Below are 72,089 nucleotides of genomic sequence, written 5' to 3'. Positions count from 1 at the left end.
TTTTGACAACGGTGAATCGAGCATTTTCATGCTAAAAGAGGTGTTAGCAATGTAATTCTAGAAAATTGCCCGATTCTCTGATGATAAGGCTACCCGATTCTAGACGAAGAATAGCCTAGTTCTGAATAGTGAATTGGTAAATTCTAGAGAACTCGGTCCTATTTTTTATTCCCTCATTCCGGGTAGTCTGAATAGTCGAACCAGACGATATTAGTATGATCCAATGACTTTTAAATCCCATTTTATGGGGTCTGACTCAATCAAGAATAGGACCGAGTTCTCTAGAATTTACCAAAACCAAAAAAATTATGGTAACTGTTACACGTGGACGACCAACTATTTCACATATTTTTCATGTTGATTTTTTTTTAATCATGAATAAAATATCATTAATTTTTTTTTCTCTGGAAAAATGAAAATTCATTTACTTTTAGAAGGTGCACAACCAGACGTAGACGTACAAGAAAAACATCCAATGCCCCGGTAATTGGAGTGTGTAAAAATATCTTATCATTAGTTTGAGGTAATCAGGCCTCTCCTTTTGCAGTTGTCCTACCAATAAGGTGTGGTCCCTAATTGCTGACCAGGTAACATCTTTACTGGTTAAGGCACCTTGAACAGCTACACTTTATTGGCAGCGGCAAATGGCACAAAATATATCGTAGACTTCACTGAATAACATCCATCCTTCTATAAGTCCCTCATCATACGGTCCTTTCTTGGCCAACAGAAAACCTCCTCAAGAAGCATTGACAATTGGGTATTTTATTTAGGTTCTAGTGTTTTTTTATTTTTTTAACCACTATTCACAAGTATTATTCATGATACGATCACACATTACTGTTTTGTACCGTTCACATGGTACTGTTCATAGGGGTATTTTTGAAATTTTGATATTATTTTAGGGGTATTTTAGAGTCTTAAATATTTACTTGGATCTAAGTTAATTTAGGTTTTTATAGGCTTATAAAAGATTCGGTGTCATATTTTGGTGATATATGTTATATGGGAATAAATTTTATTTTATGAAAGAAATGAGTTATTATTCTACTGACTTGATTTACAACCATGTTCTTTCTCCATTATTATTAATTTTACTCGTTTAAGGTTAAGGAAAAATTTGGATTCAATGTCTCACATTTCTTTCCTGCATTATGTGTTATCAGAGTGTGATTTGAGAATAGCTGGAGATTGTGATGGCTTATTGCAGAGGTCTTAGCCATAAGGAAGTCAATCTGATCCAACCGCGTAAAGAAATCAACAACTTGACGGAGAGGTTTATAGAGCTATTGCTGCGCAAGTAGCGTCAACAACATCGTGCCCTAAACAAAGAGGAATCTATGGGGTTATATCTAAATCATAAAGGTTTTTATGGAGAATGATGCAAATCAGAGTCCGACTCAAAGTTGGAGCGGAATGAAGTTTCCTTTGACCACCTGTTCTATGCACACGCTCTACGTTGGGAGCCTCATGTTTGAGAGAATGAATCTTGGGATTTAGATGATCTACATAATTTGAAGGCGAACAAGGTTAATTTTAGCTTAGGTCATGTCGAAAATAAGCAAGTTGTAGATTGGGATCTATACCGATTTTAGATACATACTTAGATGATGAATAAGATCTTATAAGAGATCCAATATATGATGATGATTACGTGGGTGAACTGATATTTGATGAAGAAAAAGATGAAGATCTTAAGGAAATCTAAGAGGTGGAGCATTCAAGAGATTTAGGGCATTGGAATCAGAGTAATGCAGTGGAAGCACGGTCGAATCAAAATCTACAAATTGTGGCCCTGATTTCACAGAGTAATGAGATAGATGTCGAGAAAGCCTTTGAAGTGAAGAAATTTGGGTTTGAAGTTTTCCACACAATTTTCAAAGGGAGCTCAAGAACAGCTTAATTTGATAAATTTGCATCGATTCCTATATATATATATATATATATATATCAGGATCTGTTTCTTGATAAATTATTTTTACCACAAATAGGCAAAGGCAAACGACCTCTTGAACACTCCCCTTAAGTCTTATTTTTCAAATTATTCTCCAATGTTTCATGAAAATATGATCATGTTTCAACAAATTGAATATCTCTGGAAATATGCATTTTTTTTTTGTGGGATCATAATATTTGTATTCCTTTTGAGTAGAGGAGTATCCAAGAAGAATACATCTATTGGAATGTTTATCAAGTTTATCCATGTTGTGTCCAGCTACATGAACATACAACATGCATCTAAACATATGCAAATGAGACAAATCAATTTTTCTATTTTTCAAAACTTCAAAGAGTGATTTATCCTTAAGAATTTTACTCGAAAGTCTGTTAATCAAATAACAAGCAGTTAAAACAGCTTCAGTCCAATAAATTTTTGGAACATGCATCTGAAACATCAAAGACCTTGTAGTATTCAAAAGGTGTATGTTTTTCCTTTCAACAACTCTATTCTGCTGAGGTGTTCCAATACACAAACTAAGATTATATAAATGCTCAGAAAAAACTTTGTTCACATACTTTGTGCCATTATCAATTCGCATAATTCTAATCTTGCTATTATATTGAGTGAAAATCAGTTTGAAAAATTCTTTGAACACAGGAAAAACTTCTGTTTTTATTTCAACAAATATTATACCCAAGTGGCACCAGACCAATCATCAATAAAAGAAACATAATATGTAAAGCCAACATAAGAATATACTGGGGCTGGTCCCAATACTTCATAACATATCAAATAAAATGGTTCATTTGAAACATGCATAGAAGAATGAAAAAGAAGTCTTGTCTGTTTTGAGAATTTACTATATTTTAAGTTTAACCTTATTTATTATTTTCTTAGAATTTTTCTTATTATTTTTATATTTTTCCAAGTTTTGATCATTTATATTACAACGACAAGCTTTATAACATGATCATTTCCCGTTTATAGCATTTATCCTCCTCACTCCACCAATATTTTTTGTCGAAATATTTGTTCCCCTCTAGTTTCTCTTAAACCTTCTTTTACCACTTTCTTAATACAATCGGCCATTTAATTCCACATAACATTAACTCCATTGACCTCTCTGAAAAATATGTCATGTTAATTTAAAATGTTTAAAGAAACATTAAAACTCCAAATGAACAACCATATGGCAAACACATTGTCCAAATTCGCTCATGTATTCCATATTGTGCAAACACAGGTTTTGACATATAATATTGGGTATTGAAGAATTCTAGAGGCCTAAACCTTTGTTACAATTTACATCGACCTGGAGATCAGGCCGAATACCCTTGATTCCAGCCTTGAAGCCTATACATACGATTTTAAGAAAGGAAGTACACAAATGCATGGAAAATAAATCAATACCATATGTAATATGGGCCCCTATAGCTGACTATTTGCAGGGGTACTGTTCGTGGCTTGCTCCTTCGTTGAAATCAGGCTACAAGTAAGTCTAAATTCAATAGCTCATCTCTCTCGATCAAATTCTAGCTCTGTAGTTTAGAAAACAACAATATCAGTGCACTGCTTGTCAACTAACAGTGGAGAAAGGCACTTTCTCTTGTTCTTGTCTCTCTTGCACGCACAAAGACACTATCCTTAAATGGTGGGTTTCTCTCTGGCATGTCCCAGTGTCAATCCCCCTTCCCTCATTGAAAAGTGAGGTATATATAGACATCACAAGTTAATAATTATAAAATCTTATGATGTATAATCATTCATTGACCATTCATCTTAATCTTGCACGATCTAATTCAATATGGTAACCATATACTTTCGTTTAAATTCAATTGCACCCTTATGTGGCTTTGCTGATAATCATATACTTGATCAATGCCTATCTCATATGATGTTCAAATTTGAACTCGCAGCTTCCAAGATTTAGCAAGATATCGCGTAAGACAAATAAGGAATTCTGTTTCTTATCCGTCGTCAGTCAAAATGCTCCAACATAAGTATGCCACAGGTTCATATTTATTCTACTGCTTCCTGCTGACAAATCAATTTGCCATGAAATTTGGAGAGATGATAAGGGACTTAGAGCTGAACGTAATGGTCCAAGTCTCGCTTTAAATGGATCCCAAGCAAGAGAGATATGACCCATTGAACTTGACCATTCTATGTTGGAAATTACAACAGCAAAAATCAGAGGGTTGTAGGTGCAACTGCTTTCACTAGATATCATCATCATCATCATCATTTTAACGTTTTACCAATTAATTGGGGTCGGCTACATGAATCCTGGTCCTCCATTATGCTCTATTAAAAGTCATATCCTCTGTGAGGCAATAAGTCCCCATATCTTTTCAGACTACTTTAAACTACGTCTTTTTGGGCATACCCCTTGCCCTTTTGCAGTCCTTCCACTTGAACTAATTCGCACCTCCTAATAGGTGTTGTACTTGGTTAGCGCCACACATGGCCAACTCACCTAAGTTTACTCTCTCTCATTTTATCGTCTATTGGTGCCATGCCTAAATTCTATCAAATAGATTCATGGTGAATTCTATCTGTTCTTATCTTGCCACTCATCCATCTCAACATCCTCATCTTCGCTACTTTCATTCTATAAGTATATTCTTTTTTGTCCGCCCAACATTTTGCTCCTTAGAGCAAAGCTGATTTCACCGTTGTCCTATAGAACTTACCCTTCATCCTCATTGGTATACGGCGATCACATAAAATTCCAGTAGCACATCTCCCCTTCGCCCACCCAGTTTTAATTCTGAGTACGACATCTTCCTCGATCTCTCCATTTTCCTGGATTATCGACCTAAGATATCAAAAGTGCAGTTTTTTTTGTACTTCATGGCCATCAATCTTAACTACTTTCTCGTCTCTACTCCTATTATTACTAAATTTATACTTCATATACTCTGTTTTAGTTAGACTATTTTTAAAACTTTTGGATTCTAGAGCATCCCTCCAAAGTTTTAACTTTGTGTTGACGACGTTTGACGTCTCATCAATCAAAACTATGTCATTTATGAACAACATGCACCATGGTACCTCTTTTTGTAGGTGCCTAGTTAATTCCTCCATAATTAAGACAAAGAGGTATGAGCTCAATGCTGACTAATGATGTAGACCTATTATCATTGAAAACTCACTCGTCTCTCCACTAGTTGTTAGTACACTAGTAATCACTCCATCGTACCTATCTCTCACCAAGTTGATGTAGTGTCTAGAGATACCTTTCTTTTCCAACACCCATCGAATCAAATCTTGAGGTACTATATCATAAGCTTTCTCTTGATCAATGAAGATCAAGTGGAAGTCTTTCCCCTTCGTCTTAAACTTCTCAATCAATTGCCTAAGTAGAAAAATAGCCTCAGTTGTTGACCTTCGTGGCATAAAACCAAATTGGTTTTCAGATACACTCGTTTCATGCCTTAGTTGTTGCTCAATGACTCTTTCTCAGAGCTTCATAGTATGGCTCATAAGCTTGATCCCTCGATAGTTTGCACAATTCTGTATGTCTCATTTGTTCTTGTAAACAGATAATACAATCTTTTTTTCCATTCATCTGGTATTTTCATCGTTCTCAACACCTTGTTGAACTAAAAAATATACCCAACATTCGTACTCATGATTCTATATTCCTTTTTTTACCAATTTATTAAAAAATCAGTCTTCACCACCTAATTCTTGGACACCTATTAGTTTTACACTTTATGTTCCATCTCTTTAGGTAGACATTCACAACTACAAGCCTATCTTGCAGGGTGTAGACACCCCATTCTTAGGATTGACATCTTCCTTGAAATTTTAAATCTCAAGGCATAGGAAATGACCCCTTAAATTCATAGTAGGAGTCTTAGATTAGCCATTTAAGCCCTAGGGACCACATATGTGTGATACACCATAGGACACCTTAAACGATAATTATAACAAGACCATAGTCCACCCAAAAATCCAGAAAATTCCTTAAAAGCCCATGAAAAACCCATTTTAGGAGACAAGATAAAAAATTATAGGTTTATAAGTGAAAAAGAATGATAATATGTTGATACTGCCAAATCACACAAATTGTGACTTGGTATAGCAATTATCAATCGTTAAAATCACAATCCTAGGGAAATCTATGCCAACTTGAGTCAGTTACCTATCGCTTCGGGACCTGTAGTGTGTCGTACATTGGATCTATAGAGTGCGTCGTGAACTGTGTCAGACTTTGATTGGTGCAGATAACCATCTCATGCATTTTTAGATCACGTTTATCTATAAAACCCCTCATTTTCGACTTCCATATAAGAGGGAGAAAAGCCGCACACTCTCAATAAACCTTAATTCCCTTCTCTAGCCTAACCATAACCCTTAATAAACCCTAACTGAGAGCATTACAAAACATTAGTTTCAAGTAGCCATGGCTACCCATTTCAAATAAGAAAAGCCTCATTTTTTTATTACTTAAAGCATTAAACCTTCAGGATCCTACATCCTTTTTAAAGCTATTTGATTCAAAGATCAAAGTTAATCGTTTATTTCATTAAAAGGAGTTCATACAATCTATCCGAGTTCCAATCAAGGCCTCTACTTTGGGTATTTGGCCGCGAGGCACCAGCCGTCTCATAAGTTCTATTATTCTACTTTATTTTTTATCTTTTACTTTTGTTTTATTATTTTATTAGATTTTATTTCATTTCCTGGAGTTTTATCATTCATCTTTTGACTTTGATGCGATTTACAAGCCTTATCTGCTAACGATCCGAAGATGATTGGATCTGATGTGAGATCAAATCACGTTTGCATTGGAATTCGACCGAACCCATCTGCAATAATCTTAAATAACTCACAAAGAGCATATTTTGTCCTAATCTCGTGCAAGGCCGATATTGAATCCAGTTGTACACATGTGGTTAAACTCTCTCCGGGGATAACCTTGTAGTCATTCATGATAGTCGATCTAGAGTTTTTACTAGAAAGAAGTCTATCTGGCTTTTATATGGACCAGTTTATAAATTACAAAAGACCCCAATTTATAAGGGAAAAAATTCGCAAGCAAAATATCATGTAGAAAATGGTTGATTTCTACCAGATCTTGGCTAGAATTTGAAAGTAGGACTATGTAACCTATGCAAGTGTATCCCGATTAAAAATTTTCTTTCTTTTCTTTATTTTCACCACCTGGATTACTTATAAGAGCCTAAATGCATTATGAGAAAGAATAAAAACACAAAGAATCTCAATGACTCTCATTTGCTATCACTTTAACCATCCTTTATTATACAACAAAATTGCATAAACTTGATATTGGGATCATGAAACATATAACTGCATAAATAGAAAATAAATTGTCAGAAGCTTACCTCAACTGAACTTTGCACACCCTACTCCGGGTCTCCACCTCGGATAGTACATGTGATCAAAGTCTTTCTCAAATCTATAAAGTATGGGAAATCTCATGCTATCACCTTTAATCAAATCAAAGAACAATGGTGGAACTAGAAGCAAGACTAAGCCTTAATGCCTAAGCTTGGGCCATGCCACTTTCCTAAACTCCTAGGGTTTAGGGTGCAGCTCTCTCTTCTCTTCGTAAAATATTTTCTAAGAGACATGGGAGACTTAGAGAGATGAGAGATCAGAAAGAGACAGAGAAAGGGTGACATGTCAACTTGTGTGTATGTGGGGGAGAGAGAGAGAGAGAGAGAGAGAGAGAGAGAGAAATGTGTAGAGACTAGGGTTCCCATATAAGACATATAATTTTTCTTAGGTTAGGGTTTTTAGGGTTAGCTATCATTATGAAAAATCGATCCATACTATTAATTATATGACAGTTGTGTGTAAGAGATATTAGGATTAGTCATCATGATTAAAATGAATGTGCTAGATCCCTATCTTTCAATTTCCTTAATATAATCTCATCAAATAAAAATAAAATGAAAATATATTAGGGTTAGTTTGGATGTCAAATAAAAAGAAATTGTTATCTAATAAAAATACAGTTTTTCAAATACCAATTACAAAAAATACCAAGTCTTTTTTCTTTTCTTATAAAGTTGTTTTGGTGAATTTTTCTCTTTGTGATTCTCTCCCTCAACAAGAAGGGGATAACTACGCAATTAATGCTCTCTCTCACCTTGCTACGTGTTTCTCCCTCTAACTTTGATGCAACTATAAATCTACAAGTAGAAGAATGGAGCAAACCGTAATGGTGAATTAAAGATATCTTTGCTTCTCTCTTCTCTTCTCCCTTTAAACAAGAGACCTAAGCTAGCAAACTCTAATGGTGAATTAAAGATCTCCTTGCTTTCCTCTTCTCATCTCCCCTTTAACAAGAGACCCAAGCTCCTGTTATTGTTGTTCTTATTCTCTTATCTTCTCTGTCTTATTTCACCTCTGTTTTGGAGGTATGACGAGAGTCTGCCCTGGTTTTAAAAAAGAGAGAGAGAGAGGGGAGGAGCTTGGTCATTCTCGAGAGAGACAAATAGGCTTTAGTTCATCCTGCTGTGGAACTTCTGTAAGCAAACAGAAACTCAGGTGGCTGTTTCTTTCAGAATTTCTTTGTGACAATTTATTTCCCTTTGAAGATTTTGGGTTGAAGTAGTTTAGAGCGAGAGCGAGAGAGAGAGAGAGAGAGAGAGAGAGAGAGAGAGAGAGAGAGATATAATAGATTTTGGGTTTATGAGATGAAGATAGAGATAACAGATTTGGGGTTTTTCAGGTTTCATGGTATAGGTTGTTGGGTCACAAGGTGGGGTTTACACGGGTGAGAGAGCCGCACTTTCATAAAAAAAAATTCAAGTCTGATTTGAATTTGTTTTTTACGATAAATTTTGCCTTGATACTGTAGAATTTTTTATTTCAATCTAAAAATCTAGTAAAATATTGTGGTTGTCCAAATGGTTCAAATTTATTTCACAAGATTTTTTGCATTGCAATCCAAAAATATTGCAATTTTGGTTACATCCAAATTAGTACTTACTCTTTCGTATCTCTTCCATAAGTTTCTTACATATATTTTAATTTGAAAATCAAATATCTTTAAATTTCAAAACCTTTCTAATTACTTCAATTGATTAAGTGCCTTGACGGTCTCATCATGAATTAAGGAAAGTAAGCACAAATAGGAGTGTGCCTCTTATGAGGACCTTATGTGGGCCCCACGCACTTCCCACACCCCATATATTTTATGATTTATAAAATTTATAAAATAAATTTTAGAAAAAAGTAATTGTTTTATTTCTTTATGTGAATAAAAAAATTACTAAAAGTTTATTTTCTCTATATTTATAAATCCATTTTGATAAAATAAAATACCTATAGTCTTCTAAAAATTCATTCTATTAATTTAAAAATTATTCAAGGTCAAATTAATTAATTTTAAATTAATTTGATAGGATTTGGATCCAACTATGTTAGGAAAATCTTAGTTTTATTGAAGCACCACATCTTCTACAATAGATTATAATCCACACCCATTTTATTAAGCTGACCCAACAGTTCTTATGATCCACAGATCATCGTAGGGTTTAGGATTGGGCCAATAAGTGAGGAGACACAATCATAGTCTATGAATTATAGGTTCTCCCCTAGGGACAATTCTATAGTCACACACTCCTGGTACACACACAACTCTATGGTACATATGTGGGTTATCTCTCGCACATGTACACGGATCACCCTCAATAATGATTTTCTTGCTTGACACAGCTTTGGCCCTCGTCCTTATAGGCTTACCATCACACACAAGGGTTACACGATCAATTGGCTCACTACCCTACGCAACTCCAACCTCATCAAGGGATAATCCCAATGACCCTCATCAGTTATGCTCTATGCTTAAGTATTGAGGGTTTTGTAAGTCGGTTGGCCCAGCCCGTTAGGCCTAGTCTTAGTCTCGACAAACATCATTTGTCAATCTCAACCCATCTGGACCATACTCCTACTGGAGTTCTATGTTCCACTATATCAAAATATTGATTATATGCTCTCGTAAGGTCTTTAATAGCCACAAATACCCAACAGAATTACCTCTACAATTTTACCTTCAATTAAAGTGTATATTATAATATATTAACTCCAACAAAAAGGATAAAAATCAAAGCAAATCAGAAACATCAAAAGGTACAAATTACACCCTTTAAACATGAGAGAGAGATTTTTCAAAGTATGATGGTACATAATTTCCAAAGACCTTTAGAAACCTTGTTTCACTTATATTAAGTCTGTTATATAGATTGAAATACCTTTTGATTTGGGATATAAAACTCATGCAACTTCAAAGAAGAAAATTACAAACTCTATGATGTAGGAAGACATATCATCTGCCCTTTACCTTGCTTAAGTTCATAAGTACATGCTCTGATATTTTTCTCTCAAGTCTCATTAAGTTAACACAAGTTCAACCTCAATTTGCTATATCTTTAGAAGGTTTTTTGTAGATCTTTCATGCTTTGAGTCACTAACTTCAACTGGGCAGTGTTTGCCTCCATCATTAAGTCCCTCCTCCAAAAACCAAGAATTTTTATCTTATTCATAGAATGTAGAGTACTCATTAAGAGAAAAAATGATTTGGCCAGTTAGATTCAAAGCTAAGACTATGGAGGATAGAGTTAATATTATTTTAGATGTATCCCACCTCAAAAGACTAGAGTTTTTTATCAGGTCCTAAAAGAAAATGTTGTTATAGTTCAGTATGGTTTTGGTATCTAAAAGTCATATATAAACCATGGTTTGGGGCAGTTGAAACAACCTTCAAAAGATGCCATTTTCATATATATAGGATCTTCAACATAATTTGACCATCTAGAGAGCTTGGTGCCCAAATATGAGCTTGAAAAGTCTCAAAGAAAATTTGATCTCAATCACGGGTTAAATGATAGGCCCTGGACCAAAGTCCTATATTGTTCGAGGCCCTAATGAACTAAAAACCCAACGACCTTTGCATATAGGTCCCTCAAACCCTTTAAGTCAAAATCAGGGTTTTGGGTCCTTAGGGTTTTCCCTAAAAGGCCACTATTTTGACCCTGGTCTTGGCATATAGAGCTAGATATCGACCTTAGTATACTTGCATTTTGAGACCCATTTAGATTTTAAGTACTCTAGAACACACCCAAACAAACTTTTTGAGTTACCACAAGAGCCTAAATTATTTCATTTTTCTCCATCGAGAATCAAAACCCAGTGGTCACCATAAACCAATTCCATTTTATAGTAGAAAAATGATTTGGAAGAGGGAGGAAGAAGATAGAGAGAATGAGAAAGAAGAGAAAAGATTGAGGGAAAATGAAAAAGGCACCAAAGGGCCAGAAAGCCCCAATTCCTTTTTTGATTTTTGTATTAGATCTACACTGACCAATGAATAGCACACAAACCTACGTCCTTACCTGAACATACAAGGCATTATGTTACCAAATTACAATAGTATAATAATACACAATGAGTTAAACAATGTTGGGTCAGCATGGAATCATTCGGTCCGATCCAAGAATCGGTCACCCTGTGTCGATTCTATCAATATATTGGCAATCGTCTAGGGTCTAGAAGAGAACCAGCGATTTCCTATAGTAAAACGGTATTTTTCCATAGTAAAAATGCCTTTTTACTACAGTAAAACATCGATTCATTGATCTAGACCGGTTTTTTGCTGTTAACTGTTTTTGCACTCTTTTTTTGCCGGTTCCCTATTATATCCACACAATAAAACATCAATCTGGACCACTAATTCACCGATCCAAACTAATTTTTCCGATGCCCGATCCGAGCTACTGATCTGTTTTTTAAATCACTTATAACACTATAAGGCATTGATTTCATGCAACAATTGTATCATAATATGATGCACCAACCTTCAAAAACCATGTTACGACTATTTGTTTGAACCAAAATTTGAAATCTACACTCTTTTCATTCTAATGAACAATCACAATAAAGAAAAATTTGAAAACAGAACCTAGAAATTATTTTTTTAGCCCAATTAATAGAGGCCATCCATTTTAATAAGATGGCCTTAGAAGGATTTTTTATTTTTCAATTTTTTTAGATGACTTTATTATCATTAGATGAACAATGTTAAAAACATAAAAATGATTTTGAGTTTGTAATGGCTAAGATATTGAAATTCACCAAATGAATGGTCTAGATTCGTTGTTGGAGGGGACTCATTTGACCCTATCTAAGTTTCAAATTGAATTTATTTATTTTTCTGAGAATGATTATTGAGATGAAGAGGCAAAATTTAAAGTCATACAAATACCACAAACATGATTTTCTAGAAATATGGTTGCATCATACTATGATACAACCGTTACATAAAAGCACGGCCCTACACTATACTTTATATATATTTAATAATATTAAACAAGTCCAAACTAAGCTCAAGCTGAGCTTGAGGAATAATAAACTGGCTGTCCAGTCCGAGCTAAGCCAACTCAGGTACACCTGGTGTCACGTGATCATCGGACCTTCAATTACAGGCCCATTAACAAAAAACAAAAAAGGTTTAAAGATTCTTGGTGGTGTGTCAAGTGGAAGCTCTTTCTAAGTGGATACTGTATACCATGCAAGAGAGGCTCACTTTTTCTTTTTTCCTTTTGTCCAATGCTATTTACTTTGTGCTTTTATCAAACTATAGTGTCCTTGTAATTTCCATTTGGACTAAAATGCTTAAAGAAAAATGATTCACTATTAAAGAGGGACAAAAGAAAAGGCCTTTAGCTCGTTATGCCCTTCCAATAGGAGGGAACCAGTTAATTATATAAAAGGAACTCATCAAAAGGGTTAATCATAACCAAAGAAAAAAAGGAGGATAATCTCAACAAAAGTTTAGGAGAGGAGCCTCCTTGGATGCCATGAACTATTATTTTAATGTCTATGCAACTTACTCAACTTTACCAAAATGATTAAAGGGGCTTTCCTCAAACTTTAAAGGAAAAAAAGGTTATGTAAGGCATCAACCTTGTTTAAACCTTATATTGTAAATGGTTTTAATTAAGGAAAAAGTTTATATAAGGTTGCAACATTAAAATGTAGAACTACAGATACACCTAAAAATCTATTAAAAAATGTTGTTTTAATGTTGAAAAACACTCTAATTGATCATCTCGACATCGAGATATATGACTATGAAAAATAAAAGAATTTTGAGTCTTAAAAATAGTGCATCTTATAACTCTTTATCTAGACCATCCATTTTCAAGATTTCCATATGTTTATAGATCTACTTGATTTCAACCATTTTTGGAGTTTAAAATTTTACAATTAGATATAAAAATAGATTTTGAGATAATCCTAAGAATATTTTACATCAAAATTATATGTTATAATAAATTTTGGAGGTGCACCTTAATTGGATTGTTTAAGGTTGCAACCTTATATGGAAATTACACCCTTTAATTGATTTGAGAAGATTTCTTCCTCTCAAGAGAGGAAACCATACATTTCCTCCATGGGGCAATAAAACACTTGATATTGATACTTTTTGGATCTCAAAATTTGGGTATATAATATATACAATTCATAGAATAATCTCAGCAATAACATTTCTAAAATAAATTCTCTATGTACTAAAATCTTATGCCTCAAGATGGAATAGAGACCGTCCAATTTTTTAAGGGCTAGATTTAAGTGTAACATAACGTAAAATTGATTATGTTTTCTTCTTGAAATAATTATCTAGTAATTAGTATGTGTTTCTCATAATTTTAGGCTAAAAAACATCTTCCAAGTAGGTGTTTTGACCGACGGGAAGATGTCCAGTACCCTCTGAAAGGTACATGTACATCCTATGATGCAACTTCTCCCACTTATCTTTAATAACTTACTCACTACAGTAATCGGTAAAAAATGGGGTACGGCTTTTAAGTCATGCTCAAAAAAGAACAAAAAAAAAAAAAAGTCACTCGCTAAAGTAGGTAGTACAGAATTGGGGTACGACTATCACGTCAAGATCAATAATAGTTGTCCTTCAAAATATCATCTAAGTTATCCCAATACATATCTAAATTATCCCAATAAAGATAAATCATGGCTGTGGTATTACTGCATAGCTTGAGAAAAGGAAAATGGTTTGATGGGGCTAGAACTTTATTAAAATAACTAAAGCCTTACCTAATAATTCATCGAAAATTGTAATTCAAGTATTGAAAAACCTGTAAATTGATCTCGACATGAACATTATGGTTGTAAAACAAAATTAAGATTTCAAACTCTAAAAAATAGTATATATTTTAACAAATTATCTAGACTGTCTATTTCTCCTTAAAAATAAATGTTCAAATATCCGCATGATTTATAGATTTTTTGAGTTTCAAATTTTGTTGTCGGTGGTGTTCAAAATTGATTTTATAGCCATCCTGAAGATTTTTGTTGCCAAAATTGCTTTCCAAACGGGCCCTGGTGTTCATAAAGCCTAAGCCTTATAAAAACTTCATCCTTGAGAAAATGTTGTTTAAATGGTTAGACCATTTTGTAGAATGCCCCAATGCCTTGTCTAAGATTTTTCTAAATTATCTTTGTTTAGGATTGAGAACCTCGAAGTCACGTGGACATTTTAGTTGGCCCTATGCGCCATGTAAGTGGCTCAAGCTGCAGGCCTTGAAAGAGGCCTTGGCCTGCGAAAGCTAGCCACTCCACTTCACATAGTGCTAAATTTCAAATGGGTATATGGGTAAACAAATTTAAAATGTCAAGAAGGCCTTGTACAAACTTTATGTAAAGAAACTTAGCAAAAGAAGAGGCGAAAGAAACAAAAGAAAGTGGCCCACGTCAAATTGAGTACCCCAGCTTGTTCATGATTACAAATCTAAAACATGTTTTGTATACTACAATCTCTTGTTTAGCATTTCCAATACAGAACGACTAAGGGTACTTGTATCATTTGGTTCGCGCCAAGACAGTACAAGCAAAATGACCAATGCACCCTCGCTTGTTCAGGCCTAAGAATCTAGGACACATGTTTATCATTGCATATACTTGTTTGACATTGCTAACCTTGAACAAGAAGGGATTAAGGGATTATTTGTCATTATGCTCAAATTACATGGCTTAAAAGACTAATGGTTTGCCCCTAATTGTTCATGGTTCAAAATATGGAAATCACCTCTTTTTCCTTTTTTTGTTCTTTAAAATGCTTGTTCCATCTCTGTCAACATGAACTAGAACGATTATCATTTGAATTAAGCGACCCAAGCAAACATCGATTCTACCCCCTATTGTTTAGGTTTAAGAACTCGAAACATTACGTATTCCTCTAAAAATCCTTATTGGTCTTGCTAAGTCTGAACAAAAAAAGTAGCATCATCATGTTACCAGCCCATCTCACAGGTAGAAATGTACCATTTAGATTAGAGTTCAGGTATCATCAATCAGGCCCTCAATTCCAAAGAATTAGTAGAATTTCCGAGTCAAACCAAATTATCCTCAAATTCTAGTGTTTCTTGATCGCTGAGAAATTAGATGATAGAGTTTGCTGCACCTCCACTAGTTATACAAGGCCACAGACCAGCTCACTCCTTCCCAATAGGCCCAGTGATGGCAGCTTTCATTTCTCATTTCTCCTTTACGATTCACTACGACACCCGCAAATAGCTTCGAAGTACATAACATACATCGCCCTATGTCTCCATGGCTTTCACTGCCTTGCAATAACGACAGCAGGTATGACCTTTTTCCATTAGATCATGCTTCCCTTTCTTCACAGTGACATGCAAAACTTGTTTCCAGCTGAACTTCTACGACCTCGCTTCGACTTATGCTCAGGTGAACAACAGACAGGAAGACCTATTCAAGATCTCTCTTTCACTCTCAGTAATTACTTTCATCCACAATGCATAATTCCCATTGAAGATATAGGTTGATAGTATGAGGATACTGCCCTTTCTTTTCAGGCTCGGTTGCGAAAAGAATTTCCAAAGAAAAACATAATGTCCTAAGTTTCCAAGGTCCATTTTGTTCAAGCAAGATGATGATATTTCCCTTCCTCGGATTTACCGACATGGAACAAGCACTTGTCATAGAAAACAGTTACGCTCTGGTTTTATAATTTTGATAATGGATGAGGTTTATTTAAGGTTGCTTGTTCATGTTGTATAAGATAGGCACTGTTGTAGAAGTAAGGCGCGCCTCTAAACTTTGCTTAGAGATGTTCTTCCGGTGTCAAAAACCTTATGATGGCTTGATAATGTATTTTGATCCTTAGCTATAAATTTTAAAATTCCAAAAAAGGTACAGATCGAGTAAATCACAAAATACTTCTTGAAAATATATGATTCAGAAAACTTATAGCAACTACTTTTAGACTTAGAATTCTATTTTTTTCTTTATACCATACATTTCTAGGTCCATATGATCAAGTGGAAGGTTCCCTAATGTTGGAACACTTTGTTATGTAGAATTTTTGAAGTACACCTTACTTCAATTGTATAAAGATGTAACTTTATATACAACTTTTTTTCTCGAATAATAAGGGGTGTACTTTTTAATTTTCTCATGGTACTTAATTTGAATGAAACGACAAAGTTAACCCTAGTTGTTCCGGGTTAGCTACCCAAAACATAGGTATGCACTGAAAAAAGTGTGTGGGATTCCCAAGCCTAAACAATCGAGGGTACATTTGTCATTTGGCTTGTACCAACTCATGTAAATACCCCTTTTGTTATAAATTGCGTTCTAGGTTCATAACCTTGAAGTAGTAAGGTACTTACATCATTTGGCTTAGGCGACTTAGCTTGGGCCAAATAATGGAAATGCCCGTGCATTCAACATTCCACACCCTGAATATGGGCTTTGGTATTTTATTTTATTTCATTTATTTTGTTGACATGAGTGAAATGAATTCAAAATTGAACATTCCATCACCTTAATACTTTTTGCAAGTTCGTTTGACCATTTAAGTTATATATTCCATAAAATGAATTATGGAAACTTTTAATATAAATGAACATTTTTCTTTTTTTAAGAATAGAGAAAATTAAGCACACCCTCCATATAAGTTGAGAAAATATAGTATGCTCTCTTTATATGCATATATTACATCAAAGGTTGGTCACTGCGATTTTTTTTTAACGAAATTACCCCTTGATCCGAAGATGCCGTTGTCATACTGGATTTTATTTTATTTTATTTGTTTTTTTATCTAGCAGGGTCAGTCCGAAGTTAGAATTCTCAGACCGATCGTTCTCTTTTTTGTAAAAAAAATAGTGGTCCGAGATCCCCATCTTCAGATCACTTCTTATTTTCTGAAAAAATAGTGGTCCATGAATGAGAACATTGTACTGCTCGTTATCGTTTGTAAAAGCAGTACGAGAATGTTAACCTGATAACGCTCCTTCTCTCCCCCATTAACTTGTCAAATTGTGTATTCCATGTAAATTGTTTACAACATGTCAATCCTCTTTCATTTTTAAGGCAAAAATATTTCCTTTTGAAGTAGGGAAAGAGAGTGCCCCTTTCGTTTTAAGTGAAGAAAAATTGGTGAGAGGGACTACTATTTTTTTTTTAAAATGATAATGAACAATATAATGTTGGAGATCTTGGACTGATGTTTTTCCTAAAAAATAAAAACAAAGAAGTCATATGATTCTAACCTCGGACTGTTGAGTGGTCTGAGGATGGAGACCTCGGACTGTTGAGTGGTCTGAGGATGGAGACCTCGGACTGTTATTTTTCTTAAAAACAAAGAATGGTCGGTTTGAGGATTCTAACCTCAGACCGCTACATTTTCAAAAAATAAGGAGTGGTTCGAGGATGGGGAGCTTGGATAGCTGTTTTTTCTATATATATATATATATAAAACGATCAGTACGAGGATTCTAACCTTGGACCGCTATTTTTTTCAAAAATAATTAACGGTGTTTTTTTCTAAAAAAAGAAAATGATCTGTTCGAGGATTATAACCTCGGACCACCCCTACTAAATGAAAATAAATAAATAAAATGCAATCTCAGGATGGCATCCTTGGACCAAAAAGTAATTTTGTCAAAAAAAAACCTTAAACTCTAAAAATTGTTCAGATCAAGTAGATCCATAAATACATGAAAATCTTGAAAATAGACGGTCAAAATAATATGCTGCAAGCTACACTATTTTGCGGATTCAAAATTTTTTTTTCGTTTCATATTCACACATCTCAATGTCAAGATGACCAATTAGAGGGTTTTCCAACATCCAAACAACGTTTTATGATGGATTTAACGGTGCATATTTAATTCTACATCTTAAAGTTGCAACCTTATAAAAACTTCTTCCTTAAATAGTTAGCGTCTTTCAAATGTATTAGTGGAAATGAAAACCTAGACTAGTAGTCGAGGCTCAAGCAGTGCCCCATTCCCATTGACACTGAATTGGTCTTCTCACTGTTTTATCTAGAGAGAGATTGCCTCTAGCCTTCCTTGACATTGCCCGTTAAAGAGAGTAGGGGTAGCAATGGACCTGGACTCGACTAAGATCCCACTGGGTATACTCGACACGGGTCGGGTATGGGTCCAGCATTTGGAGCTGGCGTGTCGGGTCCCGGTCCAAAACTTTGAGTCGAGCACTATACGGGTCCAAGGTTCAGCTGGACCCAATTCGTACCCATAAAATATTAGAGATAAAATACTTTATTTTAAACCCTATTCTTGGGTGCATTAAGGATCGTATATAATTAGAACGAGTAGTCATCTTTAACTATTAAACGACAAATCACACGGCTTGAAATCTAATAGCGAGTGATTATGACCTTGTTGCCAATAATACAGGTATATGATGGTAAAAAAAAAAAAGCAAAAAAAAAGAAAAAAAAGAAGCTCATAGCGAGGGTGACAATGGACCCGAGACCCGACGGATATGAGTATGGGTCCAATTTTTAGACCCAACAGATCAAGTCCGGGTCCAAAACCTAGACCCGAATCTATTCGAGTCTGAGTTCAGGTTCGGACCCGACCCATTGCCACCCCTAATAGAGAGAAATTGAGCGAGAGATTGCCCTAAGCCTTCCTTTTCTCATCCATAAGGGCACGTGAAGATGTTTCTTTATTATTTATGAAGTTAAGTATTACAACGTTTTTTAATTTTCTTTGCTGATCCTAGGGCCAAGAATAATAATAATAATAAATAATAAATGTAAAAGAAGAAAAAAAGTAGGGCTCGTTGTTAGCGAATGTCTATCTGTTATCATCCCTTTTTATTTGTTTCTTAGTCCATAAGACCGCCGGAATGAATAAATGAATGTGAAGAGGACATTCAAAATAAATAGATAAGGGAAAATGGTTTGATAGGGCTGCAACCCTATCAAAATAAATAAATCCTCACTTTGTAAATCATAAAAAATTGTAGATCAAGCACTAGAAATCCTGACTTTATATTGATCATCTCGGTTTGAACATTATTGTTGTGAAGAAAAAATAAGATTTCAAGTTTTAAAAATAGTGTATATTGTAACAAATTATCCAAGTCATCCATTTCGCTTGAATAAAGGTTCATAGATCCCCAAAAACTATATATTTTTTTAGTTTCAAAACTTATCGTCAACGTTGAAAATTGATTTTAGAGCTATTATGCATGCTTTCGTTATTGAAAGTACTTTCCAAACGAAGATATGTTGTGAATCTTTACTTTGTTTCCATTGCGCCTATGCTTTATGGAAACTTCCTCTATAAGTAAATGAATCTAAAGGGGAAGTAGAAAACTAGTTTAAAAGTTAGGGAATATAAAATTATCAAACATGTATGAAATGTCACTTAGGAAAAAGTTTATATAGACTTGAGGTTCTAAACAATTAAATTAGAACGCACATAAAAAACTTTACTAGAAGAGGATCTTTTGATATCTAAATATTCTAAAATTGATCATCTCGACATTAAGATGTATGGACATTAAAAAAAAAATGAATTTCAAGTTTTGAAAACAGTGCATCTTGTAACACAGTTTTGGACTGTAAATTTTTAAAATTTTTAAATTTTTATAGATTTGCTCCATCTACAATATTTTTGGAACGTTAAATTTTATAATTAAATATAAAAATATATAAATTTGATAATTAAACATAAAAATATATTTTAAAACTATCACAAAGTATTTGAGTATTGAAACCACTCGAAGCTATTTGAATATGCGCTTTGTTTGGAGCCTAGGCACTATACAAACCGTACCTACCCAAGGAGGAAATAGAAAACTTTAATTTGAAAGTTAGGAAATAGAAAATTATCAAACATGTGAATGAAGTGTCAGTTTGGGTCCCACTGCTTGCACCGCATAACATGTGTACGAAGTGTCAGTTTGGGTCCCATAGCTTGCACCCTAGAAGGACCAGATTATTTACATGTGAAGGGGCATTTTTGTCATTTCAGCAAATCATGGGATTCGATACCGTATGCCCTCCTTCGGTGCCTTTTGTCCTTGGTGCCCCTCAACATCAAAGAAGCTAATATTGGTCCAAAAAAAAAAGAAAAAGAAAATTCAAACAAAGCGAATCCAGGTACCTCCTCCAAGTAAGGGAATTTCGGTTTTGCCGAAATGTTAAGTGAATTCCATTTCAAAATTTTTATTTTTCAGGTGATATCTCTTTTCATAACAATGTTTAAGTCAAAATATGGAAACTTTGTTTTCTTATTGTAATAACTTTGGACAAAGTTTATGTAAGGTTCTGACCTCGTACAATAGAGGTAAGGCGCTCCTAAAAAATCTTTAATAAAGAGTGTTTCGAAGTTGGAAATCTTCAAATTGATTTTTTGGATGTGTGTATGTATAAAAAGAGCTTCAAGTTCTATAAATAATACATCTTTTTCCAAGTTATATGGATCGCTCATTTTCAAAATTTTCAAATGTTTATCGATCTACTTGATATGCACCATTTTAAAAAATTTAAATTTTACAATTTAGTCAAAATTTTAAATTTCATAATTTAGGCAGAACATAGATTTTTCCACTGCAATGTTTTAGAAATTACATCTGCTAGCAACATTTAGAGGTGAACCTTACTTATATAGTTTAAAGTGGGCACCTTATGCGAACCTATAACGTTTTTGGGGTGGCAATGGGCTCGTCCGGCTTGGTTGGCCTTGCCCAGAAAACAAATTTGTGTTTAAATTGTAAGGGTACTAGAAAATAAAGATCATCCTTTTCAAGCTCGTGATCGATTAGACCGCCTAGCCTTGTTGAGACAGAGCGAGGACTTCGGCCTGGTCTGAGTTTAGGCAGAGCTCGCCACAGTCCTATAGGGGCTAGGACCCGACTAGGGCTAGTTTCTTCACAATAATAACATAGATTGCCTATAAAAGCCAAACGATTATATGTTCATGTGGGAGCACATTCTATTCACTACTTCCGATACAGCCTTTGCAAGGAGCAATGGCGTGTTTGATTTTAGAAGACGTGGATTTGAAAACTGCATCTTCCAAAGGCAGTGGATACCCTGAGTTTCGTAGTCCCAAAAAAAAAAAAAAACCTAATATTATGTACATTCGATACACAATGATCAAACATAGCATTTAGGAATTCGAGATTTATTTTCCTTTTATGAAAAAACCCGTGCAGTTTATTCCAAGACTTAGAGATTGAGAACATCCTCCTGTGCGGGTCATTTGCTTGAGGTTGTTATGTCCAGTGTGGTCCCAATGGAGCACGCAGTACCAGCTCCTCTATATTTGGCTAGACCAATCCGTTAATTAGCTACTCCCCATAATTCTCCCATCAGGTAAGTAATTGCTTTCCTCCGTTAAAAAAGTGTATAGCTCAACCTAAATTTAATGTCAATCGGTTAGTTTAAACTTAAACCTTCAAATAGGACTGATTCTCCTAACTTTAAAGTAGTTGTGTGCACTTCTCAGGGTGGATGTTTATCTCTTGTCAGAGTCATAAGATGAGAAGTCCTTCTAATTAATTTAAATGGCTACCATTCAAATAACAATGACTTTTCCATAATTATTACTCATATATATATATATATATATATATATATATATATATATATATATATATATATATATATATATATATATATATATATATAAGAATTAAAGCGTGAGGGTGGTTGATCAAGTTCTAGGGAACCTTTGAGTCCTCTGATTCTCTTGGTTTTTGAAATTTTTCTTTTCTTTTGGGTCTGCACACTTATTCAACTCGAGAATCAGTCGAATCGGATAAACTTGAATTCATCCCTTGGAAATTCAAGTCCAACTTGGTGTTATAAAAAAAGAAAATTGTTTCACGCGGGCTGGACCTCATTTCTACAATATGCGGTCCAAAGGTATAAAGCATCCATCTTAAAGTGGGATACAAATAGGTGGTCCATCTAAAAGCAAGTGTAACTAACAGTCCAAATGTTTTTTTAATATAATTATTATTTTTAATTTTCAAATTTTTTTCCATCCATTCATGATCTTTATGTTAAAGATTATATATTATTTAAAAACTAGGATCAAATTATATTTTAAAGATATATGTATTTCCAAACCGCATTTCTACAATATGCACGCTGGTTGCATAGAAACCGTGTCCTATAAAAAAAAGGAAAGTATTGTATGGCCCTCGATTCACAAACCTATCTCGCAAGCAGCCCTTCTACTTTTATCTTTCAAATGGAATTCAATTTTCCCTAAAACTACAACATTCTCCCTCATTCCCTCCATCATCTCTTGTGCTACTTTTTTACATTGGCATCACCCATTATTCTTATCCTATAGTAAGTAAAAATGGGATTGGGATGAGGATATTCTTATGCGGTATAAGAGAAATTGTTGATGTCCAATTTCTTGTTAAAAAAACGAAAAGTGAAGAAAAAGGGAAGGGAAGGGAATATAATGCCTTTTGAAGAAATTTTTTTGAGAGGGGCTAATATGCTAAATGAATTTGAAACTTGGGGTCCATACAATATTTTTTTTTATTTTTTTTTAACACTGTTAAAATTTCTAATTTTCATAAATTCCTAGCTTTAGTTTGGTTTTATCAAGAAACCGAAAAGATAATCTACTCCCTCGGAAGTAGAATGTCTATTTTCTCAATTTGGTAAAACCCCACTTTGAAATAATTTTAGGACCCCAAAATTTGGAGATGTAACCTTTTCAACTTGTATATTAAAATCAATTAAAAAATCCTAATTGCATCTTTTATATCCTTGAAAAAATAATGTTTTGAGATTAAATAGTGACTATCCAATTTTTAGATGGTGAGATCTAAGTGTTAGAAAATTTAAATTTAAATTTTTCTAAGTAGCTCTCAAAATTTAAGATTCTGTCTTTTGTAAGGGAGTGAAAAGCAAACTATGCTCCTGAAGGAGCATAGTATACATGCCAAAAAGAAATGGAAAGTTTAAATTAAAGCAGGATTTATTTAGGTAGCTTCAAATTATGGAGGGTACATTTGGTCATGTAACGTCGCTAAAAAGGTCCGTTAAAGTGGGACGAAAAAGGGGCCTGCTAGAAATGACGGTTTCTTTTGGAGCTCATCAGCTCTCACTCTCTCTTCTTTCTCTCTCTTCGCACTTTGCAGAGACCACACTGAGCAAAGCTGCGTGCTTCTGATAACATCGCCGGTTTCTTCTCCTTGTGCTGCTTCTGGTTACTATTTTGAGATGAAGAAAGATCCCTAATTTCCATATTCTTCTTCTTTCTCCTTACTCTGAGTAGCTTTTGCGTCTCTCCGATGTTTGCCTTCTTCTTTCTCCTCTTCACTGCTTTAATTTACCATGTATTCGCACAAGTGCCTGGTACGCTTCACCTTTTCTTTAATTTTTACTTTCTTTCTTTTTTGTTCTTTTTTTTTTTTTCTATTTTTCTTTCTTCTTCTCTTTTTACTGTTTAAATACCTTTGCTGGCTTTTTTTTCTCTTAAGATGGAATCATATAGGCAAATTTGCACTCTTATTCTTCTAATTTGTTAAGGTAGCTTTGTATTTGTTAGTTACGATCTTTTATCTTCTTTTTTGTATGTGTTAGTTGTGAAATGCGAATATTAGGAGATCTTAACTAAGAACTAGTACTAGTGTAAATTATTATTATTATTTGTTGAATATGTTAATTAAAATATTTTATTAATGAAACCGTTGAGAATATAACTTTCTATTAGTTTCTTCAGTTTCTAATTTTTCTCTTCGGAAATTACAGAGATAAGCTACTCAAACTTCATTCAACTAAATGCACTATTTTTATTTCATTTCCATGTTGCTTTATAATAATTTGGCTAGTTTCTTGCTTTTTTGTATCTTAATATTAGCAGCAAGGAAATCTTAGTGAATCCATTTAGGTTAAACTTGGTAAACTGACTACATGTTATTTCATTTTGTCATTCTTTCAATATTTCAAGAATTTGATCGTAATCAATTAACTGCCTTTGCTTCTTACCCTGGTTTGCAGTTGATTTGTTTTCATAGGCATTCCAGTGAATTTCTTGCTGTTTTCTTGATAGTAATTCTCTAGGTAGTCGTAACTTATATTGATTAGACTATATGTTGTGTTTATTCATATTTTATAAGATACTGTGTACTATAAAGAGTTGCAAAATATCTGTTTGTTTTCATTGTTTTAATTCCTGCTGAACATTTTTTAATCTGTGGAGCAGGTTTTTTTAGCATTGACTGTGGGGGTACAGAAAAGTTTTTAGATGAAATTGGTCTGGAGTGGACTCCAGATAAATTAGTATGTGGAAATGCAGCAAATATATCTGTAGGCAGTGAGAATACGAAGCCGTACACCACATTAAGATATTTTCCTGCGGATTCCAGGAAATATTGTTATACATTAAGTGTAGAAGCCAGAAAACGGTACCTTGTAAGGGCATCATTTTTATATGGGAACTTTGACAGAAATGATGTTTACCCAAAGTTTGATATCTCCCTTGGGGCAACTCACTGGTCAACAATTGTTATTTCAGATGCTGATACATTAGAAGTTCGAGAGTTAATTTTCTTGGCTACTTCTCCTTCAATTAGCGTGTGCCTATCTAATGCATCAACTGGACAGCCATTTATTTCTACTCTTGAACTTCGGCAGTTTAATGGTTCTATGTATTATACAGATTTTGAAACTGCATCATATCTTAGTGTGTCTGCAAGAATAAACTTTGGTGCTGTGAATAATGATTCAGTGAGGTAAGTTGACCTTTGAATACCCTTATGAATTACACTTTTTCCATTATAATCAACTTCTTTTCATGAATGATGATTTAGTCAGGCATGCCTTCTTTCTGGAAATCATTATGAAATGTGACTTTTCCATTATAATTACTTTGATGTAGTAAGTAATGCTTGAATCAGATATTCTCACCTATAACAATCATAGTGGAATGTTTATTTTTCATTGCAACTTTCACATTATAGTGCCTTGTGGAAAATCCTTGGATTGCGGGATATAATGGTCATGATGGGGTGAACAGGCGGTAGCCATTATTTGGACCACAGTTTGCACCACAAGCGTTCAAGTTACAGTCATCTATGAGAGTGGTTTATTGGCTTATCAGCCTGGTGGATATGATGTTTATTGATAACGTTTCGAGAAACACAATTATCCAAACAATATGTTGTTCTATGTGCAGTTGTGCACCACATGATCTTGTGGAAATTGGGATTGTTTTTCCTTCTGCACAATATCTAGAGATCTATTACTTACCTGCAAGGTTTGTTTTGAAAGAACCGTGTTCAGATGTACTAGTATTCAATCTAACCAAATTTCTGATTAACTATTTTTTCTGATTCTTTAATCTTTTGAAACTAGTCTAGCAGGTTTGATACCAGAAAAACTGCCACATAAATATGAATGAATTAGTTGTAAACGTACTTGCTATTCTTTTCTTCTCTAATGGCTTCATAGATTTCATAAAAATAATTTGAAACAACATATGGATGAGGTTGATTGCTTTAAATTTATTTCCCTTGTGGAGTCTTTTTTGCCATACACAAAGGAAAAAATAGCAAAATGTATTGAGAGCACAAATCAGGCATGTAATTCCACCGTGTTAACTATTACAAATTTATTTAAGCATGGAAGTTGATAGCTAATGATATAATTCAGATTCTTGATGGCTAATGATATAATTCCGATTCTACTCCTAGTGTCTGATGGAGTAAGTGAGGAGTTTTCTAAGCTTATCAGTCTAGCAGGGAATGGGAACTTACTTGTGCAAAATCTTGAAGCCCAGGAACAATTGACAAGAAAATGATTTGTGTAAAGAAAATGAATAGAAATTATTCTCCATTAATACAAATCTGAGCAACTCTTTTGTGAAAAGGGTTCTTGAGTTATACATGCTATACACATTGACTCGACATTTAGGTGTGCTTTAATCAACTCCAAAGTTGTTTATATGGCAAGAAGGTTCTACTTCATGAGCTCTTAGATGTGGTACTAAATCAACAAAACACATAGTAACAAACATAGTAGCCAACATAGAGAGATTTTGAATTTGTATCCTCAATATTTTCACTCAAAAGTAAACATCCTAAACATGATCTGCAGTCTTCGAGTCTTCAGCTATTTAAGCAGTCTAATTCTTGTCCATCAACTTCTTTTTCTAGTGAATAATACCTTGAACATCTACAGAATATTGGTTGTTGGGAAGAGTCTTAAATCTTAATCAATTTCTCAATGGAACAAAATATGCAGAATTTTCAAAGTTAGAACACACTCTATGGAATTGAAAAGCTATTCTTCTTTCATCTTTTTCTTCCACTAGTGTTTTCGGAGCTGGATAATATTCTTTCATCATTCAAATACCTTTTAAATTAAAAATTACATTTCTTAACAATTGAATGATGTATCCTTAATTTACTATAAATGACAAAAATACCCTTCCTCTCACTTCTTCCCCGTCCTCAAAACAGGACAAAATGGGTTTCTAATTTGCCATGTAAATTGGTGAACTTCGCTCTTCTAATCTACTTTCAAATATGTGACTACTTGATCTTGGCTTAAGAGGTAGAAAGTCATGATCGTGTCTTCAACCTCTCCTTTTGTGTAAAATGATGACTACAAGTCCACAAATTTGTATGCGATGTAAATGCCCCAGTTAATAAGATGTTTAGAGGTTCCCAGTCATTTCTACCTAGTTACATCAGGATGGGCCCCACTTTTATCTATTGGTAGTTTGTCATTTTGATCGCTTGAAAAATTGCTTGCTTTATTGTCTCTAGGATGTTTATTTTTGATGGATAAAAAGATCCCCATATTTGATCATGTAACTCCATGCCTAACAATATAGTCTACATACATCATTACTGCTACAATTCCTTGAGAAGACCTTGTATGTCAAATAAGAGTTCTGAGTTGTTGTGGAAGTGAACATATACCATGGATACACTACAATTTTCAAACTAATGTTCCTCATTTTAAAGTTCTGAGGGTTCCGTTTTTATCTCTAATGTTCCTCATTTTAAAGTGCTGTATTTTGTCTGCAACTATGTTGTTGGTTCTTACTAGGTAATCCTTAGGGAAGCGAACATATACCATGGATACACTACAATTTTCAAACCAATGTCCGAGTGTTCCATTTTTTGCTCTAATGTTCCCCATTTTAACCTGTAAACTGCCGTATTTTGTCTGCAACTATGTTGTTGGTTCTTACTATGTAATCCTTAGGGAAGATAGTTAAAATATAGCAGCAAAAAATGAAAGGAGGAGAAAAATAAAGTAAATAGATGACGAGAGCAAGCTATCAGTGAGAGAAAATGAGGAAGACGACGTTGAGAGAGAGAGAGAGAGAGAGAGAGAGAGAGAGAGAGAGGGTGACTTTAGGTCATCTTGACTTCCAACATCTCATATTTATATTGGTTATAGAAAATTTAATTACTGTAAGAAGTCCTTAGAGACTTAAATAAAATATAATGACGGCTAAGCCTTCAATAATCACTCTCATGGTACTTTCCCTCAAGATGGTGCATAGATATCAATCATGCTCAACTTGCTTAAGATACCTTGTAGTTGATATTTGCCAACAACCTTTGTTAGAGTATCTGCTAGCTGATCATCTGTCTTCATATGAGGAAGACAAATTTTTCTGATAGCAATTCTTTCTCAAATAAAATGTCGGTCTACCTCCATATGTGTGGTCCGATCGTGCTAGACAAGATTGGGAGCTATACTAATGGCTGCCTTGTTATCACAATATTAGGACATTGATCCCTTCATAGGTAAACCAAGTTTCCATTATAAGATTTTTAATCACATCAATCACATGCATCATGAGCCATCGAACACAATGCTCTACCTCTGCACCTGACCGGCTACAACTGGCTGCTTCTTACTCCTCCAAATCACAAGGTTACCCCCAACTAGAGTGCAATAACCGATGTAGATCTATGATCCATAATATAGCCAGCCCAATCTGTGTCTGTCTAAGCCTCAAACTCATAAGTGCCCATGATTGGCAAACAATAATCCTCTACCTGGTGATGATTTTAAATATCGAAGACCTCTATAAGCAGTTTCAAGATGAGTAGTTCTAGGAGCACTCATGGACTAACTGTTCATGCTGATAGCATATGCAAATTCTTCGCGCATAAGTGAAAGATATTATCAATCTACCCACCAAACTTTGGAACATACCTACATCTGAAGTGCTTCACCCTATTTGTCATCGAGCTTGTTGATTTTGGTCCATAGGCATATGAACTGGTTTTGCCCCAAGTTTCCATGTTTCTTTGAGGAGGTCCGATACATACTTCCTTCAAGTAATAAAGATTCCTCTCTTACTTAGATTTGGCAGCTTCTATACCAGGAAAATATTTAATGGGCTAAGATCCATAATTTGTAATTCCCTTGCTAAAAACCTCTTAAGTTGTTGAATTTCTTTAAGACAATTCATGTTACAACAATATTATCCACATACACAATCAGGGCAGGGGTACTTATATTAGTATGTTTCATAAATAAAATATGATTAGCATGACGCCGAATATATCCAACTCTTTGGTGAGCACCATTAAACCTTTCAAAGCATACTTGGGAAGACTGCTTTAGTCCATAAATGGCCTTTACAATCTAACACTTTTCTTTGATTTCCAGGAGCCTTAATGAAAGTAGCGGCTATGTAGGATTCCCAGGGTGCAAATTAATTTTTTTTCTCTTTCTCCTTTATTAACGGGAGTAATTCTACCTACAATATCAAAAATTACATAGTGGAAGCAGAAAACAAAATCTACTACAAATTATGGATCTTAACTCTTACAGTCTTAAAGAAAAAACCTTTATTTCATAAACTAATTTAGTTACAAGTAGAATTCTACGTCAATAGGAGTCCTATTTCAAATAGGAATCCTAATACAAGTAGAAATCAAGAACAATAAATGAAGAATTAAGACTTAAAATAAACAAGAAAAGCTGGGAAGACATATCTGAAATTTGCCTAGGGTCACCCCTTAGGACTTAGCACAACCGACATTCGATTACCAGACTGATGATGCACTGATCCTTGGTCCTGCTTGATTCCTCCAATTGCGAGAAGCACCTATTCTGTGCCCTCACAAAAAACTGGGGCTGTGAGCATGGAACTGAAACCACTTGCCATCCTTTCAACTCAAAAACTAGAACCCAGAAGGCTGACTTGGCTGGGTATACCTCCTTTTTTGGCTAGCTTGGGTGGTCAATCGACCTTCTTTATGGCCCTACCTTAGGTAATGCGTCACCCTACCATCACAAAGAGAGAGTGAGGACTTGAGAGAGAGAGAGAGAGAGAGAGAGAGAGAGAGAGAGAGAGAGGAGAAAGGAGAGAGAGAGAGGTTTCGACATAAACTGTTGGATGGAATGAAGGGGGTGTCCCCCTTTATATAGCCCCTCAGGGCCTAGGGTATACCAACTTCTAATAGGACTTAAATCTGACCAAGGAATCCAAGGTAATCTGTGAGTTGAAGAGAAAGTTAAATCTGGGCCTTCCATTACTTAGATTAGCCATCATGATGAAGGAGGAATCTTAGTACTATTATCCCTTAGATCCTTGACCTGTATCCTCTTCTAATACAACTAGGATTAGGTTTGTTCATAGAATCCAAGTTCCTTAGAGAGCCCCAAGTTTCCTATACAGCTAGGATTAGGCTTAAACATATAATTGAAAACCTTAAACCTCTTTAAAACCATAAATCCTTTTTAGTAAATACCATATCCTTTTTTACTTATAAAATACCTCCTAAGATCCTCTTTCTCTCTCTGTATTAAGTAATTCCATTAGAATTAGGAGAGGGAGAGGAAGGAGGGACATGAAGGAAAACAAGTGGGGTATGTAGCCATCATAAGGCTCACGTCCCACACTTGTGGTGACATTGAAGTGGGGCCCTAGCCTTTGGCCCCATATGTGTGTACCATATTTTAAATGTCCCGATCAATAATAAATATCAAGAATGGTGTTGAAGTAATTTAAAAAAAATATAGTGAATTTTTAAATTGCTAAAAAATTAAATTAATTGAATTAGAAATGCACAAGGAATATATAAAATTTAGAAAGATATTTCTAGGGTTCAAAAAACCTTCTAGATCATATCAAAATAATTTTAGAAAAGGATTGGTACAAATGGGTCAGGAAAAATGGCATTTCTGAGGCACTCCATGTATGCTTGAAATACATGATCTTCAACTATCTCCTCAAACCAACTCAACGGGGCCCATGACTAGCAGTTAATTGCAGGGGCTCATGATCAACCCTTCAAAGCTAGCTAATAAATAGCGGAACCACAAATCTAATGTGTGGTTCGCAAGCTCCCTTTAAGAGCTATCTTATCCATAGGGATGCACATGCACATATCACTTTAGTGCTAGGGGGGACACTCTCTTATACTCATAAATACAAGTCCCTACTTTTCAGAATGCGGCTATCATGTGTCCATGCAGTGCGGTATTCGTTGAGGATTTGGCCCTTGCCCTCACACGCCGCAACTGCACATAAGAATCTTGATGGCTTCCTGGCTCTCATCATCATCCTTTGACATCTCTCTGACTTCAATAATGGATGACTCACTGAAACCTTCAATGGTAGTACTATGCCTAAGAGTAAGGGTTTTGAACATGACCTGGACCCGCCCAACCCATGGTTAGTCAACCAACTCCAATTGAAGTGTGAACATCCACTATAAGTATTTATTTTTACATGTTCTCAAGGCACAAAACCCAACTAATCCCCATGAAGGAAGCATTTTTGATGTCTAGTTGGTGACACAACCACTCCATGTTAGCTCCCAGAGACAAAAGGACTCGAAAAGAATTCATCTTAGCCACAAGAGTGAAGGTGTCTTGAAAGTCTATTCCATAAGTCTGAGTGAACCTCTTAGCAACGAATTGTACCTTGTATTTGTCAATTGTAGCATCAGCTCTGTGCTTTATTGTGTAAAACCATTTACAACCAACCAGCTTCTTCTCTTTAGGAGGATCTACTAGGTTCAAGTTCTAGTCTTCATTAGCACCCTAATCTCCTCGAGCATAGCCAATCATGAGCCCCTGCAATGACACTGTAGGTCATGGATCTTTGTTGGGCAGGATAAGAAAGTAATAGTGGATCATGGTTTTTGGGGCAAGTGGAGTGCCCTTATTGTCTCTACTTTTGACCCATTGATACCAATCCACTTCTAGTATATTTTATTTTGGTAATAGAAATGTTTTTATGATTTTTAAATATTTTTTAGAATTTTAAAATATTATTTCTGCTGTAATATTCATTAAAATGGTATTTCTGAAAGTTTTAGAACTTGAAATAATACATATGGGGCCAAGGATCAGCCCCACATGTATATGTATGTTTTTTTATGTGTGGAGCCTACGTGCCCTCCAAGGGGCCACACCACTTTTATAGCAAAAAAGTGGCATGCCAATTTTCTAGGAAGAAGGGGGGCATGCCCCATATTTTCTTTTCTTTTTTTGATTCAAGGTTTTAAATTAGTTAAAAAATAGGAAATCTTATTCAAATAGGATTTGGTTTCCTATTCTAGTGGGAGCTTTAGAATATATATTATCCTTGATTATGGGAGATCTAAATTATAATAAAGTTTGATTGTATTTCAAATTTAAATAGGAGTTGGATTTGAGTCAAAGTCTGAGGGGATGAGATTCCTATTTTCCACCCAAAATCATGATTTGTGGGATAGATGGCTTTGATTAAATCTTTCTGGCGCTACAGATTTCCTATTTACCCTAAAGATCAAAGCTAAAAATTGAATAAGGCATACTTAGGCTGGAATCCTATTCAAAATAGGAAATAGATTTTGTTCTATTCAAACAAGATTTGAGCTCACTCTCACATGACATCTAGATTTCTCTCATGCCCCAAGATCTCTCTCCCACATCTATTCTCTCAACCTCTCTCCTCCACGCCATATCTTTCTCTTTCTCTCTCTCTCTTGTATTAAAATTAAATCATGTGAACCCTCTTTGCCTTATAGAGAGTCACGCTACTCTCTCTGTCTCTCCTTTTGCTTTAATTAAAAGAAAGAAAGGGAGGAACTTTACAATTTTCAGTGAGGCTTGCTGTATTTTGGAGAAACGAAAGGATACAACCAACCTAGAGAGAGAGATCAACTCACAAGTTCAGCCTTATTTTATTTCCATAGGGTTTTTACGAACCCTAGTTGATTTTTGAGCTCCCTAAAACCCTAGAAAAAAAGTATTGCCTACAAAGCTTTTCTGTCTCTGAATTTCCAGCAACACCTAAAGGATTAAAAGTGCGCCATCAGTTAGGGAATCGGGTGTGGGGTGTACCAAGACCTGTGAGGGTAACTCTAGATGTCTTCTTGTAAGTCTTCCCAGCAGTTTTAATTAATTTTCAATATTATTTATTATTTTTTATGAATTTTCAGGAACTTGGATTATACTAACAACTATAGTGGAAGTTTGTTTAAAGCTCTTGGATAGTTTCTATTTTTTTTGGCAATGAAAATAAAGATCCTAGGTTGTATCTAGGGTATTATTTTAATTTACAGCAATATATAGTGGCTCATGTAACTGGAATTCAATTATATTGAATAAAAGATTTTTTTTTTTTTGAATTTAATACCTTGAGTTCCACATAATTACTCTTTACATGTATGGCTTGAGGGGTAGTTGTTGACAAGTTAAGAATTTAAATGCCATTGCCAATCGTCATCCTCATTTCTAAATCCTGAAAGGCACAGTGAGAAGGAAAGGTCACACTACAATTAAGAATTTTGGTAATATTACTGACAAACAGTAAATTTATAGCAAAGCTGGGAACACGAAGCACTGATGACAGTGACATTTTAGGAGAAACATTTGGAGTATCTTTTCCAGCATTAAATGAAAAAGACACATCAGAAATCTTGACTTTGTCTGTACCATAACAAAAGGAATAAGAAGAAAATAAGGAAGACATTCCAGTTATGTGGTTGGATGCTCTTGATCAATAATCCAGGATTGTCTAGGTGGAGTAAGGGAGACATGATTCTTATAAACATGAGCACTTGAGTGTGCAAAGGATGAAGTTGAGGTAGTAGATGGGCCTCCTAACTATGTAAACAACCTGTGAAGGCTTTCAGTCTCCTCTTTAGGGCCTCGTATCATCTCCTTTTAAGCAGACAATGGGGATTGTGATGCCTGATTTGTACTTGCAGCAACTGAATTAATAGTGGATGAATCATTGTGAACAAGGTTTAAAAAACAGGATCGGTGACTCGAATCGGTCACACCCATACCTGTGTCGGATCGGACAATTGGTGCATCGGATCGGAGAATCGGCAGAATGAACAATATTTATCTAAATTGTTTTCAAAAAATCACTATATTCTCTAAAAATAGTGTTCTTTAAGTTTCTAAATGTATTTAGGAGTGATGCATTATGTACTTTGTTTACTTTGTAAAACTAGGTGAATACTGAGACGCTGTTTTCCTATCTGGATGTCTTTATAATTGCTAATTATAATATTGTATCAAAATAATTTAAAAATATTAGAAAACACTTCCATATTAAAAGATTAAAAAAATTCCTATATGAAGTAAAATTAGTTCACATCAAAGTATCAAATATTTATTAATTCTCTTTACTCATCCAAAATTATCACAACCTAACTAATTGTAATATTATGTACTGAAATTGAAATTGTTGGCTTATAAATTTATATTTTATAATTATTTTACTATACAAATAAGAACAAATCTAAAATATTTTATAATACCATATAATTTAAAAAATCGTATTTACAACTATAAGAAAAAATAATACAATGGATATTTATGATACAAATAAATTAATAAATAAAATACAAGATTTGCTTATCAATGTATAATTATTAATATTATAATAAATATGATTAAAAATTATTAAAAATTCTTCCATATCATGTGATTAAAAACAAAAATAAAACCCCTAATAAATTTTAATGTAATTATATTTACATGATTATACTGACATAAGTTTGACAAGTTATTCAGATAAATAAACAATAATAAGTTTAATATAGTTATACTAATTTTTGTATATTAATTAAATAGAATTTTTTTTTGTAATTATATGTAATTAAAACTTAACTATATATACTTATATTTTTTATATTATAAAAAAATTATTAATCTAATAAATAAATAAATTTTGTAGATTATTTAGATGAATATAAGTACAAGCATATGTGTAGACGAAAGCTATGCATTAATATATGATGCACTTGTTTTGGAAATGTAGAAGGCTAGAATAGTTGCACATCCAAGGATTTGGCACAATGAATATAGTATAAAAGGGTGACCTCAATTGTATGAGTAAGAAACGGCTCATGTGAGGTAAGCATGGCGTGAGAGTAGGGGTGGTTAGTTACGATAGTAATAATGGTGGGACTTGTTAAAGCATTTTTTATACGAAGATCATTCAAACTTTTGATTCATATTGTACCGTGATGTCACATTGTATCGAGTCCGCCGGTTCATGGCGTCATAATACCGATTCACTGTAGCGACATGTCCTGATCCGTTTTATGGTTGGATCTAGAACGGTGCAATTGATACCCGATCCGGATCGACCTATTCTGGATCGGTTTACCGATTTTTAAACACTGATTGTGAGCATTAAATTGACTTGGACGGTTGAATTTAGATGGTTGGACCCCTAATCAGATCCCATGAACAACACTACCACAATGGTTACACTTTCACATACTTTTATCACCTTGATTAGGTATCTTTATTTCAAAAATTATTAAATTACGAACACAATGGGAAGATAGCAGTAGAAGGAACTGTTGGCATAAATGAAGGCGGAGGTCATGAATAGTCATGAATACATTTACAGGATTAGGATATCAGTAGGGAAAGAAGCTTTGAAGAGGATGACGATAGAAAAGGCTTTAAAACCAAATTGTATCCTGATAGAGGTTTGAAAATGCATGGGAGAGATTGGCATTTATTGGCTGACCAAGTTATTCAACAAGGTGTTGAGAATAAAGAAAATGCTAGATGAGTGGACGAAAAGTACTTTAGTACCTATTTACATGAACAAATGAGATATAAAGAATTGTGTGAACTATTGAGAGATCAAACTTATGAGCCACACTATGAAGCTGTAGGAGTGAGCGACATGTCCGGATCTGTTTTATGGTCGGATCCAGAACGGTGCAGTCGATACCCGATCCGGATTGACGCATTCTGGGTCGGTTTACCGATTTTTTAAACACTGATTGTGAGCATTAAATTGACTTGGATTGTTGAATTTAAATGGTTGGACGCCTAACTAGATCCCATGAACAATGCTACCACATTGGTTACACTTTCACATACTTTTATCACCTTGATTAGGTATCTTTATTTCAAAAATTATTAAATGACAAACACAATGAGAAGATAGCAGTAGAAGGAACTGTTGGCATAAATGAGGGCGGAGGTCATGAATAGTCATGAATACATTTACAGGATTAGGATATCAGAAGGGAAAGAAGCTTTGAAGAGGATGAAGATAGGAAGGGCTTTAAAACCAAATTGTATCTTGATAGAAGTTTGAAAATGCATGAGAGAGATTGGCATTTATTGGCTGACCAAGTTATTCAACAAGGTGTTGAGAATAAAGAAAATGCTAGATGAATGGACGAAAAGTACTTTGGTACCTATTTATATGAACAAATGAGATATAAAGAATTGTGTGAACTATTGAGGGATCAAACTTATGAGCCACACTATGAAGCTGTGGGAGTGAGCGACCTGTCCGGATCCGTTTTATGGTCGGATCCAGAACGGTGTAGTCGATACTCGATCCGGATCGACCGATTCTGGATCGATTTACCGATTTTTTAAACACTGATTATGAGCATTAAATTGACTTGGACGGTTGAATTTAGATGGTTGGACGCCTAACCAGATCCCGTGAACAACGTTACCACAATGGTTACACTGTCACATACTTTTATCACTTTGATTAGGTATCTTTATTTCAAAAATTATTAAATGACGAACACAATGGGAACATAGCAGTAGAAGGAACTGTTGGCATAAATGGGGGCGGAGGTCATGAGTAGTGATGCATACATTTACAGGATTAGGATATCAGAAGGGAAAGAAGCTTTGAAGAGGCTGAAGATAAGAAAGGCTTTAAAACCAAATTGTATCCTGATAGAGGTTTGAAAATGCATGGGAGAGATTGGCATTTATTGACTGACCAAGTTATTCAACAAGGTGTTGAGAATAAAGAAAATGCTAGATGAATGGACGAAAAGTAGTTTGGTACCTATTTACATGAATAAATGAGATATAAAGAATTGTGTGAACTATTGAGGGATCAAACTTATGAGCCACACTATGAAGCTGTGGGAATGAGTGACATGTCTGGATCCGTTTTATGGTCGGATCCAGGATGGTGCAATCTACCCGATTCTGGATCGGTTTACCGATTTTTTAAACACTGATTGTGAGCATTAAATTGACTTGGACGGTTGAATTTAGATGGTTGGACGCCTAACCAGATCCCATGAACAACGCTACCACAATGGTTACACTTTCACATACTTTTATCACCTTGATTAGGTATCTTTATTTCAAAAATTATTAAATGACGAACACAATGGGAAGATAGCAATAGAAGGAACTGTTGGCATAAATAGGGGGGCGGAGGTCATGAATAGTCATGAATACATTTATAGGATTAGGATATCAGGAGGGAAAGAAGCTTTGAAGAGGATGAAGATAGGAAAGGTGTTAAAATCAAATTGTATCCTGATAGAGGTTTGAAAATGCATGGGAGAGATGGGCATTTATTGGCTGATCAAGTTATTCAACAAGGTGTTGAGAATAAAGAAAATGCTAGATGAATGGACGAAAAGTAGTTTGGTACCTATTTACATGAACAAATGAGATATAAAGAATTGTGTGAACTATTGAGGGATCAAACTTATGAGCCACACTATGAAGCTGTGAGTGAGTGTTTGAGCACTGACTAAGGCTTGAAACAAGTGTATCAGAAAACGACTTCGGTTTTATACTAGGGAGGTCAACAACTAAGGCTATTTTCTTACTTACGCAACTGATTAAGAAGTTTAGGGCGAAGGGAAAAGATCTCCACATGGTCTTTATTTATCCAGAGAAATCTTATAATAGAGTACCTCGAGCTCTGATTTGGTGGATGCTGGAAAAGAAAGGAGTCTCCAGACACCACATCGACTTGATGAGAGATATGTACGAGGGAGTGCTAATTAATATACGGACAACTAGTGTAGAGACAAGTGAGTTTTTAGTGATAATAGGTCTACATCAGGGGTCAACATTAAGTCCATACCTCTGTCTTAGTTATGGACGACTTAATTTACCTACAAGATAAGATACCGTGGTGTACGCCATATTGTTGATCGTTGAGACCCAAAATGACGTCAATAGAAAGTTAGAACTTTGGAGGGATGCTTTAGAAATTAAATGGTTTAAAATTAGTCGGACTGAGACAGAGTAGATGGAATGCTAGTTTAGTAATAATAGGAGTGGAGACGAGGAAGTAGTTAAGATTGACAGCTAAGAAATACAAACAAGAGCTCACTTTTGATATCTTGGGTCAATAATCTAGGAAAATGGAGAGATTGAGGAAGATGTCGTACATAGAATTAAAGCTGGGTGGGTGAAGTGGAGATATGCAACTAGAGTTTTATGTGATCATTACATACCAATGAAGTTGAAAGGCAAGTTCTATAGGATAGCTGTGAGACCATCTTTGCTTTATAGGGCGGAATGTTGGACGGTCGAGAAACAAGATATCCATAAAATAGGTCTATAGCTGAGGTGAGGATATTGAGATGGATGAGTGGCAAGACAAGAAGGGATATAATTCGGAATGATTACATTTTGGAGAACTCAAGTGTGGCACCAATATGAGATAAGATGAGAGAAAATAGACTTAGGTGGGCTAGCCATGTGTAGCATAGACCCAGTATAGCGCTTGTTAGGAGGTGCGAGTTAGTTCAAGTGGAAGGCCAAAAAGGGCAAGGGATAGGCCCAAATGGACATCGTTGGAAGTAGTGAGAAAACGATATGGGGACTTATGGCCACACACTAAAGAAATGGCCCTTAATAGAGCAGAACTGCGGACCAGGATTCGTGTACTTGACCCCAATTAGTTAGGAAAATGCTCTGATGATTATATTGATGATGATGATAATGATTAAGCCTCTTTATGCATTTTTGAATCCGACCTCCTCATTGTTTCTAAGAGGAAAGGTTGCTGAAGAAAGAGCAGATTGATCAACTCCTTGATGAAGCAGCATGACATTTTTTTGTCTCTCTTCATTTTGAACAAAGGAATACACTTGGTTAATTGGCCGAAAGGTATCTCTACTGAGTATTTGAACCCTGTCTAATTCAAAATCTAGGTTAAACCCGCAAAAAACTCAAAAGTATGATTTCGTTTGGCAAGCTCTTTCTATTTCTCACCAGCTATCTTACATGATGGTTTGAACATTTGATAGTCACTTCTTGAAGAATATTAAGCGAGATACCTCTCCCCCTGTTGAAGATGGGAAATTTATTGACTCAGTTGATACGCTCGAGCCACATTCTTGCTTTGAGAGTAAGTTTGATATATGGAGTCCCAAATCTCTTTTGAAGTTTGAAGAAACAAAAAACCCTAATAATTGATGGCTGCATCGGGTGTAACAACCAATAAATAACTGTCAGATTTTCAATTTCGCATTTCTCATGTACTAAATCTATTTCTTCGGGTTCAGTAATCTTACCATTGATATACACCAACTTTCGTCTTCAATCGATGAATATTTTAGCAGATTACGACCACTTTAAATAATTTTTTCCATCAAGTTTGACAACAGTAATATGCAATCCAAGGTTTTCGCAGTAGATATCCATATGGGAGGTAACACCTGGAGTACTATTGAAGGTGGAAGAGTGCCCTAAATCACTCAGCTTAGACATATTGGCCACACATAGCCTGAAAATACAAAGGGACTCTGATCAACACCACCAGCCACTCAAAAATACTTTGAAATGGATTTGAGATCATTCGTACGTGGGATCTCCAAAACAACTGAGTTTCACAACTTAGAAACAATGATTTGATCTATAAGTGATCCCAGGTCTAACAACAAACATTAACATCATCGAACCATGACAACCATATCTGGGGTTTATGATCCCACATCAAAAGCTTGACGAAACAACCATGAAACTTGGGGTTTTTTTTTTTATTTCAGACCTTTTCTCAGTTTTAGGGTTTCGAACCCCATTTTTTCTTCGCAGATCTAGGTTTTTTTGGTTATACAGCTTTGGAAGTCCTTCGTATGGCCTAATTACATTTTTAGGGTTTCATGAAGCTTCTTGATTCCATACGAAGTTAAAATACAACAAGAAATAATGAAAGAGGAGAAAAAGAGAGAAAATGAGACGTTGAGAGAGGAAGAAAGAGGGGGTTTCGTTAGGTCATACTGACCTCCATTACATCTCATATATATTAGCTATAAAAGTTTAAGTACTATACGAGAATGCTCTTCTAGTAGAAAGAAGGACAAATAAGTCCTCAGAGACTTAAAATACAATTTAATAATGACTAAGCCTTCACTAATCACTCTCACGGCGAAGATATGCATATACCTCCTCAAGGAGACTTACTCCCTAGGTAAGATATGGGTAGACCTCCTCTAGCTGATATAATTGGAATACAAAACACTTCCCATTGAAGGAGGCCATAATTTAGATGTGGAAATTGAAAATACAAATTTAAATGTGGGCATCTTGGTAGTTGTTGCAAATGTTTCTGAAGTGTCCACTCTATTTCCTTGATTAAAGCCTTTGGTCATCAGTCTTTCTTTATAGCTATTGATGCTATCTTTTGAGTTCCACTTAATATTTGCATCATTTGCAGCTCTCAGTTTTATTTCTATCTAGGAGTATAGCCAATTCATGTTATTAATCTGGGTTATATATATGATTATTCTCCCATTGCATCCTGCTAACTAGGTTGAGTGACACCTTTTGGAACCTCTTGGGTTCATTTAAGCATGAAATAAGAGCATGTGACACACTAAGATGAAGAGCAAAAGTACTTAGAAATAGATCTTTGGGGTATTTGATGTGAGTGGGCTCTTGAGTTTCAGTTTGTAACAGAGAGATTCAGGGGATGCTTTTTTTATTCCTTTTTGAAGATGACTATTCCTAATTCTGAGCAGACGAATCCAAAGCGGCTACCATTTGTCTTTGACAGCAGTATGTATGAATCCAAGAATCTCCTATTGAATTATCCCTTTTCTAATAATCATGGCTTTCTGCAGTTTTAAGACCCTGCTGTCAGCATTTCTTGAAAACATTCTAGTTGCTTCTATAATTATGCTGAGAATTGATATGTTCATCCATTATAGGCATTGTCTCTCTCTTCATTGAATTTTTCATTCTCCTTCCTACAAATCTCTAATCCAACAGGCCTTGAGATAATATTCTTTTTTGGTTGAATCATAGCATTGATTAACCTTTTAAATGAGTACAAATAATATATAAAAGTACGCATCATAAAGGTGGTACTTATATCTTTTTCAGATTCTATGTAAGCTGAAAGTTAAAACACTCAAACACCCAAACTTGAGTGTACTTAGACATTTGGATACTTATCAATGATATGCTGAGTTTGTTTTGGCATGATCAAACAGGTTGCAACCAATATTTGATGCGGTTCAATGTTGTTGTACACCTAGTTTAAATCTTTCTGTGTGAGTGGGTGCTTGCGTGCTTGCACGTGAGTGCGTGCATGTGACTTGTCACCTATGGTATATGGGAGTGAAAGTGTTCCGGTTTTTGTATCTCCAGGCAAAATTTCTTATGTACTGAAACTACATTTTAGTGGTATACTTTGAGAATTAAAATCAAGCCAATAATTGTATGAACAATTTGACTTAATTGTTCATGGGAAGCATTTTGTTCTCTTTGCCTCGTGGAATTAATTTAAAGCTTTCATTACCAACGGTAGTAAATCAATGTACATTTCAGATATCCGGATGATCCTTTTGACAGAATATGGGAGTCTGACTCCATTAGGAAAGCAAATTTTCTTGTTGATGTTGCTGCTGGAACTTCTAAAATATCAACTACAACGCCGATTAATGTTAACCGAGATGAGAGACCTCCAGAGAAAGTGATGCAAACTGCTGTTGTTGGTCGGAATGGACTGTTGAATTATCGGTTGAACTTGGATGGATTTCCAGGGTTTGGTTGGGCATTCTCGTACTTTTCAGAAATTGAAGATTTGGGTGCAAATGAGAGCAGGAAATTTAGGCTGAAGCTTCCAGGTTATCCTGATATCACCAAAGCAACTGTTAATATTCAAGAAAATGCGCAAGGGAGATACCGGTTATATGAGCCTGGATTTACCAACTTATCCCTCCCTTTTGTCTTAACATTTTCTTTTGGTAAAACAGCTGATTCATCTAGGGGTCCCTTGCTGAATGCCATGGAGATAAATAAGTATCTGCAGATAAATTTTGGTTCTCCTGATGGTATGGTGTAACAGGCTTTTTCTTATTCCTTTCGAATATCGAGCAAATGATGTATTTCTGAAATCTCCATGATTCAATTGCAGCATCTGTTTTTCAGAGTCCATTTAAACATTGAGAAACTGCCATATTATGTCTGAATTATCTTTTGTTTGGTTGCAGCTGCAGTTATTTCTGGTTTAACTTCACAATATCCTCAAGCTGATTGGGCTCAAGAAGGTGGTGACCCCTGCTTGCCAGTTCCGTGGTCCTGGTTGCAATGTAGTATGGATGCACAACCAAGGATATTTGCAATGTACTTCGCTCTCTCTCTCTAAATTAACAACATGCTGAGAAGCACATGCATTTCTTACTCTCTCGCTCTGTGTGAGCGGACGTGTGCGTGCACATGCACCTTTGCGTGTGCCTCTGTGTGTGTGTGTGTGTGTGCGCACATGCATGTGCTTGCACACATGCATTTGCACGTGCACATCTTTATGTATGCGTGTAAGCTTCTTTGAACAAAGTGCCTTTTTCTTGTTGGTAAAAAGAAGTAGAATCGTTATTTTTAATGTTAAATGTGCAGTAGCTTTGAAGAACTTCTCTTAATGCAGTTTACAACTTTTAAACTTTGTTCTGTCTTGCAATTTTGCAGTTTGCTGTCTAGAAAGAACTTGCCAGGAAATATTCCTTCCAAAATATCAAAATTGACAGGCCTGGTTGAATTGTGAGTAATATGCTTCTCTTTCTAGCTTTCTTTTGTTGCACTTGTGGTCATATGTCATTTCCTGATACAATGTTGTCATATACTGATTTCAGATGGCTGGATGGCAATTCGCTCAGTGGTTCAATACCTGATTTATCTGATTGTACCAATCTCCGAATCATGTAAATAAATGTTATTTAAGTGAAACTATACCATGACGTATGCAGTATACAAATAATATGCTGCATGTAACATCAACTGTGTTGTTGTCAACAAGAGACGGTTGAGCTGAACCGTTCCTCCCAATCATTGTAGACAATGGTTGAGGCTATATGCAACATATTGCTTGTATGCTATGTGTATCATAGCATGCAATCCCAATAAATGATATATTGGATGTTTAAATGTTTTCCAACATTTTAAAATATGCTATTTATTTTTCTGCAGTCATCTCGAGAACAACCGGTTGACAGGTGCACTACCTTCATTTTTGACAGGCTTACCAAATCTGGCTGAACTGTAAGTTCAAACTTTGAGGTTATAAATTCTGTGTTATTTGGTTGCAGGTCCTCTTAAAACATTGGCTCTGAAGTGTCTTCTTTTTTCTTTTTATTTTTTTATTTTTTTCACTGGAGGATATGACTTCTATGGTTTTTTTTGTTAAAGACTTTTTGTTTTATGGACTATTTTGGTCTTAGAAGGGTGATGACCTTAAAGTTTCCCTTAACCTGTCCCAAGCCCGGTTAAAGGAAGGCAGCGAACGTAAAACTTTGCCAAAACTTTTCAAGAGGCGGATTGGAATTCATGTAGCCGACCCAAATTAGTTGGGAAAAGGCATTAATGATGATGATGAGACTATTGAGCTTTTCACCTTTTCATGAACTGTAATTGTTTCTTCTAAACATTTTTGCAGTGATCCATGGGTTCAGATAATTTCTTGTATGATGATATTTTCAGATATGTACAGAATAATTTGTTATCTGGAAGAGTGCCTCGGGGTCTTCTTGACAAGAAAGTGGTTATCAAGTACGTATTTTCTTCTTTGCCTTTCTAAATAGACGTGCTAAATAATTAAGGGACCATATTCCGATAATATGCTAAATTATATTGATTACTAGAATTACAAGCCCTAAGCAAATGCAAAAAAAGAAATATTGTTGTTATATTGTTGGTGTAGTTACTATATTTTCTTGTTGTTGAAGTTATGTTCAACTTAAAAATTTCTATTCCATTCATACCTGGTATTTTACTGTTCATTAAATAACAGATTTGGTGCTTTTGAGGAATATGAGGGTTAGTGATGCATGGTCTTCATCCAAGTATTAGTTCATGTGGCTTCACTACTAACTATGTAGTTACACGCTTTTAGCAACACCTTATTGAATTGATCTTTTTTCTTTTATTTTTTTATTTTTAATTTCCTTCTTTCCTCTTTGAAATGAATCTGTGTTTTCCATGATAGATAGTATTTGGGGGTTCCCTGGTTAAAACGAATGGAGTACTACTTCCATAGTTTTTTTAGTTGCAGGATATTATGGTAGATTCTGAATAGTTCTGTGCTTCATGGGACACTCAATGCTCATCAACCAAAAATGCCAGCAAGGCATAGATTGCAATTTCAACTACCTCCAAACTCACCATTGTATTGACATTATGATTACATTCTTTATGCTAATGACAAACTGCATTACGTTGTTTTATCCACAAGAATATAGGATGTTTCTACATATATTTCCAAATTCCTGTGGGAGGTACCATCTTATCACACTAAGAAAAGCTCTTAATTGTTGATGAACTAAAGAAGTGACCATGGAACTTCACTGTTCCTGTGTTAGTTCATAGTGCAATTGTGTTTTTGTCTTCTCATCTCTTAGAACCCACTATTGATGCTGATTCTGGATTGCCATCACATCATCCAACTTGAATTGAGATAAAACACAGTAAAGGCTTCTTGTCATTCCTTCTTCCGAAGGCACAACAAATAACATCTAAAAAACAGTGGATGAGTGTACTTAAAATACATCTTACAAGGGTCATATATGAGCTAAAATATGCTACATGTTGACTAAAAATGCTTTTGGAAAATTAATGACTGACATGAGACCCTAAACGATATTGGGGTTTGTAGCCTTTAATAGCTGTGAGAGCATGTAAATAAGAATTATAGTGGGATAATACACTTCAGTGAGGATGCGTGTATTGGTTGACTGACCTATAGTTTGCCAGTCTATGACCTAGTTCATTTCTAAAACCCTTACCCCTGGGCATATGGCACTACCAAAGAGGGTTTTCGATAGTCATCCCTTGTTGATGTTAAAGAAATGCCTAGGGATGTTTTGTAGGCCAAAAGAGCTTTGGGGTCTCCTATGTGCGGATGTACGCTTGTGTGAGTGAGGGCTAAATCCATAAAAAACTTCTGCATGGCATGTACACATGACAACTACATTACTGGGAAGCAACCCTAAAAAGGGATATGTGTACGTGTGCATAGATAAAGTTCCCTTTGCACTATTGTGATATGCGCGTGTATCTTGCTCTTAAGAGGGGGACCTGTAACCCACATTCTGGGGACCGTGGTTCAACTATTTATTGGCCATCTTTGACGAGTCAATCATGAGCCCTTGCATGAGACTGTCGGTCATGGGTCTCGTTGGGTCGGTTTGTGAAGATAGTCGAGGATCATTGTTACTGGGCAGGTGGAGTGCATTAACAACCACTTATCTTGGCAGCTTGGTACCAATCCACTTTCAGATTTATTTTATTTTATTTCTATTTTAGTGCAAGAAATGTTCCTATGAATTTTATGAATGTTTTCAGAATTTTTAAAATTAATTTCAGCAATTAAAACCCTAAAAAGGGCGTTTCTGAAATCCTAGAGCTATGGAGTGGTAGAGTGGAACATTTGGGACCTTCAAATGCAGCCTACATTTGTGCCAAACCCACATGGTTGGGGCGTAGAGCCCATCAGACCCGCACCTCACACATGGAGGTGGCATGCCTCTTTTCTCTTTTCTTTATTTCTTTTATTTTTGTAAAATGTTTTTGGTTTGTAAAAAACAGTGTTCGAATTTCGGCCACCAAGCCGCCTAGGTGGTCAATCGCCTAAAACGCCTAAGCGGAACCTAGGCGGGGCACCTAGGCGGTTTGCGTCTAAGCGGCTGCCTAGGAGGGCATGGCGTCGCCTAGGTGCTACAGTCAAGTCCGCCGCCTAGGCGTCTCCTTGATGCAGGTTGCCGTTGGTTGAAACAGCCCTCGGCTATGGTAAAAATAGCAATCCCCCTCCCCGGTTAAAAAGGAGGGAAAAGGGTTTTGGAGGACATTCTAAACCCCAAAACCAAATCCGTACCATCTAGAGAGAGAAAACTCCCCAAAAACCTCTATTTTGTGATTTATCGAAAGATCGATAAATTTTTGATTTCTTCCGAAATCAAAGGCAATGCTTCGTGGTAGTTTTTGGGGCTCCTAGTGATCAATAGTGAGGACTTTTGATGATCAAATAGACGAGGTTTGGGCCGACATAGTTTTCATATTGATAGTTTTAGAGCATTATGCCATTATGATATTTTAATAAGGGTTTTGATTTTTTTTGATATAACGTATTACGTTTTAGATCAATTTTTTTTTTTTTTTAAATTTTTTTTTTATGATATATTTACATGTTTATAGTTGAAAGATTGATTTTTTTTGTGATTAATTAATTCTGGAAAAAGTTTATATAAGGATGCTACGTTATAATGTAGAACTACGGATGCCCCTCAAAAATCCATCGGAAAAGGTAGTTTTAATGTTGAAAAACCCTTTGATTGATCATTTCGACATCGAGATGTATGACTATGAAAAATAAAAAGATTTTAAGCCTAAAAAATAGTGCATTTTACAACATATTATCTACACCTTCCATTTTGAAGATTTCATATGTTTATAGATCTGCTTGATTCTAACCATTTTTGAAATTTAAAATTTTATAATTAGATATAAAAATTACATCAAAATTATATACCATGATAAAATTTGAAGGTGCACCTTACCTCTACAGCTACGGTTGCATCCGTATGCAAACTGCACCCATTGATTGTTAACTCGTTTGGACGATGAAATTGGTCATATATCGTATTCTTTTATGAATAATTGGTTCTTATTTTGTACAATGTTTAATTTTTTGATATCCTGTTAGTTTTATTTTACTTTTTTGATATTTTTACATATTTTCTAGATAGAACATTTACCGATTTGGACTTATATTTTGTGAATAGTCATAAGCTTTCGATGAAGTCGATGTTTTGTGAAAATTGGATATCTAAACCAAATCTTATGGATATTAATTAATAAATAATAATTAGATATCCAAAACTAAATCTTATGGATATAATTAATAAAAATTAATTATATTGTAACTTATATATTGAGTTCTTATGTGAATAGTCCCTACCCGTCCCTGTTCTGGGGTGCCACCTAGGCGGCTAGACCCCGAAAATGCCTTGGCGCCCCGCCTGTGCTTTTTGAATATTGGTTGGAAAATCTTTTGAAAAAGATATTATGTCCTTATTTTGTAGGAGTTGGTTATTTGAAAATATGTTTGTATATATTATTTTTCATCTTACAATTTTATGAGAAATAAAAGAAGTTTTAGAATATTGCTTTAGATTGGTCTGATCCTAGTTTTACTAGAAGTGGATATGGGTCAAAAGATTTAGAGGATAAAGGTCCCTATATTCCTCTTGAAATCATGATGCGAATTTATTTGATGGATGACTCAAATTTAATCCTCACAGATTTCCAAAAATCATATTGTTCATGACGGGCCAGTTTGATAACTGGAAGCAAGTTCAGGAACTGTAAATTGGAAGTTCTTAAGTTCTGTGAACTTAAGAAGTTCCTGGTTTCTGTGTTTGATAACCTCCCTAGGAAGGTAAGAAGTTCCTGGTTTTTGTGTTTGATAATCTCCTGGGAAGTTAAGAAGTTACTGGTTTTTGTGTTTGATAACCTCGTGGGAAGTTAAAAAAGAACTGGGTATCTATATTAGATTAGAAAACGATTGGCTTTCATCCCATTAGCAAGACTTACATTTTTCATATGTCCACCACTAACACCACATGAGAAAATTGCATTTTGGTTTCCAAACCGGCCTATAGTCCTTACTAAAAGAAATATCATGGGGGAGATATCATCTTGAAGTTTTCCAAAATTAGTGGCAGTCATGTAATTTTTATAAAGCGCATATCATTTTGAAGTTACCTAAATCAGTGGCAGTCATGTGACTTATTTTCTGTTGCTTTTTTTTGCGAAGAATAGGTGCACTTTGTTTCTTTTTTTGCAAAGAAGTATGGACAGGCATGAAGACAAACAAAATCCATAGAGAAGTGTAGTCTACCTTTGTGAGATTTGTAGTCTCTATCTGATTCTTGTAACAATTTTTTGTTTGAACGATTTTGTGTTTCCACGATTTTGTTTTTGTGTATTCACTTTTTCAATATTTTTTTTTTGACAACTTTTCTCAAAATATATAGTACTGATAAACAGTGAAATGAAAAATGCAGAATGCTTCATATCATGGGATTGGAACCAAAATGATCTTTTCAAAAAAAAAAAGAAAATGTAAAATGCAGAATAGAATGAATTCACTAATCAATGAACATTTCAAGATTGCATGCTATGTGGCCCAATACATAAACTACGAGTGAAGTTTGAGAGTCAGAAGTGCACAAAAATATGCAAGACACTTGGGGTCAAAATATTGAAACTCTATGGAGGCATTAGATGTTTTAGAAAAGGGATGTATAATATCCAATGCGCTACAGAAAACTATACTCTATTGGGGTAATCCACATTTGATTAAATTATGAGTGGTGGTGAAGAGGTAGGACCCACCATTGTGATCATATCCTGTTCTAGGGGGTTCCAGTCCCTCTTTATACCATTTATCATTTCATTGGACGAGGACCACCCCATGGAATATGCAAATGAGTAGCCATTGGATATATTATATGCTTCCATTCTAGAGATGTAATAACAAATCATAACATGTAATAACTTCAGCACTGATGCATCTGTATCAAGCAACATTCACAATTGATGCGTCCATTAAAAAAAAACTATGTACAAAACGAGCCCATTCAACAATTAACCTGTAATAGTTTAAACATACATAATTCAAAATACAAGAACTAAGAAATCAACCCATTCAAACACACATGCACAATGCAAGTAGTACGAAATCAGCCCATTCAACAATAACCTGCAATAACTTGAGCGTTACATATATTCAGTATTGATGCATCTGTATCAAGCAACATTCACAATTCATGCACCCATAAACAATAACCTGTAAGAAATCAACCCATTCAAATACACATGCACAATGCAAGCAGTAAGAAATCAGCTCCTTCAACAATATCCTGCAATAACTTGACCACTACTTATATTCAACACTGATGCATCTGTATTAAGCAACATTCACAATTCATGCACCCATAAAGAAAACCACGTACAAAACCTCATTCAACAATAACCTGTAATAGTTTAAACACACATAATTCAATCGAATGAACACAATATAAAAATTTCATATGAAATGCAGAACAATGTTTAATTACAAGTGCTAGCGACTTAGGTAGGCCTCCCACAATTGCGTCGCTATGGTATCTCGCAGATTGACGCCAAGGTCATGATCAACATGCCCTTGAGTCAATTGCGAAAAACCATCATCTCTGTCCATTACGAGTTGACTCTCAACCCTCCTTCGAAAACGCAGCTCCCTTCTGCTATTGGCGCCCCGAGTCATCATGATGTAGTTGTGCAATATTGCACATGCAATAATTACATCAACCTGTTTCGTAAAGGATATTGCATTTGATTCCTGAGTACATGAAATCTAGCCTTCCAAAGTCCAAATGTCCTTTCCACCACATTTCTAAGCGTGGAATGCCGCTTGTTGAACAACTCCTTGTGATTCTGGGGAGCTCCTGGGCCTGAAGTAAATTCGTTTAGATGGTAACGGACTCTTCGATGTGGTCTTATGAAACCACGAATAGTAGGATACCCACCATCTACAAGGTAATATTTTCCTGTGCCATGTTTATGCAATGAGTATATTGTAAGGCCAAATATTACACTAGATATATTGTACAAACCGAAGCAACGAAACATAGGAAGGAACGAAGTTACCCTCAAGCACTGCAAGCCTACTGCCTTCATTACTAATTGCATTATATGGGACTTTAGAATCTGATGTGGATCCTTCCCAACCTGCAAGTACATAACGGAAGCGCATATTGAAACCAACCGCAGCCATAACATTCTGGCTTAAAAAACCTTTTCTGTTTCGGAAACGATTATGCAATCGACTACGAACTCGAGCAGGGACATGAGTCCCCTCAATAGCTCCGACGCAATTCTATTAAGAGAAAAAAAAAATCAACATATTATATGTTAATTCTCAACGGATGTGAGAATAACAATGTGAATTACTTGACACTCGCGTACCTTGAAATATGGGTAAAATCGTATACAAACTGCACCCATTGATTGTTAACTCGTTTGGACGATGAAATTGGTCATATATTGTATTCTTTTATGAATAATTGGTTCTTATTTTGTACAATGTTTAATTTTTAATATCCTATTAGTTTTGTTTACTTTTTGATATTTTTACATATTTTCTAGATGGAAGATTTACCGATTTGGAATTATATTTTGTGAATAGTCATAAACTTTGGATGAAGTCGATGTTTTGTGAATATTGGATATCTAAAACCAAATCTTATGGATATTAATTAATAAATAATAATTAGATATCCAAAACCAAATCTTATGGATATAAATTAATAAAAATTAATTATATTATAACTTATATATTGAGTTCTTATGTGAATAGTCCCTACCCGTCCTTGTTCTAGGGTGCCAGCTAGGCGGCCAGACCCCAAAAATGCCTTGGCACCCCGCCTGTGCTTTTTGAACATTGATTAGAAAATCTTTTGAAAAAGATATTATGTCCTTATTTTGTAGGAGTTGGTTATTTGAAAATATGTTTGTATATGACCAAATATTTTATTTTTTAATCTTACAATTTTATGAGAAATAAAAGAAGTTTTAGAAGATTTCTTTAGATTGGTTTTATCCTAGTTTTACTAGAAGTGGATATGGGTCAAAAGATTTAGAGAATAAAGGTTCCTATATTCCTCCTGAAATCATGATGCGAATTTATTTGATGGATGACTCAGATTTAATCCTCACAGATTTCCCAAAATCCTATTGTTCATGACAAGTCACAATTTTGGGAAGGCATACCTAAGGCCCTTGAGGCCTATATAACGAGGGGACCCCCCTTCATTCTCTACACACAATTCCTAGCCCCTCTCTCTCTCTTTCTCTTCCTTCTCTTTGTCCTTTCCCCACACTCTCACTGTTTTCTCTTGTCTCTGTCTAAATCCGGTGGCATGCACCACTTTAGAAACCTAAGGGATGGTATGCACCACCTAGGGCTCATAGAGGTAAGCATGCCCAACCTTGGAAAACAAGAAGGACAAGAAAAGGGAGGTGCCTTGTGGCATGTGCTAAGAGTTCTAAAAGGTTTTAGAAAACCCTAGATCTAGCCTATTCTTTCAAAACCCTAGATTTATGAGGCATTGCCTAAGAAAGCTTCCTAACTCAGTAAATTCAGCAAGGCCATTAGGATTAGAGTGCGCCTTATGTCAGGAAATCGGGTGTGGCATATACTAAGTCCTATGGGGTTGACCCTAGGCATATTCAAGTTAGTCTTCCTGGCTGTTTGGTTTTGTTTTTTAATCATTCTTTTCTTGTTTATTTCCAGGGACTAATTGTACTATAATTTATAGTCAAAGCTTGTTTTTCAATCATGAATCGTGTCTTTTATATTTGGCAGTAAAAGGAAATATCCTAGGTTGTATTTAGGGTTTCGTTTATTATTTTGCAACAGTGTTTTGTGATACTTGTAAGTGGAGTTCTGATTCATTAATAACAAAAAACAGAAGAGAACTTATATATATATATATATATATATATATATATATATATATATATATATATATATATATATATATATATATATATATATATATATATCTCCCTTGAATTCCACACAATCACTTCTTTCATTGGTATTGGAGCTGTGATATGTTACTGCCATATTCTAGGAGTTTTATTTCATTCTTGAATCAAAAAAGAAGGTAACGAAAAGTTTTATGATTGGACTTATTAAATCTGAAAAATTCGACGGGAAGAATTATGGGAGTCGGAAAAGAAAATTGGTTATATCCTCTTTACTAAGAGGCCCCCACCTACGCCAAAAGGAGTTTTTTATGAAATACATTCTATAAGGGATGTTAATGGTCAGTGGGAGTGCAAAAATACCTTGGCTATGCATCTTATGGCCATGGATGACATTCATGCCCTCGAGTACGAGCCCGGGAGACTGCAAAAGAAATCCATAAGAAGCTCGAGGTTGATCATGCTACTCCTTTCCTCACTAGAAGACCCATGGCAATGAAGCAGTACTTAGACCTAAAGATGGAGGGAGGAAAGCTGGTCGAGCACATTCAAACTTTTAGAGCCCTGATCCAAGAACTCAAGGCTGCCCAAATAAAGGCAGATAAAAACATGCAAGTGTACCACCTGCTAAATTTCATGCCAAGCTCGTGGAAAGCTTTCATCTCAGCCCTCACTGCACAAGAGAGCAGACGGAAGCTGGACGAGATCATCACCAAGCTAAAAAACGAACAAGAAAGAAGAATAATTCATGATACTCCAGCTGTTAATGAATCTATGAACCTGGTAAATTTGCAATCGAACTTTAGTTCATTTAAGAAAAGAACGGCAAGGGCAAGAATAAGAATAATGAGAATTGAAAGGGGAATAACGGGCCTAAAAAAAAGAGGGACTTGAAGAATACCCATTGTTATAACTATAAAAGGTTTGGGTACATTGGAAATTACTGCACAACACCCAAGAATGTGAATCCCAAGGGCGATAGGGAACATGCTTGTGTGGTCTTTGAGACCATGCTACCTGACCTAAGGGAGGATCGTTGTGTTTTGACTCAGTGTCCACTGCCCATTTGTCTAACATCAAGGATGGCTTCGGAATTTCAAGCTTGTTACCCATGGGGGATCAATATATCTTCATTGGTGGAAATCAGAATACTGAGATTTTGGATATTGGGAGATTATGTCGTTCACTTCAGAAAATGGCAAGAGCATGGTCCTAAAGGAAACTCTTTATGCTCCAGACATAAGAAAGAGTTTGGTTTTTGTCTCAAGATTGGCTAAGGTAGGATACTCGGCTATTTTTACTGGTAATAAGGTGAAGGTATAATCAGGGAAAGAATTAGTCATGAATGGTCTTCTTGTAGACAATGGTTTTTTCAGTTGCAATAAAGAATTCTATTTCTTCTATCTTATGTTATAATGATGGTGATGATGCCTTCATATGGCATATGAGATTGGGGTACAAAGATCATAAGAGAATGGACAAATTATAGAGAGAAGAACTATTGAAAAAGCTAAATAGAGACTTAAGTAGAGTTTGTGAATCATGTGTTTAAGGAAAAACTGGTCAAGAAATCCTTTGTGAAAGCTCATAGAGTTACTGGCATTTTAGAAGATTTCCTGGTGATATTTGTGGACTTATGAATGTGGCCATTTAGGGCCACAGCCGGTACTTTATCTCTTTCCTTGATGAATACTTCCATTTTGGCCATTTATACCTATTGTTGGAAAAGTCAGAAGCCCAAGACCGTTCCAAAGAATACAAAGCCAAGGAAGAAACCCAAACAAACCTTAAAATTAAAGTGCTTAGAACTCATAAGCGTGGAGAATATTCCTCACGGTTATTTAAATAGTTTTATATAGAGCATGGTATCATTTACCAATATACCATGCCGTATACTTGATAAAATGGGGTACTGGAGAGACGGAATAGGACCTTGGTGGAAATATTAAGGAGCATAATGAGACATGCTAAACTCTCCCTAGATTTCTTGGAGGAAGCAGTTTTGACAGTCAATGACATTCTTAACCGGACTCCTACAAAGGCTGTCCCACTAACTCATGAGATTTTTACTAGTCGTGTGTCGTTCCTTTACCACCTAAGAGTGTGGAGATGCTCTGCCCGTCCTAATAAACATGGAGGAGGCGCACCTATAGTTACCCACATTGTGTACCAAGGAATTGCAATTTCGCATTTCTGGTTGGGAATCATGATTTTGCGTTTCCCATGATGAATTGTGATTCTCGGAAGATAGGAATCACTGTTCCAGTTTTCTGAATCTCAATCCAATGGGTATCTATGCACAAAACAAGGGAAATTTATCAAATTATGCATAAGAGATGAACAATTTAACATTTTTTCCATATCTTTTCATTCAATTTCAAAATACCCATAAAAAAACATGGCGTTAAGTTGGAATAGTTGCAAATGGGAAAGATGTTAAATGATTAATCTATAATGGGTACTTTGATAAATTTTCCATTAAAAAAAAAAAAAAACTTGTAACCAACCCTAGGGCTTAGATCGAAATCCCTAGGAACTAGGTTAGAGAAGAAAAGCAAGTGGGAAGAAAACCAACAGGGAAGAAATTTTAGGGTAGAAAAGAAAAGCAAGAGGAAGAAAGAATCATCGCTCTGATACCATGTTAGAGAAGGGAGAGAGAGATGAAAAGACAAGAGGGGGAGTAAGAGAGTGACTTGAGAGTCCAAAATAGATCTCAAGCACCTCTAAAATCTCTTTTATATTAATAAAATTAGAGAAATGGCAAAATGGCCTATACAAACTGGGAATAGGACATATAAGTCCTATTAACTTAAATAAAAAAGAAATAAAGATAAAAAAAGGAATTTTAACAATACTTAATAGAAATACATACCTCTGAAATGACACATTTGTCTATTTTTCTTTCACTGCTGAACATCTAATCTTTGAAGAGGACGTGGTAGTTGATGTAATCTTGCAATTGTTTTGTTTCATGCAGCTATGCCGGAAATATTAATCTTCGTCCAGAAGGGAAAGGTCCAAACCACACTAATATTATAGTCATCTCTATATTGGGGGGTTCTCTGCTCCTCATTATTGTTATAATTACTTGTTGTTTCTTCTTTGTTCGGAGGAAAAAACATCAAGACAATGAGAAAGGTCTGTATGTGGTTACTGCATGATTTTCTCATGCTCTCGAGACAAATTATGTTGTCAATCTGATGCACTGTGGTATTCTCTTATTCAGATGATGCTTCTGGCCTACAGCCTCCAAGAAAAACAACCTCATCGCAGAGTGAAGGGCCGGCTGAAACAGCACACTTCTTTACTTATGAAGAAATTGAAGATGCCACTGGGAAATTTCAAAAGAGAATAGGTTCTGGAGGTTTTGGAACTGTATACTATGGAAGGCTGAATGATGGCAAGGAAATAGCAGTCAAAGTTCTATCTAGCAATTCCTACCAGGGGAAAAAGGAGTTTTCTAATGAGGTATCCTCTGGTTTTATGGCCTGATAACTTGAATTTGGTTGGTAAATCAATGCATTTTTTTTTTTTTTTTTTTTTTTTGTAGTACTTGAAATTTGTGGATTTAATTTCTGCTACCAAATTTCTTCAGATGCTATCACCTTCATGTTCAAAGGAGTGCTAATGCTTCATTTGATTTATTACTCAAGGCATTAGTTAAATTGCTTGATTTCTATTGTTCTAGGACCTGCTTTGCTAGTAAGATCATATATAACTGTGGCCTCTTTTGAGATGTGGCTTCTGCTAACTGGAACTGTGGTATTATTGTTCTCTGTTTGACTTGGCATGATAGGTTTTCAGATTCTCTTAGATATGAAATTGAATATTGTCCTCATGTTGTTGGTCGGCGTTGTATTGTCAAATGGCATATTTTGAAATTTTGTAAATCTTTTGTAACAATTCTAAGGACTTCCCATCTTAGTGGCAATATAGGTAAAAAAGTAGCGAGATGTATGGGTTTTGGATTACACATATATGTTGCTTCCAGCTAGGAAATTGCACTTCAAAAATCAATAACCTTGTTTCATATTCTTAAAGTCATAAGTCATACTTAGATTGAAGGAACACATTCCTTTTTTATATATAAAAAAAAGTTGATCATGTTCACAGGTTCATGGATGTAAATACCAAAATAACCTTATATTTAAGTATAAAACAAATAATTGCCAAACATGATAGCATCAATATTTAGCCAATCAGAGAAGATGATAAGAAATCTTCATTGAAAAAGGAAAATAGATTTCGAAAAAGACATGGATGCCAAAAGTTAGAGGCAGACTAGTATCAAACACCATATGTTTCCCAAGTTCGCGAAAATAATAATTAAAATTGACATGCACAAGACCGGATGAGGTTTACTTACCTTTTAATGAATCCGATCTCCCCTTTTCATGCCGTTTGCTTCCTTTTGCAGGTCGTGAGTTTGATGATGCCTTCTTAGGTTACTGTCTTTTTATTACTAGAACTATGGATAATCCTGAGCTTCGAGGGATGGCCTGAGATTTTTTGCTTTTACTGGAAGAGGAATTTGTTGCTAGCTTTTCCTGGAACGAGTAGGAGAGAGAGAGAGAGAGAGAGAGAGAGAGAGAGAGAGAGAGAGAGAGATGTATAGGCTCTTTTTAAGGATAGAGAAATATATAAAAGGTTTTGGGAGGTACATGCAACCAACAATCTCTCTCTACATCCACCTTTCTATAGAGAATCCCACTCCCTTAACTCCTTCCTCTTGTGGTTACCCCAATCTATTTGGAAGTCAGTCCTATTACCCATATTGAATTAGCTTTCTCAAGATTGGATAAGTTTTCAACCAACTCTATCCAAAAAGGTTTTCTCTTTCCTCCACCACAAACAAACGAAGTAATTTCCTTGGAGGTCCACCCACCCACAAGGGGCGAACCATCCAAATCCAATAACTACGGATAAGAAAAATTAAATAAAGCAATGAGGCCATCCTTGGAACATGGTGGTGGAGGCTTGGTAAGAGCTCAAGTCAATTGTGGGAAACTGGCCCAGCAAAGAAGTATGGCATTGATGACTTGGGATGATATGTAAAGGCCGTAATTAATGGGGGAAGATCATCCAATGTATGGAATGGAGTAGACCAAATTTGACAATGATTCATCAGATCCAAGTGGTTTTGGCATGACACATGACTGTGACCATGCCCATTAAAGGACGATATCGGGATTTGTATGCCTTTGGCCACAAACCAATTGGTCATGGTGAAACAATCGGTTGAAGGCTCAGTTTGCCATGCAGTATGGGGCCTAGTTTTAGATGTGCAGTAAAGGAGGATAAAATTGAATGTCTAGTTGAACTATATGTAGAAGCAGAAAGCATTTTTAACTTGGCGAGAAAGGAAGATAGGATATTGTGGTCTTTGGGAGTTCTTGGTGAAGTCATTTTATCAAGATTTAACTTGGATCCCAGGGAAGAATTCACCTGCTAGTGAGGTTCATATTATGTTTGGGGCTCCCAAAACTCTTCCTTTGGTTGGTATGGAAAGTGTCCTCACACTGGACAATCTGAGAAGTAGAGGCATTATCATCCCACCATCTGCATTATAATGGTTGTTACAGCTTTTTCCAAGTAGGTGTTGGATGTGTTTTTGGTCACCATACAGACTAAATACATTTTAACAGTCGCTTGATAGATTGAAGGCGTGCTTATAAGGTGAGGTCTTTGACGAATGCTCGATAGCGGTCTTAACAGACGGTGGATAAGATATAAGCATGGTTCTTGATGATACCTGCCAAGATATGCCCTTGATATGATATGAAGGTGTGATATTCCTTTGACATGATATGCTTAGAACTCATCATATGAAGGCCCCAATATGCCTTCAGAGTCCTGCCTTGTCAGTCAACGCCTATATGTTCTGACTTACGACCGATAATGATATGATACCGATGACTCATTAGTCAAGCATGTTCATCTTTTGACTTACGGTTGATGATAGAAGATATTAAGACCATCCAATTGTGAGGCAGGTTCTAGGATACATGTATACATCTACGGCCCCAATATGCCTCTCCATGTGATATGTGGAGGAACTTGATGCAGTTTGATACATTCTTGATTTAGTCATCAGTTACACATGTGCATCGTGACTTACGGTCTATGATAAAATACTATAAAGACGTTTCAGTTTGAGACGAAACTCTGGGATACATATACTCCCATGGCCCATATATACCTCTCCACTGAAAATTGGAGGAGTTTTGATGAGATGTAATATGTCTCTTTTAATCCATCGTCAATTAAGGAGATAAGGCTTAACCGACGGGGAACAAGGATACATCGTCATATGATATGATAATGACGTGAATCCTTAAAGATGCATATACCATGAGGCTTGATATTCCTCTATGTCCGAGAATTATATAAATTGGGCATAATTCGGAATTGGCTTAGCCTAGTGTCTATATCCACCGTCAGTCTAGATATGCCTTGACCGACGCCCCAAAACTTTATGTTTTGAGATTGAGTCATGACTTTCAGGGGACCATATCATTTGGAGGTGGTTTAACCTATCACCCGACAGTTAAAGCCTTAAATGTTTTATACTCCGTATGTTACAGTCAGGATAACCCCCGGTCACCAAAATTGAGATTTCTCTCTTGATATGAGGAATTTTCTCATGGGACCAGGACTATTGGGTTCCTAACTCAATGCCCAATCACCCTTCAAAGGTGCAACATTGATTTATTCATACATTGGAAGCAGTTGCATCCACAATTCCTGGTTTTGCTGATGCAATTTCCAGCAGAAACACAACAACTTGAACGGACGAGATCTCTCTCATCTGTGATCCATTTTAAGCGATACTTGAACCACTGTGTTCGTCTTTGAGTCCTCTCCAAATTTCATGTTCAAAGGATTTGTCCTTAAGAAGCGGTTGCATCCACAATATACCGGTAATATACTGTTCTTGCTGACGCAATTTCCAGCAGAAATACAATAGCTTTGATAGATGAGATCTCTCTCATATGTGATCCATTTAGAGCGAGATTTGAACCATTGTGTCTGTCTCTGAGTCCTCTTTCATCTCTCCAAGTTTCATGATCAATGGATCTACCATCTGAAAGCGGTTGAAGAATTACAAACACATGTCGTAGTTGTGCTTCGGAAGCTTAACCGACGCTCGATAAAGAATAACAAAATCCTTGCTTTTTCTCATGCGGTGTCTTTACTGGATCTGGGATTTGTGAATTCAAAATTAAATATTATGAAGATAAGCATTGACTAAAATATGTGATTATCATTAAAGGACATCTGTGCATGCACATAAATCCATCTGAATCTCGTGGTTATCCGGTTAAGTCTTGTGATAGATAAGGACTAAAGGCTTCATGATTATCAGTTGACAAATCTATATAAACCTCATTCCTTGATGAAGATAGGGTTTTGATTCATTTGGATTGAGAGGATTGAATCAACATGATAGTGTGTTAGAGAAAGAGATAGAGGGCGACTGAATTTACAGTGCATTAAGAGGCAGTGGCATATATGACCGTTCTCTGATTTGCATCTGAGAGAGAGAGAGAGAGAGAGAGAGAGAGAGAGAGAGAGATATTATAGTTTTTCAAATCCACTTGAAGCCCGATCTCGAAGAGCAGCTGATCATACGACAATAATCCTGCATTTAAGTTCAGGTATATGGGCCCATATTCCCATGGTATTGTTTTCATTTATGTAGGACTTAGAATCGAATGTATAGGTTTCAGGGCCCGAATCAAAGATATTCTGTCTAATTTAGGCTGATGTAAATTGTAACAAGGGATTAGACCTTTGGAACTTGTCTGTTCCCAATCTATGATATAAAAACCTGTGTTTCTATGATATGGAATGCATGGACGAATTTGGCCCCGAATGTGTTGTCATCTGGTTATTCATTTGATGTTGCTTTAAACATCTTAATTGATTAGTTTGACATCACATTTTCGGAGCGTCCAGTAGGCTGAGATATTTTTGTGCTTTTACTCTTATTTTGCTAGCCCCACTCAATTGGGGTGGTGCTCATGTCAGTAGCAGGAATGCCTGCACAATGGCATTCCCTACCCATGCCTAAAAGAGGTGTCGTACTTTAAGAATGGTAGTTTTGATTGCCTTGGCCATCTGGAACGAAAGGAACCGCCTGAGGTTTAGTAACAAAGCAAATAAAATCTAGTGGCTACAAGGAATGATTAAGGCCACACAAGCTTGGGCCAATGTTACAAAAGAATTCTCAGGGGTTTCCACATCAGACTTTGAGACTCGGTTATTAGAAATGACAAGAGGCTCATTGCCGAGAGAACCAAAATCAAAGGTCTGGGAGCTACTACCTGATGGAGCAGTTAAACTCAACTTTGATATTCAAGGGGAACCTAAGAGGAGCTGGGTCATGTTTAAGGCACACTTTGCACCTCGTAGACTCGCAACGGCGCATGCACAGGTGTGTATCTGGTTTGCAGTCTACAAACAATTTATTTCGGCCAAAAATTTTGAATGCAGTAAGCCATGAGATGCAGTTTGGCATATATAAGTGCAAGGAGCTGATAGCGTTGTTTCGACCACAGAAGAGTAACAACCTGTTTGGATAAGTATGTTCTACTGTAGGAGTATAAGGTGCTGTCTGATGCACAATTTACTACAGATAAGGCAGTTTTAACTGTAGATGTTAGTCTCATGTGCAACAGTTCATTTTTTTGGAACTGAAAGTTGGAAAAAGGACTGCTGACTGTTGGCTATCTTTCTCATGAACTGATATGACTGTTAACAGTCGAGGTATGATTCTTCAGAAACAGCAGAAAGGAACAATTGCATTCCAATATCAAAAGGGCATTCACTCTCTATAGAAACAACTTGTACCTCACATTCACATTCACTGTGTTTTCTTTTTTACACAGTTTTTACAACAGTCTCTTTCTTCCTCATTTTCGCTGTCTAAAACACTGGCAACTCTGGTGCAGTGAGATCTTCTTATTCTTGTACATTTGAATGACCAAGATAAGTTTTAGGTTCTATTTCGTTGTATCCTGGGGATGAATTTTCCTGGAGAACCTGCAGACTAATTTTTTCTTAGGGGGCATATATTGTCTTGTGATAGCCTCTTTTATGCGTCAGAAAACAGGGAAATCATTCTGTTGTTAATGCTTTTTAAATCCTTCCGCCATTTCAATTGGCAAATTTACTGTACACATCGACCCCATTTCACCCACGCCCAAATTATCCAACGTATAACTAATATCTTAATTAAAATAGTGACTAACGTAGCATCAAATGAATGTCAATTTGGATATTTTGATAATTCTAATGAGACTAAATATAAAACAAATTTCCCTTACATACCAGTAAATTTGTAGAAAAGATTAAATCCTCCTATCAAAATAGGAAATATTCAGAAATAGGTAAATAAATATAAAATAACATATTTGTGCAGTGAAGAAATCTCCTTTCAGGAGAGGCATTTAATATGCAAAACATGGGATATTTGCATGCGAGGATGAAACAACACATCCAGGAATGGTTCAAAATAATAGTCTGTCTTTAAAAATCAATACTATATTTCAATGTTTTAAAACAACAACTTGCCCTGGGACTAGCTAGGTGCCTGAGATGAATTGAATTACCCGGTCCTAAGTAGACATTGTGAGTCTTCTCTAATAAAATCGGAAATTTTTAATAATATTCACTGTTCCTTATAAGACTTGTTTTGAAACCTAATCAGATGTACTCAGGTAAACTCAGATGACTCTTTAAAACTTGGCTAGTTTCTTCATTTTATTCAACAGGGCAAGTTGGGGATTTTTTAACTTGGGATCCTCATGAGCCCAGTGGGGTCATATGAGTCCAAAGTTTTTGAAGTGAGCTTTCAACAATGAATGTCATCACTTAACTCAATGTGTCAGCCCTTCATCACCTTCCCTTCATTACCTTCTTAGTTTGGTGACCCATTGCACATCAGAACAGGAATACCGCCATATGACCTCTTGTAAGATCCATTTTCAAGTGGATCTTTACACCACTGACGGTTGTTGGATTTGTAGTAAACAGTATTGGATATCATTTCATTGTACAAGACATTAGCAGATTATCAAAAGTAAAGTCAACATCTCTTTAAGTTATAAATTTACTAAATATTCTGTGGAATATGTATAGAGGGGTCCTTGTACATCAGTTTTAAGGTATCTTCATATTTAGGTGTTTTGTTTGTTGCTGTGTAAATATCAATAGCAATATCCCAGCATCATAATTTTCACATTCACTTGTTAATTTGGATTTCCATATTGAAATATCATTTGATGGCCCCCCATCATATGTTGCTTAAGTTTGTGATATTTCACTGTTATCATTGAATATATTTGTCAACCAAATCCATTGAAATCCGGCAATTATGGATGCCTGCTCCTTTATGCTCTGGCTATTGATATGATGGTTGAAGTGGTTGTGAAACCAGCTTTGTATTCTCTTCTCCTCCACTTTTGTTGACTGAGCTAAATCCTTGGTTTATGTATTTTATTGCCTAAGCTATTATGTTTATTTTCTGTAATATTGGTCTCCGAGAGTGGAGCTGTTTTGAGGGAAGATACTATGTACTGCATTTTGCAGTTGAGATGTTCGTGAACATCAAGGTGTTTAATTAGTTCTAGTCACTCATCATCATAGCCTTTTCCCAATTAATTGGTGTCGGCTCATTAGTTCTAGTCTTCTTGAAAATCCAGCCGACTAAGATGCCCCAAACTTACGACGCATCCAGTTTATCTTTTCATGGGGTGTTCATTCAGTGTGATCACTAATATTTTGATTCAACCAATAGAAGCATTAAACCTATCTTTACTTCATGATCTTAGTTTTCTAGTTTTTTTTTTTTAATTTTAAACCACTGCTCGAGTCAAAAGATGTTCTTTTTCCTTACCGGGCTCATCTAAAGACTAGTGGTTCGCACGCTTCCATTCAGGTATCTTTGCTTTCAAGAATACATCACAGAAATCTTGTGGCATTCCTTGGGTACTGTCAGGAAGAAGGGAAAAGCATCCTTGTATATGAGTATATGCACAATGGAACCCTAAAGGAGCATCTTTATGGTAAGTAATTGTTATCTCTAACTGTTGGGTGCCTTTTATTGTACCATAATACTATCGACAAACTGTTCCAGGGCCTTTGACTCAAGAGAGAGCTATTGATTGGATTAAGCGACTTGAAATTGCTGAGGATGCAGCTAAAGGTCAGTTCTCATAGTCTTAGAATTTGAGTATTTCACTTGGTCATTCGCTTTCTATTAGTAGTGATTCTTGGAATCTTATATCAGCAATCGAGTACCTTCATACTGGTTGTATCCCAAGCATCATCCATAGGGATCTTAAAAGCAGTAATATACTTCTTGACAAGCACATGAGAGCCAAGGTTTCGGACTTTGGCCTTTCAAAACTTGCTGTGGATGCATCTTCGCATGTTTCGAGCATGGTTCGAGGGACTGTTGGCTACTTGGATCCTGAGTAAATCTTTTCTTATCAGCTTATATAAAATAAACATGCCTTTTGACTAATTTTTTATCACTTTTGCTGGTACAGCTGAGATTCTTCTCAATTCACGACCCAATTATTGGTTAGGCTATCTAAAAGGAGAAATATTATATTATTTTAAATTATTTAGATATTCGAGCCAGCTTTTAACTGCCTCATGTATTTCCTTCACATTCCTTTTTATGCCACTAAGATGGACTTATATAGTGAAAAATACTTATTTCTACTTTCGGTTCTTCTTTTTCTCTCTCCTGGTTGAATCAAATCAAATTCTTACTCTCCAACAACAACAAACTGTTGGCTCCTAATTCTGTTTTTTTTTGTGAAGTTACCTGTTTTGCCTCCTAATTCTTGTTACCGGACAGGTATTACATCTCTCAACAATTAACAGAGAAGAGTGATGTCTACAGTTTTGGTGTCATTCTTCTGGAACTTATCTCAGGTCAGGAAGCGATATCCAACGAAAGCTTTGGAGTTCACTGCCGCAATATTGTCCAATGGGTCAGTGCAAAAAATATGCAGTTCCTTTACTACATTGCTTGTATAAGTTCAGGTGAGGTATAATTCTATCCAATGAATTATGGTATGCAAGACTCCATGGCTGCCACATCTACTCTCCATTCCCAATGATTAACATTGGAGATCAAATGGAGTGGGCCCAGACATTCGTCCACACCCAGTTACATGCACCATCTGTCGATTGGAATGGAGGGTAGATGTGGCTTCGAGTATCAGATACCATAGTCATTGCGTACTTTCCAAAAAAGTAAAATATATCCAAAGGACTGGTTTAACGAAGTCAACAGTAGTCATCTCCATCCAATAAAATCAAGAAAGGTGATAGAGAGAGAGCCAGATCCAAAGAACAGGACCTGACCCCAAAAACACAACTCTCTTCATTCACCATCTATCATTTCATTGGATGATGATGACCGCAATGAACTTATCTAAACCATAGGCCGTCGGATTATATTATATTTATGAAAATTTTATCTGGGAGATCCTGTTATCTATATGCAGGCACGTTTTCGCATTGATAATGGAGATATCCAAAGTATTATTGATACATCTCTCCAAGGCAATTTAAATGTGCAATCTGTGTGGAAGATTGCTGAGAAAGCAATGCAGTGTGTGCAACCTCATGGCAGGGATAGGCCTCCTATATCTGAAGTTCTTAAAGAGATCCAAGATGCCATTTCTATAGAGAGAGGATCCGAATCAGAAGATAGTTCTGAAGGAGTCTCTAGAGATTCAAGGCATTCTTCGCTTAACTTGGCAACCAATGATCCTGGGGTTTCGGACACTTTTGTTTCGTCTTTTGATGATGATCCAATCGTTTTACCTACAGCTCGTTAGTCAATTGATTTGTCACCCATATTTCCACAAAAATGAGTTGTTTGCACAGTTCTGGCTAAGAGTTGTGGAAGCAGTGATGCAGCAGAGATGCCTTCTTACTTCTGCCACATTTTTTTGTGTGTAGAAACGGGTTGAAATGTTTTGAGAAAGCTGTTTAAAATGAGTCAAACTGCTTATCTAATCTAAATATTCTTCGAAAATTAAAGAATTAAGTTATTTGGAAATGAACAGTGTGAAGTCCAATCCTTTGGTTTTTTTTACAATGCCTTGGAGGCTTAGATGTTGGGGATTGGGAAGGGTAGAACATGGTATGTGAACCCGCGTTGCAACCTTAGGGGTTTTAAGACTAGCGGATGGATGACAGGTTGGGTCGGGGTCCGGGTCCATTTGACTTGGATTGATTTGGGTCTACCCAGGTTCGCGCTACCCTAGACCCAAATCGGTTGGATTGGGTCTGGTCATGGTCTACATTTCGCGACTCTATCTCATATATATATATATATATATATATAGATATATATGAGAAATGATCTTATAGGATCTTCTCCCACCTATGTGTGTAGGACCTCAAAGGATCACCATTATATTTGGTAGGGATTTATAGAAAAGTCAAGTTTCACACCGATAATTTTTCTAGAGATCCATGTCAACTTTAATGGTGATCTTTTGGGGTTCTACACACATGAGCGGGGAAGGATCCTATATGATCATTACTGTATATATATATATGTATATATATAGGAATATTCTAAATTTTACAACCTTACAAATTAGAAAGGTTCAGGATAGGTAGAGTTGTGAAGGGTGGATTTATTAATTTTGTTGTCTATTTTTTTTAAAAAAGTTACTTATGTGGGGTAGATTTGTAAATATTATTACAAGGTAAAGGGTATTTTTGTCATCTCCATAAAAAGTAAAATTGAAATTTTAACTAAAGGACAAGGGGCAAATAAAGTTTTAAGATACTATCTTTCAAAATGTCAATGTATTTTTGCGAAAATTTCAAATTTGTTTTTGCTTAATGTTAAGGTTATCTATTTAAATAATTTTTTAATAAAAAACTAATACTTGTTTTGATAAATACACCTGTCACAATTTTTTTTAACTTGAACTTTTGTATTTTGAAGGTTGTTAATTCTGGACAAACTCATATATATATATATATATATATATATATATATATATATATATATATATATATATATATATATATTTATTTATTTATTTATTTATTTATGCTAATAAAGTTTGGGCAGATGGGCAGATCCCTTGGGGCTCGTTTGGTTTTTTGGAAAAGGTCACGATTGTATATATATATATATATATATATATATATATATATATATATATATATATTTATTTATTTATTTATTTATTTATGCTAATAAAGTTTGGGCAGATCCCTTGGGGCTCGTTTGGTTTTTTGGAAAAGGTCGCGACAATCGTGTTGGATTCGTTTAGAATTGACATTTCTATTGGAATTAAGATTTATGTGGGATTCCTGAATTCTCATTTTAAACCTGAATTTTGGAATTCTCAATTCCACCAAAATAGATGGAATTCACATTTTATGGAAACGATCCATTTTTTCATGGACCCATCACTGCTCTCCAGTAAGTTATATTGATTAATTTTTTTGAGGCCCGTAGGCTTCTTCAACCCTAACGACTGAGGATCTTTCATGTGTGAATGAAAACGAACCCTAGTGGCACTGATAGCCCCATATGTTGTTGAAGAACGAAAACATATTAACATTTTAGAAAGGAAAATTATATCAAATTTGAGAAAGATAAAACATATTTAAATTTTAGAGCGAAATTATATTAAATTTTAGAAAGGGAAAGTGCATGAAAGTTTTTAGAGAGAGAAAATGCATGAAATATTTTAGAGAGAAACTATCTCAAATTTTTAGAAAGAGAAACTATCTCAAATTTAAAATTTTAGAAAGAGCATCTTAAAATTTTACGGAGACAAACTATCTCAAATCTTAAGTTTTAGAAAGGCAGTATCTTAAAATTTTAGAGATAGAAATTATACTAAATTTTAGATGGAGAAACTATTTAAAATTTTTTAGAGAGAAATATCTCAAAACTTTTAGAGAGAGAAACTATATCAAATTTTAAGTTTTAGAGAGGGAATTTATTAAAATTTTAAATATACAAACTATATCAAATTTTAGATAGAGAAACTGCCTGAAAATTTTTAGGGAGAGTAACTATATCAAATTTTAAGTTTTAGAGAGAGAAAATATCTTAAATCTTTAGATAGAAAAATTATATCAAATTTTAGAAAAAGAAAGTACTTGAAATTTGGGATTATATACAATGAGACCATTTACGTTTGGTATAGGGAAGTCACAATTACTTACAATAATCCTATGTGAAATCTGATAGCTTTGGTGTGTCACAAAAATCGAGAAAAGTTATTTTGAACTTTGAGTTTGTCAATGAAATGAATGCAGCCACCCAATTTCACATCCAATAGTCAAGATTAATTGTGACCATCTTGTACTAAAGGTAAATGGTCTCATTATATACTTTCCCTTGAATTTTTTTGAGAGAGTATTTCAAAATTTTTAGGTGGAGAAACAATCTCAAATTTTAAGTTTTAGATAGAGAAAGTATATTTAAATTTTAGAGAAAAAAACTACTTGAAAATTTTAGATAGAGAAATTATCTCAAAATTTAAGTTTTAAAGAGAGAGTATTTTAAAATTTTAGAGAGAGTAACTATATTAAATTTTAGAGTGAGAAAGTATCCAAAATGTTTTAGAGATAAACTATCTCAAAATTTTTAGAAAGAAACTATCTCAAAATTAAAGTTTTAGATAGAGAAAGTACCTTAAAATTTCAGAGAGAGAAACTATATCATATTTTAGAGATAGAAACTACCTAAAAATTTTTAGAGAGAGAAACTATCTTAAATTTTTTATAAATTAACTCAAATTTTAAGTTTTAAAGAGAGAATATCTCAAAATTTTAAAAAGAGAAACTATATCAAATTCTAGATAATAAAGCATCTAAAATTTTTAGAGAGGTAAATTACCTTAAGATTTTTACAGAGAAACTATTTCCAATTTTAAGTTTTTTTAAAGAGAAAGTGTATTAAAATTCTAGAGCAAAACCGTATGAAGTTTTAGAGAGAGCTATGTCAAAATTGAGAGAGAGAGAGAGAGGATCCCAAATTTTCAGTTTTAGAGAGGGAGCATATCAAATGTTATAAAAAATGGATGAAAATGATTGTAAAGAATCAATGAATTTCGTACTGTACATCCAAATAAGAGAATTTGAGGAATCCATGATACCAATCCTTGATATTAGAAATCTATTAACTTTCTTGGATTTCAAATATCCAAAATTCTTATTTTCTTTCTATCCAAACGGGTCTTAACAATGTTCTCTCTCTTTGCTAAAGAGAATTATATTGTAATGAATTGAAATTGAGTTTTCTAGTTCCTGCACTAGTTTCTTTCTTTGCTCGAGGGAAATTTGCCTTGCATTACATGTTTCCCTTTCTTTATTTGTATGGGTACTTGTTTCTCTCTCTTACTTGAGTGGAGATTTGTCTTAGAAGGGAAATTCTTCAAGAGTTGATGGTCACTTGTAAATATTTGAGGATGTTATGCTGAAGAGAGAGATAGAAAGAGAGAGAGAGCTTCTCCAATTACTTTTATTAATGTTATTCAAGAGAGAAAAAGTTGGATTGGTGTTTGAAAAGGGAGGAAGATCCATTTCTTGATATTGCATGGAGGAAATAATATATATATATATATATATATATATATATATATATATATATATATATATATATATATATATATATATATATATATATATATATATATATATATATATATAAGCATCTACATAACGTTATAAGTGAAGTTCTACAGTACTTCACCTACACATCATCACCGTCCTAAGTTCATCACACAGTCATAGTTTTCGATAGTATTTGAATCTTTATAATTTTTGTATTAATCAGATTTATCTAAAATTTGGGACGTGTGTACATATGACCAAGTCTCACCAAAATAAAATAGTAAAAAAATAATAGTCATAAAATAAAATGATGAAATTACCCCTGAAACTTTATAGAGGTATTTTACATAAATGTTTTTATTCAAATTATTAGCTTTATATTTTATTCATACGCATCTCACTAAGGCGCACACACGTACAAAATTTCAGATCATTATGATTTGTAAAAAATATATTAAAATTCAAATACTATCAGACATCTGTGACCGTGTGATAAACTTTGAACGATAATAAAACCTTATGTGAAGTACTGTAGAACTTCACCTATAGGCATTTTGTAGTGTTTTATTTTATATATATATATATATATATATATATATATATATATATATATATGGTAGACTAATGCTATGTTTTTTCCTTTCCCAAAAAGCATTGGGATGGTCACTACAGATAGATGTTTCGATTTGTTGTTGAATTGATTGAATCTTTTGGTGGATCAAAGGATTCTGTATTTGTTCTTCTACATATTTATATTTAATTTCTTGTTTTAAAGTACAAACAAATTTTTCTTTATTGAGTAATTGACTTTTGACGTTATTGATCTCCTTTAATTTTGGTTTATGAATAAAATCAAAGTGTATTGGTACATTTTGATAATTCGAAGATATTTCTGTTTGATCGATTGATAAAGGATATAGTAGTGTAAGAAATGAGACTCCAAGTATAACTGCTTGGCTTAGTCCTTTGACCATAATAAATGGTGTATTGATACATTGGTGATTATTACAAACAGAAGCATTGGATAATTTATAATTGATAAAGAGTCTACTGCCATCTGCAGTATTTAGGATCTGAGTTGTTTTGTCAAAATATTTTGACGGTACTAATCCTTCATTGATGCAATTAAGGTCAGCACCTGAGTCTATTAAGGCTGATGTTTGAAAGCGATAATCTTCTGCTACTATTATCGTGACTTGAACAAAACATTTTTTAATCATAATTTTATCTATCAGATTTACAGAAGGAGTTGTTATTAGAAGTGGTTTAGCTTCTGAGGTTTTTGGTATATTTTCCGGTGGATCAGGACTGTATGTTGTAATAAGATGATTGAATTCTAATTCATCTGTATCTGACTCTTGATGAGATAAATTTTGTAATTCTAGAGTTTTAATTCTATTTTTTAATTGGTGAACCTCTTTTTTGACTTCTTTAATCTCATGTTTTAATTCTGAATTAGAAGGTTCTTTTTGTTGAGTAATATGTTGTTCACTTACTCTTTTCATAATAGAGGCAAAATTGTATTCATTAGGTGTTTTACTAATAGAAGGTGTTTTTGTTAGTGTTGCTTTTATATATATATATATATATATATATATATATATATATATATATATATATATGATTTGTTTAGAATTAACAACCCCTGAAAATACACAGATTAAATGTTAGAAGGGGTTGTAATGGGTGTCTTTATAAAAAAAATCATTACTTTTTGTTTAAAAATTTATTTGAATAAGTAACACAACTCTGTCTATCTTTAACCTTTGTAATTTGAAGGGTTGTGAAGTTTAAATTATCTATATATATATATATATATATATATATATATATATATATATATATATATATATATATGGAAAATACTAAGATTAGGCCACTAGCTCATATGAACATATGAGCTCAACGGCTCATATTGAATCTAAGCCGATCTGATGGTCACGACCTCATTTCGTGTTTGAATTTTAATTTTTTTTTATGAATCCAAATAATTTGAAATTTTAGGCGTCCATTCTCTTCATCAAGTCGCACCTAATAAAAATATTTAAAACATAATTCGTAAAACATAAATTGGCCAAAATACCCCCGAAACGTTTCAGGGGTATTTTGGTTAATTTATTTCTTGCAAATTACTTTTTGATATTTTTATTAGAATCTCCTATTTTTAAAAAGTACACGTCTAAACTTTCAAATTATTTGGATTCGTAAAAAAAAAATTCAAATACGAAATGAGGTTATAACCGTCTGATCGACACAAATTCAATCTGGGCTATTGGGCTCACATGAACGCTTATGTTCATATGAGCTAGTAGGCTAATCTCAATTTCAATTCTCTCTCTCTCTCTCTATCTCTCTCTCTTTATATATATATATATATATATATATATATATATATATATATATATATATATATATATATATATATATATATATATATATATATATATATATATATATATATATATATATATATATATATATATATATATATATATATAAATATAAAGAGAGAGAGCGAGGATTTCCATTTCCTAAAAAAAGATATTCCAGACAATCCAAATAGTGAATTTATATTGTCTTGAATTCTAGCGGATGCAATCCAAGCAGTATACACCAAATTCCAAAAAATGCCAATTTCGGTAGATACCAATTCCAAAATATACTTTTCCACGTGATCGAAAAATCCACGAACCAAACCGGCCCTTACATAATTGGAAATCATCTTGATATGTGGATAGGACGGGCTCATTTTGTTATGAGAACTAAGCAATTAGGTTGAGCGGATAGTCCTTTGGATTGATGACTCGAAATAAACCCTTTTTCTTTTTTATGTTGTCTTTTCGAAGACCCTCTTCACTTCCCCATGAGACTTTTTTTCCTCCGTCTCATTTCTTCATTCACGAGACTTGTCAAAATCTTCAGTTTGAGCCCTCTTTTTGATCTATACAAACGGTTTTTCAATAGAAAACCAAAATAAAAGAAATTGCCAAAAATCAAAGTTTTCGCAAATTTTGAAAATTCGAGCTTAGATATATGGGTTTCTCAATTTCAGTCCAAGATTTCGTAGGTGATTTCTCTCAGCACTAACTTCAATCCACAGCATAGATTTCGAATATCTTGGCTTGGTTTCAAAATTTTCAGTAAAACCCTAGAATTTAAAAAACAAGTAATGATCTTATGAGATCTTCTCACACTCATGTGTGTAAGATCTCAAAGGATCACCATTAAATTTGGCACAAATCTCTAGAAAAATTATCACATAGGTGTAGGACTTAACTTTTTTAGAGATCTGTGTCAAATTTAATGGTGATCCTCTGGGGCCCTACACACATGGGTGCGGGAGGGTCTCATCGGATCATTACTCTTTTAAAAAAAAGAATAATGATCCTATAAGACCCTCCCATACCCCTGTGTGTAGTACCCTAGAGGATCACTATTAAATTTGGCACAGATCTCTAGAAATGTCATCACATGGGTGTAGGACTTTATTTTTCTAGAGATCTGTACCAAATTTAATGGTGATCCTTTGGGATCCTACACACATGGGTGTGGGATGGTCTCATAGGATTATTACTTTTTAAAAGAGAATAATGATCCTATATTTTGAATTTATTATATATTTTGTATGTTTCTTGGTCTCGAGAATGGTATTTAGAAAACTTAGTAGATAGTTTCTTCTTTCGTTTTGTATTTATTTTAATTCTTTCATTTTTTAACCTAGTTTTCTTTAATTTCTTTAAAAAAAACCTGATTGGGTAGTATTTATAGCATTTGATGCCATGTCTAGATGGTATCATCAGATCAGCAGCTTGATTGGGTATTTCTTCATTGACTAATGATTTTTTGGTAGTACGTGTTTTAACTATGAATATTTAACGATTTTTTTAAAATTTTTTAATACAAATAAATTTTTTTTTTTATTGTTGTCATCCTTGGTTCTTTTAATAATTCTTTACTTATATTAATTATTTGATTTTTTTTGGTGATTTATTTACACTATAT

At 34.8% G+C, this 72,089-nt stretch overlaps 1 protein-coding gene and 1 long non-coding RNA gene across 10 annotated transcripts; both read left to right on the top strand.

Annotated features, from left to right (window-relative positions):
• The first annotated feature begins 15,081 nt into the window (after positions 1–15,081).
• Positions 15,082–16,142, top strand: LOC148781001 (uncharacterized). The gene is made up of 2 exons (XR_016060510.1): positions 15,082–15,586; positions 15,653–16,142. It is a non-coding gene; the product is annotated as an uncharacterized LOC148781001 (long non-coding RNA).
• Positions 16,143–23,330: 7,188 nt separating this feature from the next.
• Positions 23,331–64,551, top strand: LOC18423690 (Leucine-rich repeat protein kinase family protein). Of its 9 annotated transcripts, none has more exons than XM_020674321.2 (15): positions 23,331–23,612; positions 24,463–24,991; positions 41,295–41,776; positions 41,936–42,068; positions 42,408–42,479; positions 42,572–42,640; positions 42,906–42,977; positions 43,416–43,484; positions 54,442–54,602; positions 54,691–54,932; positions 62,407–62,533; positions 62,605–62,673; positions 62,758–62,944; positions 63,337–63,472; positions 63,992–64,551. In XM_020674321.2, the coding sequence occupies exons 1-15, from the start codon at positions 23,549–23,551 to the stop codon at positions 64,325–64,327; spliced, it is 2,748 nt and encodes a 915-aa protein (XP_020529980.1). In that variant the 5' UTR covers positions 23,331–23,548; the 3' UTR covers positions 64,328–64,551. The 9 variants fall into 9 exon arrangements, 6 of the variants coding, with proteins under 6 accessions (XP_020529980.1, XP_088729628.1, XP_011627471.1 ...); XM_088873502.1 differs by having other exon boundaries at positions 63,337–63,524; XM_011629169.3 differs by having other exon boundaries at positions 41,271–41,776.
• Positions 64,552–72,089: the final 7,538 nt, after the last annotated feature.

This window comes from Amborella trichopoda, chromosome 8, assembly GCF_054954075.1.
Source record: "Amborella trichopoda isolate Santa Cruz 75 chromosome 8, AtrichopodaSantaCruz75HAP2 v2.0, whole genome shotgun sequence".
Lineage (NCBI taxonomy): Eukaryota > Viridiplantae > Streptophyta > Magnoliopsida > Amborellales > Amborellaceae > Amborella > Amborella trichopoda.
Note: the sequence above shows the minus strand (reverse complement) of the source record. Positions and strands in the feature narration are given on the sequence as shown.

Excerpts from the sequence above, each read along its gene's own strand:
- LOC18423690 (XM_011629169.3), top strand. The coding sequence starts at position 23,549 with ATGTTTGCCTTCTTCTTTCTCCTCTTCACTGCTTTAATTTACCATGTA. Across the intron at positions 41,777-41,935 it reads AAATTTTGGTTCTCCTGATG|CTGCAGTTATTTCTGGTTTA; the intron begins GTATGGTGTAAC and ends GTTTGGTTGCAG. Across the intron at positions 43,485-54,441 it reads GACAAGAAAGTGGTTATCAA|CTATGCCGGAAATATTAATC; the intron begins GTACGTATTTTC and ends TGTTTCATGCAG.